This window comes from Arachis hypogaea, chromosome 9 (genome assembly GCF_003086295.3).
Source record: "Arachis hypogaea cultivar Tifrunner chromosome 9, arahy.Tifrunner.gnm2.J5K5, whole genome shotgun sequence".
NCBI lineage: Eukaryota > Viridiplantae > Streptophyta > Magnoliopsida > Fabales > Fabaceae > Arachis > Arachis hypogaea.
Window position 1 is genome coordinate 116,609,640 of NC_092044.1, and position 72,089 is coordinate 116,681,728.

At 29.5% G+C, this 72,089-nt stretch overlaps 5 protein-coding genes across 5 annotated transcripts; 3 read left to right on the top strand and 2 right to left on the bottom strand.

Moving 5' to 3' along the window:
- Positions 1 to 1,202: 1,202 nt before the first annotated feature.
- LOC112712419 (uncharacterized) lies at positions 1,203 to 4,888 on the bottom strand. The gene is made up of 6 exons (XM_025765310.3): positions 4,601 to 4,888; positions 3,825 to 3,910; positions 2,365 to 2,994; positions 2,051 to 2,272; positions 1,844 to 1,968; positions 1,203 to 1,738 (listed from the first exon to the last, which is right to left on the bottom strand). Exons 1-6 carry the CDS (start codon positions 4,655 to 4,657, stop codon positions 1,590 to 1,592), a joined length of 1,269 nt encoding a protein of 422 aa, XP_025621095.1. The 5' UTR covers positions 4,658 to 4,888; the 3' UTR covers positions 1,203 to 1,589.
- A 6,094-nt stretch (positions 4,889 to 10,982) lies between these two features.
- Positions 10,983 to 13,867, bottom strand: LOC112712421 (L-type lectin-domain containing receptor kinase S.6-like). The gene has a single exon (XM_025765312.3). It carries the CDS (start codon positions 13,273 to 13,275, stop codon positions 11,164 to 11,166), a length of 2,112 nt encoding a protein of 703 aa, XP_025621097.1. The 5' UTR covers positions 13,276 to 13,867; the 3' UTR covers positions 10,983 to 11,163.
- On the top strand, positions 13,689 to 17,564 carry LOC112712420 (receptor-like protein EIX2). Its single transcript, XM_025765311.3, has 2 exons — positions 13,689 to 17,312; positions 17,392 to 17,564. Exon 1 carries the CDS (start codon positions 14,236 to 14,238, stop codon positions 17,299 to 17,301), a length of 3,066 nt encoding a protein of 1,021 aa, XP_025621096.1. The 5' UTR covers positions 13,689 to 14,235; the 3' UTR covers positions 17,302 to 17,312; positions 17,392 to 17,564.
- A 23,711-nt stretch (positions 17,565 to 41,275) lies between these two features.
- LOC112712423 (RNA-binding protein 2) lies at positions 41,276 to 44,728 on the top strand. The gene is made up of 6 exons (XM_025765313.3): positions 41,276 to 41,627; positions 42,701 to 42,831; positions 42,930 to 43,215; positions 43,330 to 43,391; positions 43,504 to 43,585; positions 44,251 to 44,728. The coding sequence occupies exons 1-6, from the start codon at positions 41,549 to 41,551 to the stop codon at positions 44,352 to 44,354; spliced, it is 744 nt and encodes a 247-aa protein (XP_025621098.1). The 5' UTR covers positions 41,276 to 41,548; the 3' UTR covers positions 44,355 to 44,728.
- A 16,631-nt stretch (positions 44,729 to 61,359) lies between these two features.
- Positions 61,360 to 63,455, top strand: LOC112712424 (uncharacterized). The gene is made up of 2 exons (XM_025765314.3): positions 61,360 to 62,733; positions 63,124 to 63,455. Exon 1 carries the CDS (start codon positions 61,482 to 61,484, stop codon positions 62,709 to 62,711), a length of 1,230 nt encoding a protein of 409 aa, XP_025621099.1. The 5' UTR covers positions 61,360 to 61,481; the 3' UTR covers positions 62,712 to 62,733; positions 63,124 to 63,455.
- The last annotated feature ends 8,634 nt before the right edge of the window (positions 63,456 to 72,089 follow it).

Below are 72,089 nucleotides of genomic sequence, written 5' to 3' on the forward strand. Positions count from 1 at the left end.
TACAATTTCAGCCTAATGGTTATTTTCTGCTTCTTAAGAGATTTAATGTCAGTGCACTTGCATTGTACAATGCAAAAGTGTACATGCCTCACCGATACTATGTGCTTGCATAATTTACCACTCACTTTGATATTGCACTCCAGGTTTAAGATTGAATATTATATTGAACTGTACTGATATGAATCCTATTCTAAATTTTTCTTGAAGAAGCACGTCAATTATTTCATTGATTCTCACTATATTTGAAATTTGGGTTTATCTATCTTTTGTCACGTATGTTAAATTTATAAATTAAAATTTTTTTATTAAAAATATAAAAAATTTAAATTTTCAATACATTTATTTTACATTCATTAAATAAAAATATTTAAATTTTTTTATTAATAATAAATTTATATTTATCCCTAGAATACATATTAACTAAACCCTTAAATTTTTGTTCCTTTTCATTTTAATACAAATGTAGTAGATACCTTAAGCAAGGAAAACTAAAACCATGAAACAGATATAAAATTATATTTGACAACCAAAATATAATCATATATATTGTATTATTAAATATTAAATTAATATATTTTATATTTTTTTTTTGAAAAAAAAATATAAAGACATTAATAAAAAACCTAATTTTTTATTTTTTATTGCCTCTTTTTTTCTAATTATATTTTTTCTTTTAAATTATGTGAGAAAAAATGAAGATAAATTAAATTTTTTATAATTTATTCTATTATATAATTAATTTATCACTAAACAAAATACATAAATACTAATGTGTCTGTTTTTTGTATATTTTTTTAATATTTTATCTTATTTTATTTTCAAAACCAAACACCGTCCTAGATCTCATGTTCACCTCAAACAGTGGTAGTCAAAATTAATACCTGAGAAGAAAAACGAAAAAATAAAGACCTGTTTCCAGAGGAACAAGTGGGTATCATGAGTGACATGCATACATGATTGGTTTTATGTATTGATTTTCTTGCCAACAAGAAAAGAAGTAGGTCAACTCCTATTTACTGGACACTCTTACATGCACTGATCCCTTAACAAAGACTAGAATCCAAAAGCTACACACCAAAAACATGTGAAGAGATTGACCCTAGAATATGTTGAACCAATTCCCTAATAATAATAATAATAATAATAATAATAATAATAATAATAATAATAATAATAATAATAATAATGCTGCAATCAAAGACTTCAGGCAGTGCCAAAATGTTTGCATCAATCATGATTTGTACAAGTACGTTACATTTCCTAACACACTCAATAATATATAGTTATATACACATATTTGAGCTTCTCTCCTGACAATGAAAAGGGTAACAGCAATCCTAACACATCTCTTTACAGCATATCTATACTCAAAATTCTCTACCCAGCTACACAATTCTAAATTCATTATCTTATAATTAGTTTTAATCAGTTGATCTCGTCTAGCTGGAAAAGATTTAACTTTATAGTTAGATATATGAAGAGATAATACAATCATTAATTACCGTGGGCCTCTGATACTACAGAAACCTCTGCAATTACTATAGATATTATTAATATATCAGTAGCCACTGGCCAGAAGCAAACGAATACTATGCATTAGAATCATGACCACCAATATTGGTTTGCCTGTTTGGGAACTTGTAAACACCAGAATCCGCTATGGACACAGCACCATTCATCTTACGCGAAGTTTGCTTTCCTCTGAAGACACCCCACAAATAGTACTTTGCTTGCATTCCTATGGAGGGTATATCAAATTAAAAATCTCAAATAAAACTTTTGAAGTTATATAAATGATAAGATTGAGATGTCCAAATGAAGGGTTAGAATAAATGAAGCTCACTCCGATGTTGAACTGGGAGGGCGGTAGATGGAAAAATTGTGAGGTCTGCATTTTTAGCAGCCACCCTTATCGCGAGTTCAAGTTGAATGATGTCGTCAACCAGCTTATCAAAGGCTTTTTCGTCTCTGCAGGGAAAGAGATCTTTTAGATATATCATTTTAATGGAAGATCTCGGTAGCATCACTATAGTATTGCCTAAGAAATAACCTTTGACTCTGAGGAAAGAAATAGAGAGCAATGCTCATATCAGTTGGCCCCTCATACTTGAAACTTTTAGGCCACACCACAGATCTGGGAAGCAAATCCGCATGAAGCACCTTCGGCAAAAGCTGCGTCTCCTCCTCAACTTTGGAGCACGCTAAACTGGACATATGGGCCAGAAGTTCAGTTACAACACCACCAGCTTCATTGCGGAAGTTAAGACTTCCCCTGTAAAACAGAAAATTCAGCACCATGTCATTCCAACAAAGCAAAACAAAGTTCACCAACTTCAAACAATTGTAGCAGAATATATTTCTTACCTCCATATCGGCTTAGCAATAGGCTGTGCAGGCAAAGGCATTTTGTGATTATCAGATAACAAGGCCTTAGTTTTAGCAAATGTGTCAGGAATAGCTTTCCTTTTCATCTGCTTCTCTTCTTCAATTGTATCTTGTTTTTGTTGACTGATAACTTTTCCTTTCTTCAGCTTCTCTGCTTCAATCATATCTTGTTTTTGTTGACTGAAAACTTTTCCTTTCTTCAGCTTCTCTTCTTCAATCATATCTTGTTTTTGTTGACTGATAACTTTTCTTTTCTTCAGCTTCTCTTCTTCAATTATCTTTTGTTGCCGTTGATTGTTGATTTGTCTTTTATCATGCTTCTCTTCAACCGTCTTATGTGCCAGTTGATTGCTAATTTTTCTTTTATTTAGCTTCCGTTCTTCAATAATATTATGAGCCTGTTGATTACTTTTCTTCACTTTATTTATGCAATTCCTAAGCTTTTTTGTGGCTTTGTTCGCATCATTTTCTAAGCTTATGGAGTCACTATTTTCGGGTGAGGCTGAAACACGTATGTCAAAAGAAGATGGCTTCACGAGCTTTACTTCACAATCCTCACAAAACCATATAACTTCCTCCCAAAACACCACAGGACCATTTAAACAGTATCTGAAAAACAAAGTTAAGAACTCAGGCCAATAAAGGTCATATGACCGCAGATGAAAAAGAAAAAAGATCAATTCCACAAATATTTCTATTTTAAAAAATGTTTTTTGAGAGAGAGAGAGAGAGAGGGGGGGGGGGGGGAGATTTTAGAAGCAGTTATAAATCCAAGTCATTAAGATCATTTTCTCATGTATCAATTCAGCTTTCTTTGGTCTACCAAAACCTAACGATAATGGTTACACCAACGTATACCAATAGAAAAAGGAACATTGTTATGCAAGAGAAGAAAGAATCAAGCTATGTAGTATGTACAGATGACATATAAAAAAACTGCTACAAAGGTAAATCAGAATTCCAAAAGCACATTTACTAAAATCCAAATTCAAGTTTCTCTTTTGTAATATAAACAATGACATCCTTTAAAACTAGTTAGGATGGGCTTCACAGTTCAGAAAACTTCATCCTTGGGATTGGGACTGCTATGGAAATATAAATACATTCTCCAAATAGGCAGAGTTTCAATTTATAATTTCACATATGAAGTTGACACTTTATTATTTTACTATACATATTAGAATTTAAAAACACTACATTCTATTTGCAAAAGGTGGTTAAGGTATCAATACCAAGTATTGTTTCAATTCAAACTTTTAGTTATCATTTGGATGATCCAATTACAATGAGTACACTCCAACCTCCAACACTCAAATAGATATTCAAAAGAATGTCCACAAAGCATATTAGTAGTAGCATCTATAACTAAGTATGAAACAAGTACTTGCTACAAACAAAGGCATTCAAGAATGCAGAGAGAGGAAGTAAAGAATAAGTACCTATGCAAAGCACAAGCCTGACACTCTTTGCAAAAAACCAACGTCTCTGGAAAACCTTCGTCGCCACACTTGAGACACACAGTTCCCTACAACAAGTATACAAAGTTAGTTATATTCAAGTGACTCAAAACTCATAAGACCAAAAGTGCACTTGGCATTCTTTTATGCACTATTTGTGATTCACAAATAGGCTTTGTTTCAGCAGTCCTGTAATAATCACCATTCTAAAATGCTGAATAAAACCCATCCCTTTTAGTGCTTCGGCATTGTAACTACATTTCAGAATATAAAACACTTGCAATTTCCCATCAGGAGTAGCAAAAAGGGAACAATTCACTTTCCCTTCAGAATCTACATTTGACCCTTTAAAGAAATAGTTCCACTTATTAAATTAAAAAGCGAATTGAGCATAAATTTTAAAAATAATATCTTTTTAAGTATTATCTCCAAGCTTTAACTGTTCAAAAGATATTTCATATTTGTATAATTTGACCTCGCATTATGCATGTATTAACATTGATAACTGAAATTGAAACTAATACTTAATTGGAACATGCATAATCAAGAACATTAATAGTCATAATGCATTAATTAACCCAGATTTCAACGAGGGAAAAGAAGGTTGTATCAGCTAAAGCCACCTTCCCCCAGAAAATTGATAAATAAAAATCAAATTCAAAGTAAGATAAAGACATAATTAACAGAGTATAGCAATTATCCAAAGATAAATTATAAATTGAATTTAAATAAAAAAGGAAAAGGGGGAAGCGACTGACCATGAGTATGGGTATAAGAACGGACTCGTTGGTGTGAGAGGATGAAGGGTGGATCATAAATTCAAAAGAAAGCAACAAAGATTGATTCGAAGGGAAGAAGATTGCATCCTAAAGAGATGAGACGCGAGAAGTGAGAAGTGAGAAGAAAAGTTTTCTGGAATCAGAATCAGTCTGAACTCTGAACTGAAGCTACACGATCGGTTTTTAAAGTAATTAACATGGGGAATTTAATTTAGTTGGTAGAGAAAAAGGATTAATCGATTCTTTGGTTCGTGGATATTTAATTTTGAGAATTTAAAAATATATTTAAATTTTTATATTTAGATTTTTTAAATTTAAAATTTTATTTTAAAAAATAAAATATAATTTTTTGTTATTTATTTTATAAATAAAATTAAAAAAATATGAGAAAAAATATAAATTTTTAAATTTTTAAAAATATAAATATTTCTAAATTAAAAAATTAAAGATTTATTAATCATTTTTTCTAATTTTTATTTAAATTTATTACGTTTGTATAATTTAAAAACTAATCAATCTCTATATATCTTTTTAAAAACTTTTCAAATCCCGTGGACTTAAAATTGGCAAGTTTTTTCTGATTCTCTTTACATTAATGATAGATCAAAATTCAAAAGTAAATCTTTTTAGAATATTTGTTAGTAGTTTTTTGTTTAACTAAAGAAAAAAAGAATAGGAGTTTAATGACTATGAATTATAAAGTGATAAAATTTATTTCTGTTGTCATCTAGTTAGACAGACATTTTTGTATGAATTTTAAAATAGTAATTAATTAATTAAATTGAATTTATACAAAATTTTGTTTTACAGCAAACTCATGCGTGCTGCGTGGAAAGTTAATTTGGTTATTTAATAAAAGGTTTAAATTAAAAAAAAATCATGAAGAATAAAGATGGTATTTTTATTTTTTAAATGGACAAAAAATTTGGTTTTTTACAAAAAGTAGGTCATAATGGTGTAATATGTGGATATAGATAGTTGTTGATGCTGATCCTTAGTCATTCATTTCGTTGGATATCTTAGTTTTTTTCTATTAATATTTTGGTCAATTGGTATCGACACAATTTTAGTTGTAGGTTAACTATCAATTTGTCAATGTTCAATTTGTTTATAATAGATTCCCTAAACAATTATCAAAAAATATGTGTTTTGTTTGCTCTTTAATTCGGTGACAAAATTTGAAACAAAATTTTGGAAGAACTAAAAATTTAATATAAAAATGTAATAATATTATTAATATTAAAATAAAATTTATAAATATAATTATTTTTTAAATTTATTATTAATAAAATAATAAATTAATAATTCTACCGATAAAAATTATAAAATAGTTTATAATGATATTCTTTAAATTTTTAGTAATTTAAAATCTTTAATAATAAATCTGAACTAACTTTTTTATTAATTTATAATATTTATTAAATTTTTTATTAATTTATATAAATACAATAATATTAATTCTTATTAAATATTTTAATATTTTACATTATATAAAAAATTAAATTAAATAAACAGTGAAATATAAAATAATATTAAATTAAATAAATAAAAATATTTAATTTTTTATATTTAAATTCAAAGAGGTAGAAGGAAGGGAGTGTTATTTGTTGAATAGAAAGTTGCGAAATGCGAATAGAGAAATTGCTAGCAAAGCAGAGTATTTTTATAATGATGATTTTTATTTTTTATTTTGTTAGATGTTTTTTTTATTCTTATCTTTTGATGATTTTTATCTTTTATTTTATTAGATGATTTTTTTATTCTTATCTTTTGTTTGTTAGATAACTTTTTTGATTTGATCGTTAGATTATTTTTTTTATTCGTATCATTTTTTATTAAATAATTTTTTTATTTAAATCTAAATGCCTTTAAGTCATAATAAAATATTTGAGACAATTAAATTATTTTTTATTTTTTAAAAAAATACTACTAATTTTTTTTATAAAAAATTTAGGAGCTGTGGTCCTATTATTTGAATCAATACAAGTTATTTAAATTTTATTCATGGATTAAAAACACTAATAAAAAATTATAAAGTGCACAAATTAATTCTCAACTTCTAATCGTTATTTATGAAGGTAAAATGAGAAGAGAATGATTTTTAAAGGAGATATTTAATTTTCTATTTATTTTAAAATAACAGTTAAGTTTAGGTGAAAATTCAAATGCAATCGATTTCAGGTGAAATTAATACTTAAGAGCTGTTAGATAATTTGACTAATTTAACTAAATTTTCATCTAAGAACTCTCCATTATCAACTTCACATAAAGTCAGTTTTCACCTTAAACTTATGTGTCCTTGGTGTTAACTGAAATGCCAATAGAGAGATTAACATGTCTAACGGAATAAATGAATAGAGATCGTCGTGACATTTCGATTCCATTAAAAAACACGTTATTTATCAAAATGGTTAGGGATTAAGGTCTAGATTTTTTTTTCTATTATAAAATATAAAAAAATTAATTCTTAAAACAAATTAAAAGATATTATAATTCATACAAAATTCGTTCATCACATCATTAATTAAAATTATACCTGTTCCTGCGTGAATAACTGATTCTTTAACGTTTTTTTGATGTTCGAATTCGCTTTTCTTTGGACAAGAAGGATGATGCTTTTCTCTGGACAAGAAGGATGATACGTCGGTTTTCTCTAACAACAGCTGCGATAGATACTTGCAAAGGTACTTCAATGTTTAAGTTAATAAGAGTAAAAGATAAATATGAAATTATTAAAATGAATAACATACTGGTGACCTAATGAATCACTTGTATTTATAAAGTTGTTGTGTTTGGGACGGTTATAAATTTTGCGGAAGGTGTTTTAGTGACCTTATTTAGAGAGATTTGCGGAGAGATTTCTGCACTCATTTGAGTTGGTATGTAGTTGTTTAATTTTATAGGATAAATCTGGAAAGCAAAATACGTACTTTACGTACTCCCAATATAGCACGTGTTTAAGCATATTCCGATTTATAGTTTTACTTGAGTCGAGTTATAGCCAACGGATCAATATCTATTTAAATTTTAAATTAAAAGTATTAAAATTTTAAATTATGTGAATAAAAAAATTAAATTCATTAAAAAATTATATATACACGGGTACGATCTAAATAGTACCATAATATAAGCAACTTCGTCTTTCTATACGCGAATTTTGTGAGCAAAGCATTCGATACTCCATGACGTTTAGACTATTAAATGGTCTCATAATAAAACATGTTTTTTAAGTTTTTTAATAACTGTTAAATAGTTCTTATTTAATTTTAATTACAAATTAATTTTTTATATATTATTTAATTATAAAATCTATTTTTTATTTTATAAATAATTATTTTACCATTCATCTATCATAATAAAAAACAAAATAATAACGAATTAGATCTTTCATTAATCATAATAATTTTTTAGCAATTTTAATCGATTAAAATTTTATCTTTGATCCGTCCGTATAGTCGTGTTTTTTATAAAATCAATCGATTGGATTAATAAAATAATCGATTGAATTCCAGATTTTTCATAATTCAATCGATTGAAATTCAGGTTTCCATAAAACATGATTGAATATTGGACGATAGTATGGTTTTCTCAACAATCAATCGATTGTAACGATTGAATAATGATTAGAATGTGGGTTTTTTCTAATTCAATCGATTGTTCAGGTTACCCAATCGATTGAAAGCTTCAAAACAATATGAGGTCTCACAATTCAATCTATTGGGTGTGTTACCCCATCGATTTAAGTCTTCAAAACATTATAAATTTTCACAATTCAATCGATTGTTTGTGTTATCCAATCAATTGAATTGTGCACTACATTATATGTTACGCCGTTCTCAATTTTTCTACTCGTGTTTATAAATTATTATTTTATTATCCATTTATCTTATCTTTAAAATTCTATCTTTAATTTTTAAGTTTTTATTTTGATTTAGATACTCTAATCTTATCTCTTCTTTAATATTAAGGTTATAAATTGATGAATGCAGAAGTTTCATACTCAACCCTAGCTCTTTTTTGCTTTTTAGTTTTAGCCATTTTAGAAATATTGGTTCGGTGAGTTTTGTAATGATTTGGATAAGGATTAATAATATGTATGTAGTTTGGAGTGGATGTTGATGAGATTGGAGAAGAAGAGAGAAATTTGCTGGATTTAGAGAGAGAAGAGAAGTTATGCAGAGATGGAGTTGTAAAATTTCAAAAGGGGAGGGAGGCTGAACACGGATGGTTATCAGGTTTAATATACAGCGCATATCAAAATTCAATCCATTGTATACCAATCGATTGAAATGCAGAAAAAAACCTTATTCACGTTACATTTAAATCGATTGAATGCTCATGTTAATCGATGGGAAAATATCATTAGTTCGCGTACAAACTTCAATCGATTGTATTATCAAATCAATCGATTAAACTTTCATATATCATTCTAATAGCGTAAGTCAATTGATTGGGTGATAGAACTAATCGATTGAATTAACTAAATCCAGATTGATTTGATGATTTCAATCGATTGGGTAATATAACAAATACAACCTAATTTCTAACAAACACGATTTTTCCAATCCAATACGTATGTAATGGATCAATGATAAAATTATGATCGATTAAGATTGCAAAATATTTATTACGATTAATGGAAGATCTAATTTATCATTGTTTTAATTTTTTTATTATTAATAAATATGATAGATGAATAATAAAATAATAATTTATAATTAAATAATATATAAAGAATTAATTTATAATTAAAATTAAATAAGAACTATTTCACAGTTATTAAATAAAAAACATATTTTGTTATCAAACCATTTAATAATTTAAACATTTTGGAACTACCAAATCTAGTGCCAATTTTGTGTATATAGAGTTATAGACAAGTTTTTAATGTAATCATCGAATTCTATATGCATTGCAAAGTTTTTGCCTATATATTAAGAAAATTTTATAAAAATCCAAAACAAAAAGTGAATATAAATAATGACTCTTAATTTGTTTTGAAAATTAATTTTTTTTATAATTTATAAAAGAAAAAAATCCGTGAGATGAGGTTCTACTCTTAAACTTTTATTAGTATTATGAAAAAAAGCAGTAAATATTATTTTTATTTCTAAAGTTTATGATCAAAATCAAATTCGTCTCAACGTTATTTTGGATTTAATATTGTCCTCAATGTTTTATTTCATATTAAAAGAAATGACATTTACACTACCACCTTTTGTATATATTTATTTTGTATATATTCTTTTTATATTTTTTATAGTATAATATATAATTCTTTTATATTTTTTACTTTTTGTTAATCATTTTTAATACATATAAGAGATATATAGATAGTATATTTTTGTCTGTTAGAGTCTTCTATTTGTTTCTCTTTCCTGAGAATATACTCTTCTCTACAACATTCTTAACATTTAGCCTTTTTGAAGGAAACAAAATGCTTTTAGCTAGAAACTTATTTCCACCTTGTTGGTCATACATGTTAGCCTAAAATAATATTAATTCAGTTTCTTAAACCTGAAAATTTGGTTTCACTAGCCACATTTTGCATGGTAATCAGCATATCTGCCTCTGCATAATTCTTAATCATGCTTCTAATTTTCCTTCCTATTTCTGGAGATGCTGATTTGGAGGTACACCATTCCTCTTCTCTTTGGTATATGGAACCTCAACAACGGAATTTACCTCCCTTGCTGCTACAATATCTTCTCTTAAATCTTCTGCCACCTTCTCCAAAGAGTAACTGAAAACTAAACAATAAAAAACAGCCATTGCTATGAAAGTTAACCTACCATCATAAATTCAAATGAATCTTAGGTGACTATGACCATGAAGCATGAAAATTCTAATGCTTGTCAAGGAAATCTAAATGCAACAAACTAACTTGTGTTCAGCAGCTTCACCACATGTCATGCAGTAATTTAGAGCCTCACAAAAGCCTCTATTCCCACATGTTATCTAAGATTATGTAAATGGAGTGGTCAAACTAGTTTGACTAAAGGATTCTCTAATGTCAAGTAAACTGGTGTCAACTTGAATAAATGAAATAGCAAATTATAGAAATTAAGTGATAATTCTCAAATTCTCTATCTCATCATGTTGAAATATATAGACGCATAACAGTTTGGTGTGCCCTGTACAATTGTAATTTGAAGTGAGAATTTCATTATCTGTTCTGAGCTAGTTACAAAACCTTAGAATATAATTTGACTGCTCATAAAATGTTGGAAACAATATCCATTGTATTAATGATGTATTCGTTACTCTTTTGAGATATATAAACCAGGGGACTGAAACATCAATTTTGACCAACATGTGATTAAACACAATCTTGTGTCAGAAACAAAAAATAATTGGTTGCTGGTTTCAACTAGATTTTGTTATTAAACAAGAAAACAAGCACTTTTCTTATGTCTGAAAGAAGTACAAGGCACATCATCATCATTTGGAATCCTCAAAACATGAAATGCTTTCTCACATCATATATCAATGATCTAAAAAATAATCTGCACTAAAAATGTACAAAGAAAAAAGAGAGAATCCTAGTAAAACTGGCTCCTAGGAGTCAAATAAGGAGCATCATCAGAACTTAACCAATCCCCAACAACAGCATTCTGTGTCTCTGGTGTATCATTTGGACAAACAGGCCTAATTCTCACCCTAGGCTTAGTCAATGGCAATGATGGAAGTGGCGCTTCTTTCTTGAGAATTCTAGCTGCATCTCTCACCCTTGGCCTCTTCTCATAATCAGGATGAACACAAACAAGCCCCACCAACAGCATCCTCTCCATCTCTAGTACATCAAAGTTACCCTTCAATCTTGGATCAGCAGCATCAATGAGCCTGTTCTTCTCCCACAATCCCCACACGAAATCCGCAACCACGGTTCCATCATCCTCCACTGGCTTCCTCCCTGTAGCCACCTCCAACACCACCACACCAAAGCTGTAAACATCAGTCTTCACTGTCGGAACGCCGGAGTACACATATTCCGGTGCAAGGTAGCCCATTGTTCCTGCTGGTATAGTAGCATCCCTTGTGCCAGAACTATGCTCATACACTTCAGCAAGTCCAAAATCCCCAAGCTTAGCATTGAACTCTGCATCAAGCATTATGTTGCAAGTCTTCACATCTCTATGAATGATTTGCCTCTCACATTCTTCATGGAGATAGGTAAGAGCAGAAGCAACTCCAAGAACTATATTAACCCTTTGTTTCCATGTTAAGACAATTGAAGAATTGAAGTTCCTATGAAGAACCTTGTTAAGGCTGCCATTTGGTAAGTACTCATAAACCAAAAGCAGCTCATTGCCCTCACAGCACCATCCCTTAAGCTGAACCAAATTCTTGTGCCTCAAGTAACTCACCATGGTGGCAAATTCAGTGGCAAAAGGATTGTGCAAACAATCTAAACCATCAACATTGGCAAACCTCTTCACTGCAACATCTCCACCACATTGAAGTGACCCTTTGTAAACCTTTGCTGAAGCACCTTCCCCAACAAGCCTATCACGATTAAACCCCATTGTAGCAGATTTGATCTCAGAAAGTGACAATCTCATAGGCACTTTACTTGTCTGAAACCTACAATTTTTCTTTCCAGTACCATTATTTTTCTTCTTTGACAAGAAAATTGAGATAACAAAACCTGCAGCCACTACAGAAACCAGAAATGCAGTTATCCCTCCCAATCCAAGAGCCATCTCACCAATCTTCTGCTGCCTCCGACGCGTGCCGTTTCGCCGAATGGACGAGGCAGAATCCAAATCACCGTCCCCTGGATAACAAAAGATACAGTTCCCTTCTTGAATGGTATCCATAGGAGTAACCTCTTCACGAGAGCCATAATCCAAAGTCTTGAATTGCCAATGATCAATAACATGAATACCGGAACCTCCACCATTGGAAGCAGAGAATCCAACATGCATGAACTCCTTGAGCTGCTCAGAAAGATCCACCTGGGAAGCAAGAATCGGAGTTGGAGGCCTAGTTGAAGAATAAGAAACCCAAACACGAACCATCTTCATGGAATCCCTATACTCAATCCACGCATTGATGACTTTCCCGCTCCTGAGGTCAACGCCGCGAGACAGAGCATCAACAGAGGCAAAAGAAACGACGGTGCTGAGATCAATTCCGATGTGATTGGCGTTGATGTCGCCGAGCGAAGGGTCGAAGCTCGTGTCGAATTCGACGGCGAAGAAAGAGTCTTGGTGCTGTGGTTGGTCGAGAATGGCTGCAGGGAGGCCCAAGTAACCGCGAGAGAGGGTTCCGAAGTCGGTGTTGGAGGAAATGAGGAAGGCGATGCCGTCGGCGTTGGGGCAAGAAGGGGAGGAGGCGATGGAGAATGAGAAGCGGCACGTGAATGAAGCAGTTGAGTTTGTTTGGGGATCAAGAAACCGAATAGGGTAAACGTAGAAAGCTCTTCCAACACCTGAACTCGAAGATGAAGAAGAAGAAGACGAAGAAGAAGAAGAAGAAGATTCGGAGCAAGAGAGTTGGTCGGTGGTGAGGGTGATGGAGTGGTCGGTGAAGAAGGCGTCGCCGTAGAGAGTGACGTTTTCTGAAGGAGAGAAAGGGGAAGAGAGGGTGGTGGTGGAGGGGAGGAAGAAATGGAGGCATAAGAGGAACAAAGAGTGAAACCTCCACCGCATTGTATGACAGAGAAAGAGAGAGAGAGTCTTGAAGGAGCTTAGCTTAGATTTGAAAATGGCGGCAATTAAGTTTGTGTTTTCAAGAATTGGCTGCCATGCATGGTGGCAGTGATACAGTTACAATGGTGGTTGTCGTAACCATCAGAGAATGGCACAATGCTGCGGGGTTTCAGCGAAACCCTTTTTTTTTTTTTTTCCTCTCTGGGCCTACCGTTTTTTTTAACTCGGTGTCAACTTCAAAGCCCGATGATTTTACTATTTGACCCTTACAGTTATACTAACAAACTAGTGCGCGCGTGTTCTACCAACTTTTCAAACTGTCAGGAGCCAGAGCTCTATGACTATGCTTTTGTTTGTGTGTAATTAGTAGTTCTTCGGTAAAAAACTGGAAAAAAAAAATTAAGGTGTTTAGGGCACAGTGAAATTTCTCAACCTTGAAAGGACAATTGTACATAATTGAATTGGTAGCGGATGATCTATTACGCCAGGAGCAGCAATAACAATAATGGATCAGAGACTCATTCATGGTGAATGGTGCAGTTATCTATTTTTACAAGTGAGTTCATTTCAAGTTCAATATGCATTTCAGTCTTGCACTGATGGTGCAATTTGACTGAGTATGCTCATCAATGAACTAAGAGTAGACTTATCCTGACATTTGTTTCCAATGTGTGCCGCGTGTACACCATTAGCATTTGATTTTGATGTTTTGTTGATACAAATATCCCAGCCAAACACAACCATAGAATTCTGATCCTAAAAGCCTTCATATTAGAAAGTCCAAGTCCAAGTCCACTCCTAAAAGTATAGTCGTTACTGGCGCGTAATGACTAATTAATGAGTGAGTACACAATAGAGAGAGAAGAGGGAAGTGAACAGAAGAATTGTGTGGGATAAGTTGTTTAGCTTTTCTAAGAATTGAAGGTTATACAATTATACTGTTGTTGGGTTGAACACATAATGGGTGGCTATATCCTGAAATTGCTTGTTTTGTTGGTATTGCTATGGCATTTAGGATCCAACCATGCAGCAACGGAGGGTGGAGAAAAGAAGTGCAAAGAGAGGGAGAGACTTGCTCTGCTCAACTTCAAACAAGGCCTCCATGATAACTATGGCATTCTGTCTTCATGGAAAGACGAGAATGATTGCTGCAAATGGAAAGGGATTCGTTGCAACAATGAAACTGGGTACGTTGAGAGGGTTGATCTTCACTGCTCTGAAGCACAATACTACTTGAGCGGTGAAATCAGCCCTTCCTTGACTGACCTCCAACACTTGTCGTATCTAGACCTCACTTGCTTATCAAATAACGCCACTACTCACATCCCACCAATCTTGGGTTCTTTCCCAAATCTATGCTATCTTAATCTCTCTTCTGCTGCTTTCTCCGATTATTTTCTTAAAAAACCTTATTTTGAGGGAGAGATCCCATCACAGCTGGGAAATCTCTCGCAACTGCAGTATCTTGATCTTAGTTGGAACCAACTTGGAGGAGTGATCCCCTACCAACTTGGGAATCTTTCCCAACTGCAGCATCTTGATCTTAGTGTCAACCAACTTGGAGGAGTGATCCCCTACCAACTTGGGAATCTTTCCCAACTGCAGCATCTTGATCTTAGTTGGAACCAACTTGGAGGAGTGATCCCCTACCAACTTGGGAATCTTTTCCAACTGCAGCATCTTGATCTTGGCTACAATCAGAACCTCACTGTTTATGGTAAAAATCATGGCGGTATTCAGTGGCTGTCAAATCTCTCCTCTCTAACAAGCCTTGACTTGAGTGATGTCCTTAATCTCAATGATTCTTCTCTCCACTCACTCCAGTTCCTTGGAAAGCTTCCAAGTCTAAAAGAACTGAGGCTAAGCAGGTGTGGCCTTTCTGATTCTCATATTCTAACATTGTCTAATTCCAGTTTGAATTTCTCTACTTCCCTTGCTATCCTTGATCTGTCTCAGAATTATTTGACATCACAAACTATATTCCACTGGGCATTTAACTTCACCTCTAATCTACAAGTACTTGACCTTACCAACAACATCTTAAGAGGCACCATTCCTGATGATTTTGGCAGCATAATGCATTCACTTGAAAGTATTGAACTCTCAAACAACAATCTAGAAGGCCCTGTTCCAAAATCCTTAGGGAATATATGCACCTTGCAATCATTTTATGCTTCCAGCAATCACTTGACTGGGGATCTTTCGAGTTTTATTTTCAACTCTTCAAGATGCACCAGTAGCTCGTTACAAGAAGTGCATTTATCGGGAAATAAAATTCATGGCATGTCGCCTAGCATTTCAAACATCTCGTCTTTGAAAGAGTTATGGCTTTCAGATAATGAATTGCATGGAGAAATTCCTACAAGCCTGGGATTGCTTACTGAGTTGGAGTCTTTGTTTCTTGATGGAAATTCTCTTGAAGGTGTCGTTACTGAATCTCATTTCACTAACCTCTCCAAATTGAAAGTCTTTGATATATCAGGTAGCTCGTTGACTATCAAGATTAGTGCCCGCTGGGTTCCACCTTTCCAAATACAAAGTTTGATTATACCAGGTTGCACGGTAGATTCTAATTTTCCACATTGGCTCAAGAATCAAGATGAAATCCGGAGGCTTAATATTGCAAATCTCAGGACTCTGGATTTTGTGCCGAACTGGTTATGGGGGAAATTGCTAACCATGGATACTTTTAATATTTCAGGCAACAATCTCACTGGTACAATTCCAAATCTCCCATTTGAGTTATCTTACCCAGAAATAGATTTGACTTCAAATCAATTTGAGGGTTCCATTCCACGGTTTTGGTTGCAAGCAACTGCCTTGTATCTATCCAACAATAGATTTTCAGATATAGTATCATTTGTTTGCGGCAATAACACAGCCATGCCTTTGGGGGTTTTGGATTTATCAAACAATCAATTGAAGGGTGAGTTGCCTGATTGTTTGAATTTGAACTCACTACAATTTCTTGATCTCAGCAATAACAAACTTGAAGGAAAGATTCCTTTCTCATTGGGTGTCTTAACAAACTTGAAGGCTTTGATTTTAAGAAACAATAATTTCACTGGAAAATTACCTTCTTCCTTGAAGAATTGCTCCCAGTTGGCATGGTTGGACCTGGGACAAAATGAGTTTCATGGTCCGATTCCATTATGGATAGGAGAAAGCTTAAAACAGTTAGTAATCCTAAGCTTAAGATTCAATTACTTTAATGGAAGTCTACCTTCAAATCTGTGTTTGTTAACAAAGCTTCAAGTCTTGGATCTCTCGCAAAATAGATTATCAAGAGGGATTCCAACCTGCATAAAGAATTTTACTGCAATGACTCGAGATGCTAGAAGCTCAAATGAACCAATGAGTCATTCGTATGCGTTCAAAGTTGGAGTATATACCTTTTTGGCTGGACGATATAATTTGTATCTGTTTTTAACATGGAAAAGCGCATATCGTTCCTTCAAAAATGCAGATATGCTTCTAACAGGAATTGACCTCTCAAGTAATCATCTCACAGGTGAAATACCGAAGGAAATTGAGTTGTTATTTGGATTGGTTTTATTGAACTTATCAAGGAACAGTCTCAATGGGGAAATCATCTCTAACATTGGGAACTTACAATCACTAGAGTTTCTTGATTTGTCAAGAAATCATTTGTCAGGCAAAATTCCTTCAAGTCTCTCCAAAATTGATCGTCTTACTATGTTAGACTTGTCAAACAATGATCTTGATGGCAAAATTCCAATTGGAACGCAACTACAGAGTTTCGATCCTTCAGCTTACGAAGGAAATCCCAATCTTTGTGGAGAACCTCTTAACAAGAAATGTGAAGAAGAAACCACAGAAGATGAGAGGCCAGTAGCACAAGTGGGTGATGACAATTCAATATTCTTGGAGGCATTATACATGAGCATGGGATTAGGGTTCTTCACAGGCTTCTGTGGCTTTATAGTTTCAGTATTATTCATCTCCTCTTGCAGAGAACCCTACTCCAGGTTCTTGAATAGTTTGGTCACCAGAATCTATGGCTAGAGGATGAACAGGTAGATTTCTTCCTTGTATTGAATGTGGACTTATTCTGAAACACTGGTTCCATGTACTGAAATTTGAAATTTCTTGCAGGATCTCCTACTTTTGCATCTTTTACTGTTATCAATAAACCCAATGGAATCATTTGGTTCTCAGCATGCTGTTGTTGAACCTTTTTCTTACTAGTGCTATGAATGCATCTTTTGCTGTAATAAAATTGTTAATCTTAATGTGTTTTTAGTATTATATGTTGCATTTTTTTTCAAGTTCTCAGATTATCAGATTTAGTAGTTCTGTTCTGTTCTGCTCTATCCTATTCTGTGTTTTGAGATCAATTCCCATGTGATGCTCACCTTCAAGCTTCAAGAATTGTCTTTGAAGCTTGATAGCTAACGATAATAACAGAATGGTATGCGACTAATTCGAAACTTTGGGGCCATGGACCAAATGGGCTTGGGCTCAACTTCAAAGCCCAGTATATTGCGGACGAGTGTAAAGGGTTATGAAGTAGAGAAACTAATTTAGCTAGCGGTCAAATAATTAACTACTAATTAAGTAAGTCAATTTAGGAATGTGTAATATATTGATGATGTTTCACGGTTGGGTAGTGACTACTACTTTGATCAAGTATACACGCGCATAATAATAGAACTAATCAAGTAACCTTCACATTAGCATGTAATACAACCGTTCAATTTGCTGCTTTTACAATAATCGAATCGAATCAAACTAATAGTGGTTTGGTTCGTTTGGTTTTTTTAGTTTTTAATTTCTAAGAGTAAAACATTGAAATGGTTAGAAATTGGAGATTTTTGTTATTAGGTTAAAGGTTAAAACATTGAAATGGATGCATATTTTCGGTTCGGTTCAATTTCTATCGAACCAATCAAAAATTGAACCGAACTGATCGGTTTTGTCAGAAAAAACAAAAAAATCGATTTTTTTTTTTTCAAATCAGTTGTTATAATTTTCGGTTCGATTTAGAATAATTTTCGATTCAATTTGCATAATTTTCGGTCCGGTTCGATAACTTACATCCCTAGCATGTATATATATGTATGATATGACATGGAATAAAATGCACGATAGAGATTGAGGCAGAAATGGTCCTCATTGGTAGACGAATTAAATCATTCATATATATATAAAGTAAAGAGCAATAAGCCACATCATATAAAGACATCAAGCAACACAACAAAATTTCATGTATCTTGAATATAAATTTGTCTTTCCTTGTTCTTTGTGTTATCTGTTTGCTAATAAAGATCCCAATCAAAGTATAGGGAGTAAGAAAACTAACATAATATATACAATAAACGCCTTTATATAATAAGTCAAATAGTCAATATCAATAATGACAAGAAAGTTCTTGGCCTAAAAAGTAATAATTAACCTAATGCTTGAGATAACAACAATAATATATAATTCCACAAAAAAAAAAAAAATTCAAACTTTCAATATTATGTTCCTACCAAATTAATTATAAAAGATTAATGAATTGATCAGTTAATTTTCCAAAATGTTAACACTAATGAAAGCAAATTAAATCATTTGAGAGTAATATTGTAACACTTAAAATTCCAAGATGCAAGAGTCATTATTACTAAGTGAAAAAACAATAATGTGTGATAGCTAACATATGACTTATTTGTAATTGAAGCAGCATAAACTTCTCATATTGGCACCGCCATGCAACCCTAATTTCATGTCCAATTGTTCTTCACCAAATAAAATAGCTCCCCAGATTTCAATGGGAGTTTCTGATAGTGGTGTGGAAATTGAGCAAGAAGCCCGGTTTGTTTAACCAAACCCATTTGAGAGTTGACATTTGTCTCCCTAACACCAAAACTTTAATATTATTTAACCACCTTTGACTTGCTTGCATTAACGATTGAAAACATGGGTAGTTCTATATTATATATATATATATATATATATATCCATTATTACTAATATTGTTAACTATTGTTCATTTCATAGTTAGAATCTTTGTCCTCCCTTAATGAAGGATAAGAAACGTTCTATGTTTTGAAATAATCTTAACAACAGGGTGAAAACTCAGGTGCAGTCGACTTCATGTGAAGTTGATAGTTGATAGCTGAGAGCTGGTAGATAAAAATTTAGTCAAATCACTCAAACCATCTAATGACTTTCAACTATTAATTTCACGTGAAGTTGACTGCACCTGAATTTTCACCTAACAACAATTATGGAATGAAATATTCGGACAAGCAATAGTATGTCTCATAGCAAGATTAATTTTGTTGTTAAAAAAATTAAATGTATAAAAGTATATGTTTTTTATTAATAATTAATTTTAATTAATAACTATTTTAGTATTTATTTTGGTGTTAAAAAAAGAAGGTACCATTATTTCTCAATTCTCATATTAACTAGTGCTTCTCAATCATGTGCATTTGTCCATGAAATTGACCATTGTAATTGACGGGTTTCACATGGCTTCAAAGCTAGGTTTAAATTAAATTAATATATGAAATTTATGACATGAAAAATCTCACCCACCGAACACGATTATCATTTAATTTTGAGGACCTAGTATATGTATGTAATGTATTTCCATTGTCTTCTACGTCGAGGAAACGTGGACAACACAGGAACCTGCCGGTGTAATCTACTTACAAATTGAGATTCATTACTCAATTTTAATGTGTCACATATTTTGATTTATACTATCCTATTGTACAAAATTAATTAAACTATCATTAATTAAACCCATCATTATATAGAATCTCAACCCCCACCTTGCATTAAAGTGCATAAGATATATAATACCGTGCCGATTTATTTAACCAAGATTCAACTCTTCGAAATGTCAACGTTTAGAAGGTTAACAGCAGAAAAAAAATGCGTAAGCTTATTAAATGTGTTTGAAAGTTGTGTAAATGACATCAGATTAAGAAGAGAGTGGCATAATAAGTCTCTACTTGAATACTTGTTATTAATTTGTCCCTCTATATATAGAAAAATATATTTTTTTTTTACTATCTCTCTCTTGTCTGATTAAAGTCTTTATATACACGTTTCACGTTTTTTTTTTCTCAAAAAAAAAGCATTTCAATAACTAAATAATTCATTTTCATTATTATTTCATATATACACAGTTAGCGAAAAAAAATAGATAATGCTATAAAATCAGTATAATTTATTATTTTTTATAAATAATTAACTAACAATATTTAAAAGTATTGACTAAAATTATGATGATAAATTGATCAACTTAAAATATTGGCTAATATAAATTAAAATAATTAACTTTTAAAATTTTATAAAAAAGATTATACATATAATTATTGAGTTTAATTTTGATGTACGGATAATATAAAATATTTTATAATGTCATATAATTAATGTAAAAAGTAATTATTTTTACTAATATAACGTTATATAATTGAATGCATATGTAAATTATTTTAAATTAATAATATATCAAAATTAAATTCATAATTAATAGTATTATCATCTTAATAAAAATAATTAATTTTTAAATTTATTATTTAAAAAATTATCAAAATTTATAAATTTAATTAAACTGTATAAAAATTTTTCCGTACCAACATAACCGTACTCTAAATTATGTTCAATTATAGATAATGGGATAAGCCATAAGGATAGTAAAGGAAAGCATCCTTGTTAAAATGAGTATGAGTTAATATTTAATTTGATTTTTTAATTTATACGTGAGTTTTAATTTAATTTTTAAAATTTTAATTATTTTTAGTTAATTTTTAAATTTTATAAATGTATTTATATTAGTCTTAGAGATAATTTTTAATATAAAAATATTAGTGAAATATTGATATGAATAATTAAATATTATACTAAAATCTATTTTGACATTTAAATAGTTTAAAAATAATGTTGTATCACTTATTTTATTAAATAAAATTTTAATAAATATCATTTATGATGTTATTTTTGGGTTATTTAAATGTTAAAACTAAAATAATATTATTATTGTACAGAATTTAGCGTGGCATTCGTTTGTTTATAATAATATGTTGTTGATGTCTCTACATTAAAAATTATTTTAAAGACTAATATGAATTATGTTTATAAAATTTGATAATTAAATAAAAATTATTAAAATTTTAAAAATTAAATTAAGATTCGTATATAAGTTTAAGGATAAATAAAATATTATATAGATGAGCATACTGGTGAAATAGTTAGTGTAAAATAGCTAGCAAATACAATTATTAAATTTATTTGATTTAGTACTTAAGAAAAAGAAAAATAAAATAAAAAAGAAACTAAGAGACGAATCGCACGTCACTTCCCGAAAATTTATGAGAATGTATGGTCACTCTTAACTACTGTTGCTACCTTTTCTCAGATTTGCACGCATTCAAATCGCAGATTTTCATACACAAAATAATAATTAACTTCATTATTCCAAGTTTATTTAGAACAACTCAACTTGGAAGTTGCAACCGTCAATTCATGGATTTCCAAACCAAAATATCAATCAATCATTATTACATACACTAGCACCTCGCTACTTTTATGGGGCAGAAAAAAAAAGAACTCTTTTTTTTTCTTAATAATTTCTCCAAAAGGAAGATATCAGATTATAATGGCAGCTTTAATTTGCAATATTTTGTTTACCAAACCAATAAAAGAGATTACTTGCAAGAAACTGAAGAAGGAAAGAATTGAAATTTGAAAGTAGTAGATATCCATCAACTTTGCAAAAGTCTGAGTCACCTTTCTTTTTTATTTATTTATTTTTTTTAACTCTTTGCTTTCAAGTACAAGATCTTTTATCTTTAAGACAAACTCCAAAACAAAATAGTACTTTTTAATTTTGTTTCAACTTCACAAGGATTCTATTACAAGCTATGAATTGATGAAAACTTTCTAGCTAAAAAACTAGACAATTTACCCTTGCATACATGCTGCTCCTCCTTTTTTCCTTTTACCCCTTGAAACTGATCTTAAGAATAATAATAATATAATAATCAGAAAGAAAAGGGAAAAATAAGGAAATTAAAACAAAAAAAAAACAAAAGGTTAATTAAATTAAAAATAAACAAAAAAAGGAAAACATATACATATATAATTACCTTTTTTTTTCTTCTTCCCTTTTTGTATTAAGATGCTAGAAGAAAATAAGAAGCTAAGGAAGGGTAGAATATATAATAATTAAGATATATATGTATCCTTCTATGGAGTCCCTAATGAAGCTTGTAATCCAATGGCATTGTGCTTCCTTGAAGGCCCTGAAGGTGGAATTGGCATTGCTTTTGGTAAGAAACTAAAGAAGGTTGGAGGCAAGGCTTGATAATGAACCTTCTTATTAGGCTTCACTTTGAAAACTTGACGATGATTAGTAGTGCTAATAATGTGTCTTGAAGCATAACTATGACCAACCAAATATATAAGCAAAAAGAGCATCATCACTACCAAAATATGCACATGCACATGCCTTCTATCCATTCCTTGTGTCCAAACCAAGAAAGGGAATGAAGAAATGGATAGAGAGGGAGGTTGGTTTTGTTAAAAGGAGGAAAAAAATGTTGAAAGAGGGAAAGGGAGGGATTAATAATGAAGAATATTAATTAAGCTAAGGTAGGAGAGAACAATGCAAGATCCTTTAATATGTCATCACATTCATATTATTCTCAATAAATGAAGGAGGAGGAATTTATGGGCTTGTTGTTTGTGAAGAAAGTATATGAATATGAATGGATTGAAGTTGAAAGAAGGAGGAGGGGGATAATAGTGTATGTGCGTGGAAACATGGGTGAGAGTAAATGCAGGGTCATGTGGTTTGAGAGAATTGAAGAACCATATTTCTTGTTATTAGACTTTGTGGCATTAAATGAGACAAAACATATATGAAGTATTTAGTAGTAGCAATAGTTGTAGTAGTTCTTGTAGTTTATAGTAGTAGCCATGGTCCTTTTTGTTATTATTATTATTATCCAAATAAAAATAGAAGCGACCAAGAATGAAAATGAAGAGAGGCCATTTAATAAGAGGTCTTTGCAAAGTTTGGAACGGGTCCTTAGGGAGCTTGTTCTTCCTTCTTAATTCTTATTATTATTACTCCTACAAATTAAAAGATATTTAGATCAGCCAAAAGGGTATTGCCAAATCAATAATATTAGGAAATTTGTCATGGTAAGAAATTAGAATAATAATAAATATAAAATATAAATATGTTGGGAGAAAATAGGGTGATTGTTGTGTGGTTAGGTGGATGTGTGGGCCAATATGGAAATTAATGGCCGACTAAGAAAACTGAAAGTGTGAAACTGTTTGTGCTTATATAAGTCTCAAAGCAACATCAAACATGAAAATATATTTATGTCGTCGCTCATCAATGACTATGGGACTCAAGTCTACTAGGGCATTCAATGAGCTGATGTCATATATATCCTTACCAATTCCTAATTGGAATTGGTCCTTGGTCAACAAATAGTAGGGAAACTAAATATGATTACACAAAAATATTGAGTAAAGAAATAATTAAATTCTTAATAATTTTGATTTTATATTAATTAATTTTTAAAAAATTACTAATTAATTTTTTTATGATAAATAATAGATATATTATGTTCTTTTATTAATAGATAATGCATGCAAAACAAAATGAAATTGTCATGTATTTTATGCTTTTATTATCTACAATGACGTGTATTGTTATTGTTACATAAATATGAGAACAATGTTATTTAGACGGTAAAACATTTGTTATTCTTATTAATTACTTTCTATTTATCTTGAGTCCTAATAAAACAAGTGAAGTTTCACTCTAACAATTAGTATTTATCTTATAATCTTTTAAAAAACAGATACGTAACTATAATGAATAGTGCATGTTTATATCTAACAATGAATGAGCAACATTTAAAATTGAGCCAATCAAGTTCAGCCCAATAATAATGAACCTAATCCACGTGCCCCATTCGCACGGATTTGACCGACTTAGATACAACAAGTTTTCTAATCTGTATTTAATCTACTTGGAGAATAAGTTAAAAGATTTTCCTACTAACCAACTTAAACATGGGAGTAACTTCTTACTTTTATAAGTAAATAATCACTCGTGATCTTTAAAATTTATCTCTAAAAAATGACTAAATCTTTTTTTATTACTATATAAATACCTCAATATTCAAGTGTTTTTTTCAATTTAATCTCACCTAAAACCTGCTTAAATTCTTACTAACTTAGGTATCAGAATTTTTTGTAGATACGCATACCTCCTACCATTGTCCAAGCGAGGACATCGACAGAACTACCGTCTCGACGAACAAATCGAAACTATCAATTTTAGACATTAGGATCTTACATCCAAATTCAACCCAATTCAAATTCAAGTAATATAACAGTATATATAAACACCAATATTAAATTTACATAAAAACATAACGTATCTATTATTTATTAACATAAAAAATTTAATTGATATTTTTTTAAAAATTAATTAATCCGATATCAAAATCCTCAAATACTTATTGTTATTTTACTCCAATAACCTATATAGCATTATTATAACTGAAATAATAATCAAGTGAATGATGTAAAAACATGCATAAAGCAAAATGTTTACTGTTTTGTTTTTCCTACAAATTTTGGATTATATTGTTCAAAAATATTATTAGTTGTCCATATTTTTTTATTAATTATATATTAAGACTTATTTGGTTATTATAAATGGAAATTAATGGGAATATGGGATCCACTTGGCACGTTGCTAGTAGTGTATATAGGAGTCTAAAGAAACATAGGAAGGAATTGATGAATGAGGCGGGTAGTGCATGATATAAATATAAAAAGGAAATATAAATAGAAATAGAGGGTAGGCATTTGGGTTTTGTTGAGATAATAATAAAGGAGTTGGACCATGAGAAGGTGAAGAAGAGAGGGGGCCCCACAAACATGAAAATTGAAATTGAAGCAAAATAAGGAGAGGCAGCCATTACTGTTGGGCCCACGTGCTGTGAGGCCACAGGGACAGACATTAGGGACAAACTCTTTTAGAGTTAAAGACGGTAGGAATTGAAGCTAATAAGTAGGAACTAGGAACCATTAATTACAAGATTGTGTTTTGTAATCAGTGCATGTGATTACTCTCACTTCTCTTCAGATTCATAACAATTCAATGCTAATATTATCCACTTCCCAAATAGGTGTTTTAGTGTTATTAATAATATAAAATGTAAGAGTAAGCAACATAAAAACAAATATCTATCTTATGTGTTAATGAATTTAAATTAAACCGATATAAATTAAATTGTTCATGTAATCTAATTCAAATTAAAAATTAATTAAAATTATATTAATTTAAACTTATTTGGATTTTATTTTTAAAACATTGCATGAATTAGGTTAAAATTTAATTAAATTAATCAAATCCAATACAAATTACGTAATATAAAATAATATATATTATTATTTTATTATCACGTTTAAAATTTTATTTATAATATATTTAATTTGTTATTTATTTTTTATCTTATTCATATATTATTATTATTTAATAAATATTTTATAAATTAAAAAAAAAATTTATTTATTTATTTATTTTAACCAATTTATAATTTTATTTCTATTGTTATGTCATCAATTTCTCAAGATATTATTGCAATTTATTATGTCGTCGTTAGTTATTTAAAATTTGACGTGAGACTTGTTATATATGTTTAATTTTTCTTTTAGTTTATAAAACTACAAATCCAATAAAATTTGATGTTGAGACTTGTTATGTATATATTTTTTTTAAATTTACAAAATCACAAATCCTATCCAATCCAAATCGCTTGAAATTAGATCGGATTGTCCAGAGAAAATTATCCAATCCAAACTGCACCTCAAGTAGGGTTGGCCCGCTCAGCACCGCCAAAAGCCGCCCAAATATGAGATGGGCTGGCCCGCCCCGCCTAACTAATATGGGTTCAACTTGCTACTCTGCCCCACCAAAAGGCATAATGGCGGGCCGGCCCGCCTCCTTTTTTAAAATATTTTTTAAAAACCTCTTTCTTTTATATAAAATTTAATTTGACATACTAACAATTATTTTATTTTATGATAAAATTATTTCATCCAATTCATTTTTAATATATAGAATAATATTTTAAATTAATTATTAATCTATAAAATAATTTTAATTAACTATAATAACTTTTTTGATGTGAAATTAATCATAATAAAACAACTTAATAAATAATAAGTCTTAAAGTCTTAAACATAGCAATAATAAAACAAACACATAATCCATAGATGCCGGCAAGAGGCGGAGGAGGAGAGAGGAGCGAAAGGCAAAGTAGAGGCGATACGAGATACAGCGCCGCCGAGACTCCAATTTTGTGACGATTGACAGGATGAGATCGGAACAGGCAACGTGGGAGACTGATGACGAGAGAGATACACTGCGAGATTGAAGACACGACGCATAGCAGGGACGAGACACAACGTCGCTACAAATTGTGATTGTGTGACGAATACACTGTGAGACAGATGACTGACGAGGGAGGAGGCAAATCTGCAGGCACAGGGAGCTCTGGGAACACTGGAACAGTGAGGAGCCGAAAAATGAGGACCGAGGAGAGAGCTGAACTGAAGCTTAGGGTCAGGGAAGGGTTAGGTGGGCTGTGTACGGCATGTGTGAGTATGTTTGCTGTTAGTGTTTAGGATTTGTGAAAAACTATAATTTTTTATTTAAGTATTTATACAATTTAAATTTACTGAAAAATCTTTGAAAAAAAAAAAGATGACAGCCGGTCCCATCCTGTACTGCCTCGCAATTTTAGCGAACTTTTTAAATTTGGCGGATTCAAAATCTTGTATCATTTCCCTTTTTTTTTTGCGGTTTGACATAACGGATTCAACCCATTTTGCCAATTGCCATTGCCAACCACAAGTAAAATTATTATTTATATCAAATAAGTTTTTAACTCAAAATCTCATTGAAAATGCCTCTAGTCTCCTACTTATGTATTATGAGCACATGTCAATATTATAAATTAAAAAAGCTTTTATTAAAAATACAAAAAAATAATTAAATTTTCAATACATTTATTAAAAAAAATTAAAACCTTCTAATAATGATAAATTTATCATATGTGCTTATGAGATATGTTAGCTAAATCCAAAAAACAATTATAAAGATATTTTATATGCTGTTAATTTGATATAATTATAAGTTTAATTTTGATGCAAAATATTTTATATAATCGTTCAATTACATCTATTTTTTTTATAATTATCTATACAGTCAATATAAAAAATAATTATCTTTGCTAAAATGATATTATATAATTGAATTTATGTGTAAAATTCTTTTATACTAACTATATATCAAAATTAAATTTAAACAAAATTAAAAATAATAAATTTTGTTGAAGTAGTTTTTCGTAATTGAATATACAATTGATAATACATCAAAATAATTCTAAAAAAATTATATATACACAAAATTAACTACTATATATTTATATTTATTTACATGTATTATTTTATATATGCTTAATACATTCTAATATATATCTTACGAAAATTACTTATTTAATAACATAACATAATTGATTTGAAATATTATTATTTGAATAATAGCAACCGAAATAGATATTATTTGGGAATAATACAATATTAACACTTAAAAGAAATTTGAAAATTTTAGAAATTTAAATTACTTATAATGTGACTCACTCACCCCACCAAATTAGTGTTAAAAAATATTTTCTTGTCGGAGAGATAAGTAAGTGAACAAATTTTGGCTAAAAGTTGAGAGACAATCGCCTTATGTGCGGCTGTAAAGGGTAGAGGTTATTTATTATACTCATAGTACAATTCAATGCTCACACACTATTATGTCTAACTAGTTACTATTAAGTATTCTAAACCTTTTTCTTTTCGAAATATATTTTTAAAAATATTAATTAAATTCTTTTAAGATTTTTTATATATTAAATATATTGAAAATTTTAAAACCATACTCTTTGGATTAATACTACCCTTAAGTTTTCTATATATTATTGTTTTGGACATGAAAGCTCTTTCCTTGAGCCCTTAATTCAACAGTATTAAAACAAAAGAATAGTGCATGCTTGAACTTTAATAAACATACAACTAATTAATATATGCAGACACGGGTGTGTAGACACAGATTCTAAATTTAGGGGGTTAAGCGTTTGACCAAATTTAACTAGACATACGATTTAAATTCTTTTTCAACATTAGACATTACTTTATAATAATGATTATCATTAATTATTATTATTTAGAGATTATAACAAATTTAAGAATAATTAGCTAATCAGGGAGTGTTCCTAAAATATTTAAAAACGAATACTTTAGTGTCAAAAAAATTTTAATACACAATTTCATCTCTAAAGTATATATCATCAAATGCTTCTACTTGTGACAAATGGACACTTTTTAATTTAGATGTGGTTGGGAGAATGGCGTAGAACGCAGTTATGGAGTGTATAGATACTTTAGGCAGCTGTGGTGTAAGGAACAAAAATTGTATCGTCCGGTTTTGGGAACACAAATCGAAGGTCTGATTGCTTTTGCCAAAATTTAAATTTTTTCTTTCACATTAATTGGGCTGTCCGATTAGTAGGCTTAATTTTTTTTACAAAAAATCGGATTTTTTCATTCATTGTTTCAAAAAAAAAACTGTCTCACATTCATGTCTAACACCCACATTCTCCACAACCACGCACAACACACACATGCTTCTCATATCCAAAAAAATGAGTCGACAAATAGACAAATCAGTTTCTCTAACCAAACATAGAATTTTTTTTTTCAAAAAAATAGAAAGATTTGAACCCACAACCTTTAAGTAATAAGAATAAAAAGTGTCATTTGAATTATAACTCATTAGTCCAAAACATAGAACTATTGAAATAGAGAAAAGAACAAAATGTATGAACAATGCTAATAATAACTATTTGTTTTTGGGGTGTACAGATTAGAACTGTAGTTATTACACTCAACTACTGGATCTGATATGAATATTGATCCTATATATTCATTCTACATACTGACATGTATATGCAGTAAGAGTGACCTTCCATTATTCCGGAATTTACGTAGTAGTAGTAGTAGAAGTGCTGTAGCTACATCCAGAATCCATAATAATAATAATAATGGAGAATATATTCCATCCAAAAACCAACAAGATATATATATAAAGTGCTCGAGAAAATTTCCCCCCTTTACTCTCTATTCATTTACACTTACGTACTTTCTACTTCTATTCATGAAATATATAACACAATTTTATGTAATTTGACACTTGATTTTATCAAGTCTAGAATTTGAAGCGATACATGTTATTAGATCTTTTGTGTTTGATGGAACCACCCATATGTAAATTCTATTGTTTGACTCCAAAATTGGAATCGAAATTAAATTTCTAATTAAAGAATTACCATAATTATAATTGAAGTATTGGAGGAACTCGATTAGATTATGATAAATTCATACAATGAGGATATGATCTCTATATATCTCCACTTAGGCTTGCCATATTCAAGAATCAAAGATACCATAAAATTTTCACTTGATTTTCTCGAACCAAAAATATGATCATTGTGAGTAAATACAAATATAATACAGCTCATCACTGTGCCCCCACACTCCCTCGCTTGAAATGGAGATACCAACCATAACCATATGTTTCTTTTGCTGCTTGCTTACTTGAGGAATCTGGAAAGTAGAAGAGTACAACTTCCTTTTTCTTTTCTCCTTTTTTTTTGGGGTTGTCCTTACTTTTGTTTTATTTTGGGTCTCATTTTTGTTTTTGTTTTCTGTTTAAAGAGGTGAATGGGTACTGCATACTAAAGTTTGGGCTCTTAAGATATAAGGTCATTGTGAGCCTAGTTAACTGCAAAGAAAAATTAGGTTACTAATAAACTTAAAGTGACGGAGTGATGAGTTTAGTGTTTGATTAAATTTTGTATACAGTAATTTATTGACTAATAATAAATAATTAGAAAGTACTCAAATTTAAGATGTATTAATCATTAATTTATTTGAATGAAAAATAAGTAAATTGCTAACTTTTGATTGTGTTAATTTTTTATTGCGAATTTTACTTTTAATTCTTCACCGATCATAAACGTTAAATACATTAGAACTACTAACATAATTCTCAACAATCACAAAACAAATTAATTTAAACAATTTAAAAAATCAACAATATTAATCACTTAACAATTTTGGAAAAGATAAAAATTAACAAACATGAAAAAAATTTAACCACATAAACAATATATTATATATAAATATAATGCATCCTAAAAGTCTAACGGATGGAAACCATTATTTATGGAATATTGTTTCCTAATTATTTTTTTATTAGGCATCTTGTTCCTTCTCTCCCCTTAAGGCTCGAGTCTAAAGCTCATCGAATTGTACGAGACTAAATTATCATAGTGGTCTTTTAAATTCAGTTCGTATATTAATTTAGTTTTTGAAATTTTAATTGCATTATTTTAGTCTTTAAAATTGCGCTCTAAATTACATACTGATCCTTCACTTAAATTTTGACATGAGTCAACAATCGATTTGTTGATGTGACACAATCACTACCACCTAGGATTTAACAGATAGATGATGTGGATAGTATTTTTTTACAATTCTTTAAATTAGTCCATGTCCCCTTTATAAACCCTAAACCTTCTTCTACTTCCTCTCATTCTGGTTCTATCCATCGATGTCTCATTCTTTATCTCTTGTCTACATCAAATCATCAATAGTCGTCCTCCATGATAGGAATTGGGAGCAAAATTGCAGGAAGCTCGAACCAATAATCATCCATAGAGAACTGGACAAAAAGCACAACGCGAAGCAAGCATGGGCGGGTTCCGGAGTGGTGCGGCTATAGTTGTCGCCCTGTGCTTAGGTGGTTAGCGACAGAGACACATCCTAACAAGTCCTTTTTTTATTGTCTCAACTATAATGTGAGTGAAGGTAACTTCTTTGTAATTTAATTTTTTGTGGTTGTCACATTAATTTGTAGAGGGTTGTTTGCGGACAAGTGAAAAAAATGGTGTGGCTTATTCGTTTAGACAAATTGTGTGTAAAAGGAGCTGACTGAAAAAGCTGTTGCAGGAGATGATGATGGTAAAATGAAAATGAATTTTACATGGTGACTAGACAAAATGGAAGCAGACTTTAGAAATATGAACTTCACTATTCAAGTTCTTGATTTTGAGTTTTTGGTAGTTGTTGTTTTGTAGGAATGATGCTGTTAAAGAGTTGAGAACATGACAATGTAACAAAATATATAATGAATGAAAGTGTTTTGGGTCTATTTTATCTGTTGTGGTTGTGGCTCTGTGAACTCCATGGTTTTGTTATTGATGTTATTTTTATATAATATAATATCATGTAAAATGAATAGACAATACAAGTTAATAATTAATAGCAAGGTTGATTCAAACCATCCATAGTATTACTTAATCAAAATCAAAATACCACAAAGCATTCATAGTTTTTACACAATGCAGTCATAAGTATTTGAGAAAAGCAAGTAATATGACATACTTGACTAAACTTAATAACATGAACAAACTAGTTTATAGTGAGCATAATCACAATTTTTTAAACAAAAGATGAACAGTACTAAGTCACAAAACTTATATCCTAGTCTTAAGTTTCACTTCTTTCGTGGGTGCTTAAATCCAGGAGTGGGTACAAACTTTAGAAAATTTGTGAAGCATGAGGTAGTGGCTGAACTTGCTCCTTTCATTGGATCCATTACTGTAGAGGGTGTTAGAGGTAGTGATCTTCTTCTAAGAGATAATTTAGGTATTGTGGCTGGTTTAGCATTTGCTTCAGTTAATTACACAAAGGACATACAAGAAAAAATAACCCAAACTCATAAGCCACTACCAAAGACCTAAACTTTTTATAGAGTTATTAGCGAAGACTTAATAAAAAAAATTTAGTGAAGAATTATTATTAAACTTTTTGAGAGTCTTCTAGTTCAGAAGAACTTGGCTGTGACAGATCAATCTCTGAAGCATAATCAGTTAGAACAGCAGTACTTGTTGTAGAGACATTATTCGTAGCAGTAGTAGTAACTATACCAATAGCAGTAGTAGTAGCAGTAGCAGTGGATGTAGTAGCAGTATCAGTGGATGTAGTAGTAGTAATAGTGGCATCTGAGATAGTAACAGTAGTAGCAGTTGCAGTGGCCTAAGTAGTAGCATTCTTAGGATCTTTAGCAACTTCAATAGCCTTTGTAGTTACAGCAGCATCAGCTGCAGTTTGAGCAGCATCAAAAACCCTCTTCTTTTCACACCCTCTCTTAGTATGACTCTTTTGCAGACAGTACTTGCAAGTGAATTATCTTAGCTATCTTTTCATGGTCGAACTTGGGCTTAGATTTTTTGGTAGAACTGGTGCTTTCATCGACATCCTTCCTCCTCTTTGTTTGAAGGTTTCCTGGCATTTTCTTGATTGGTGGTGCCAATGGCCTGTTATACTGACTTTGTTCCCAGAAAGATTGGCCAGATAGAAAATTAATGTAGTACTTGTATGCTTTTTTGTAAAATTTCATAGTGATCAATTTATGGTAAAAATTCTCTGGGTTCTTGTTCACTCTGGCAAGTACAGCACAAACATGAACACATAAAATTCCTATAAATTATCATTTCAAAACAATTAAAAAATACAAGATTGTATAAGACAATATTAATAAGCAACAAATCATGAAATACTTGATGAACTGGGTTAGAAAATATAACCTGTCAACATCCAAAACTTGCAGGTACACACTATTTTTCCCAAGTCAACCACATAGTTGGCAGGACGCCCATGAACCTCAAACTTCTCATAGCCAATATCTCCACCCTAGATAACTTGCCAATTTATGAACTTCTTCCTTATCTTCTCAAGCCTACTTTTAATTACTGGTGGTAATAACCCCAAATGGCTATTCAATTTGACCTTATTCTTAGCCATAGTCCTTATGACGAAATCCTCACCTCTTCTAAAAGAGTAATTATTGGCTTTCTCCTTACTTCCTTGATTTTTAAATTGAATACCTCACATGCATTATTATAAATAGAGTCTATTTTCGGTTAGTGTTTGAATTGTGACCTCGTTCATGCCTCTTTAGGCCACTTGTCAAGATACGTCCATACATCCTCGTTTAGTCTCTTGATCCTATTCATGTATTCCTTGTGAAGAGAAAATTTTGAATACAGTTATCTTAAAGAATAAGAACTTAGAGATATTAACATTATGCATAATTGAATTTTGCATAACTATAAAATAAGGACAAAGTACAAGTATAATATAACTAATTAATTAAGAGACACTTTGAATTTTGACATACTTTGAACCACACTATCCATACCTTAAACTCTTGAAAGGTAGTTACTCGTGTGCACTCCCATAGTAAAACCCTCAACTCCAAGTCCTTTCATTGTTTCTTAAAATTTTGCCATAAATGTCACACGCAGAAACAGTGACCCACGTTAGGCATCACCTCATTCACTGCAGGTAGTAATCCCTAAAGATAACACAGATCATGTTACAAACAAATATATATCCAATAGCAATAATCATTCACCATAATGGACCTAACTTTACTAATCGTTCACCATAATAGTCCCTAAATTTACACCATGTTCACCATAATAGTCCTTCTAGTTAAGCATCGTGTATCTAAATTAATCCAACACCAAACATTATAGTTTATACTAATCATGTTCTACCAATGATGTCTATATTAAAGTGCAACAAACAACATAACAATTTACACTATATATATAAGATTAGAGAGGTGAAGTTAGCGGACTACCTTTTGCATATCAGAAATGAAGCTCCATCCATGAGTCTTGTAGTCACCAAGATCTTCATGTAACAACTCTAGGAATCACTTCCAGTTGTCTTTGTTCTCCACTTCCACAATTTCCCACGGAATTATGTATATATGGTGATTAGCATCCTGTCCAACAGCCGATAAGATTTGCTCCCCAAATATTGTCTTCAAGAAGGCACCATCAATTCCAATTAATGGATGACACCCACTCAAATAGATGTACATTCTCTCAAAAATTACCTCACCACTAGGCAATGACTTTGTGCATATCTGAACTGTGGATACAGGGTTGGTCTTCAATAGAGTTTTACCATAATTCTTCACCATGCCATATTGCTCCTTCGCATCACCATAAACTACATTCTTAGCATCAGAAAGTGCCTACGATATTGAATTCCTATTAAGTGACAAATCATATTTTGTTTTGAAGAATGTCGTAGCCTCGTAGTTCCTAAAATTGGGATATTTTCTTAACTTTTTCACCAACTTATTAGCCACCCAGTTTCTATTTGGTGTCATGTTTTTATTATCTCTTAAACAGGTGTGATCATTCAGGAATGTTTTAACTTGCCAATTGGTTACTTTTCATTTGGTAGCTTTTATATCATATATAACTGTAAAATTGATTTTAGCAATGATTATTGTATATAGGTACTATGTTCTGCGGAACATTATGTGGCTAATTTTTTTTATATGAAAAAATATTGGTGTTTTTGTTGGAAATGGAAATATTTGATGTAATTATAGATGGGTAGATTTTTTTAAGTAAGAAATCAATACGCAGAGGCCGTGTTGAACACTGGGCAACATTTTGGCCAACACGTGGGGGCGTATTGAACACGTGGCAACATCTTAACCAACACATGGGGGCGTGTTGCAACACGTGAAGGGAGTGTTGAATAATTTTCACAATACTGTAATATACTTCAAATGTCAATATTCAACCAAAACACAATCTCTCCTTCCATATTAAAAATAATTTCTGACATTATGTATGTTACTAGATTTTTGATAAATCTAGATATTTTCTGAGACCGTGATGCTTTGAAAAAGATATTACGTCAACATGCTTTGATAACTCATCGTACTTATTGTACTTTTTGGCAAACTGGCTAATATTGCTGATGATGATTTTTTATATTCCACAGAAAGACAATAAAGAAGATGCGTGATGCTGTAAATGTGAGTGTCTTATAAAAATTTACTATTTAACATTTAATATATTTTTTGTTGTTTGACTTTCACATTATTTTTATATAGGTTGGATCCTATGTTGCTCTGACCACTGTTTTTTGTAGTTGATCCTATTCTATATCGATGTTATAAGTCCTGTGTTTGCAACGTGAAAGTTGAAACTAATGCGGATACATACTTTTGTGATGACCGTAAGAAGGACGTGAATAATATGGTTGATAAATACGACTCTATTTAAATTTATTTGTACAATCTTTTTAAAGATAGTAATGCAGTTATGTAATGGGATAAGTATTGTTTTGGTCCCTAATGTTTGGGGTCGGAATCGAAATCATCCCTCACATAATTTTTTATTTAGAATCGACCTAAACGTTTTATTTCATATTAAAATCGTCCTTTTAACTTTTTACGGACAAAAATACCCTTAACCACCAGCAGCACCTTTACCACCACCATCAACACCTTTACCACCACCAAATACACCAAATCAGATTCAAGAACATCAAATCAGATTAAACAACATCAAATTCACCAACAAAATCAACACACAACAATAATAAATTAAAAAAATAACAAATCAAAATTAGAATTAGAAACAAAGACAGAAGTAGAAGCAGAAAAAGTAGAAGGAGACACAGAAGCCGAAGAAGCAGAAGAAGCAGAAGCAGAAGTAGAAAAGAGAGGGGAAAGAAGGGATGGCGGTGAGCCAGTGACCAAGGGGGGAGGAGTCGCTGCTGTCACATACATCGCCGTTGCCATCATGTCGCACCCAAGGGAGAGGGAGAGAGGGACGTGAGCCAGTGACCTGGGGAGAGGAGTCGCCGCCATCACACAGGTTGCCGTCGAGGTGATGAATGTGTCGCGCCTAGCCGCCGCTCAGACTCGTCCCGCTGCGAGGTGGAGGTCGTCGCGTCGCCGCTGAAGAGAGAGAGAGACACACACGGAGCGAGCCCGCGAAGATGGAGAAGACGCGACGGTGGTGGTGAGTGGTCACCAGTGTTGCCGCCGCTTCCATCTCCCCTCCCCTCCCTCCCCTCTTCCCCTTCCCCTTCCCCTTCCCCTTCCCCTTCCCACCCCCCTTTGCGTACCTTTTCCTCTCCCCAACGCATTCTATTCTTTTATTTTTTTGAAAATTTTATAATTTTTTATTAAAATAGGAATAATTTAGTAATAAAATTAAAAAGAATGATTTTAATATGAAATAAAATGTTTGGGACGATTCTAAATAGAAAATTATGTTAGAGACGATTTCAATTCCGACTCTAAATATTAGGGATCAAAACAATACTTATCTCTTATGTAATTAAACATACCTCTTTTTAGTTTATTTGGAAATATCTAAATTAATATCAACCATTAGTAAACAACAAAAGAATAATTTATTAAGTTGTAAAATTAGCTATTTCAACATATCACTGCAATAATTTAGACATTCATGGCATAATTATTTAACAAAAATTCCTAAAATTAGAGATAAGAAAAAAATAATTATAGAATACTTAAGAGTCAAAATGGTTAATTTTCTCTTGAAATGACCTTAGCTAAGTATACATCTTGAATAAAATAGATTATTGTGAGGGATATGTGATAATGGTGATGACTTCGATAAAGATGCTTTATTCTCTTGTGATATTGAAAAATTTAACATATGCCAATTATGATTTTTCCTTTTTTCCTCTTGCATTTGGAAATAAAAAAGAGACAGTATCATTTTAAAATTGCTTATCAAAGAGGTACGTTAGTCTTAGCGCAAAAGTGGTAAGAAAGGGATATATGCTTAGTTTCAGTTTTCAATACAATAAGGGTACGGTAAAATATATTTTTTGTCTTCGAAATTTAACAAAAATTTTAAAAATATTTCTAAGTTTTATTTGGTTTTAATTTTGTCCCAAAAGTTTTCGATTTGCATCAAATATATCCCTAACGATTAATTTTTCAAAAAATTTAAGATCAATTCAACAACAATAATATAAGAACAACCCTCAACACAAGCAAATCAAACATATTTTTCATGCATTATTGTTAGATTGGTCTTAAAAATTTTTGAAAATGCAGCCATCGATGGTATATTTGATACAAATCGAAAATTTTTGGGACAAAATTGAAACAAAATAAAATTTAAGAATATTTTTAAAACTTTTATCAACTTCGAGGATAAAAAATATACTTTACCCGTACAGTAAAAGAAACATTCGAAGAAAAAATATTGCTTAATTGAGATGGTCAATATAAACGGTTGTGAGCAATTAACTTATTTCGTTGTTGTTATGAAATTGTTTTTTTTATTATCTACTTATTATTCAAATTAATTTGGATACTTATTTTTTTGTTGTTAAATTATAGATTAGTTCTTCATATTTTTTGGTCCAATTTGTTCTTTTTGGTATTAAGTGATTTTTTTATTGAAAATTTAAAACAATCAAACAGAAAAAGAAAACAAAGTCCTAAAGGATTCAAAATGTGCGATGCTGCAAATGCAATTTCAAAGTCGTCTTTGCCATAATTTTCGCTACTATGTTTGCATATCGCAAGATTAAGCAAAAATTAACGTGCCACTTCCAAGTCATGATATCTCTAACTTTAAACACTAAAAGATCTACACACCCATCATTATCTTGAGAATTGTTAACAGGAATGAAAACCTCCTGACAATCCGTTTCGCAAATCACATCTCTTTGCCCCAAGTCCGAGACTAAAAGAAATCATCTCCAAATATATAGCAAACAACTCTCATTAAAAAATATTGTAGCCCGCTATTGTTCCCAAAAATGCCTTGTTGCTAATTTTTGTTTCTGTCTCTGTTAACACGGGCAAAACCAATTCGATCCCTAAAACCATAATAACTAGCATTACAATTGATTTTAAAAGCACCCATCATAGAAAGAATAGAAATTCGTTGCAATTAAAAAACATTCCAAAGCTCCTTCTCGAATACTAAAACCATATGACCCACTTTAAAAGGAGGCCAAAGCTCATGATGGTTAAAAATCTCATTATTTATACCTCTCCAAATTCACCACAGACTAAAAAAAGAATCTAAAAATGTGTTGTTTGCTATGGGACAAGAACTAGTTTTCCAGATCCAGATGATGATTGAAAATTTCTAGAGTCTGCGAAACAAACTGAGCTTTCGGACAATTTCGAATACAGTAGAAAACTGTTTCCTGGCAAGTCAAGCAATTAGGGCAACTATCTATAGGTGAAAGGCCTCTCCTAAGACAAAAAACAACAGTGAGCAATGTCTCTCGTAGACAAAGCCAAGCCAAGAATTTGATCTTTTTCGAAACAAACTGACGCCAAAGTCAAAGCCAATTCCCTCTCTCCTTCTATCCAAACATATTCTTACAGAGCCATAAGTAGCTATTATGGACATCATAAACCTTAGACGTCCCACTAGACCAAGCTTAGCCTACTATTGAACCCGCTTGCACATTTGAGTTGTAGGAGAGAATGCTTTCATGCAAAATCTGGTGAAAATAGAATAGACCTTCTCAAAGTGCCACTCTCCAATCGATCATAGATCTAAAATCTAGAGATCCGAATTAAAAATGTAAACATAATCCATCTTATTACATAGTTGCCCTTCTTTCCTTCATTTAGAGAACCAAAATTTTTAGTCCAAATCTCTAATGTACCACTTAAAATCATCCTTTAAAATATTCTAAATTTTACACAGATTTCTCCAAACATAAAATTTGTCATCCGTAAAGTAGCAGAAAACATCACAAAAAATAGTATTTAGTTGACAACAGATAAACTCAAAACTTGACATATCGTGTTTAAACATTTAAATTAGGTTAAATAATAATTTTTATAATTTTATTTAAACTAAAGAATGACAAGTCATGTGTTAACTGAAATTTTTATATAAAAAAACATATATAAATTGGATTTGGTGATTTTTTATCCTACTGCTATAATCATTTTTGTTGTATTTGATAAGAAGGCTACATTATTTTTGTGTTTTTCTATTTTTGTGGATTTATTTTTTTCATACAAATATAAAAGGCGGGATGATTGAACAGCCTCCGAATATTACATAATTATTAAATAAAAAAATTATATTTAAAGTGAAGTTTAATAGTAGAGATAATAATGAATGAGGGTTATTATACATATCAATTTTTTTGGTATATAAATTCATATAAGTTGGTCCAAATTTAATAAAAACGACCTTCAGTTTAGATTGTGTGTAAACACGTGCTTTCCTAATCTCTTGAATAATATAAACGGTTCTTTTTTCTCAATCAAAATTGCAATGCTCAAAATTCAAATAAGGATCAAAATCTTTGAAAATCGTTGCGAAAAGTTGAAGGAAGTTGCGAAGCTGAATTCAGAAAGAATTATGAGAAAATGAAATAAGAAGATGAAGAAAAAGAAGCAGCAGAAGATGAGGAGGAGGAAGAGTTTTGAATTATCCATAACTTATTAGCATACATACACCAAAAATTCTTAAATAATACACTCAAACATCTTCGTGTTACACCTAAATTTGTTGCAAATACAAAAAAAGGTTTCTTGTAATGCTGCATTTTTTTCTTCTTCTTTTTTTCCTTATTTTTTTCTTTCTTTTAGTTGAATGAATATAAGTTCATCATCTTTCAAGTAATTTTGCAGCATTATGTGTTTTTTCTTCTTATTTGTTTGATTTTTTTTGTTTTTATTATTGTTAAGAAAGTAAAACAAAAAAAACTTGAGAAGGTAAAACAAAAAAGAAAAGATGAATAAGAAAAAAAATAGAAGAAAATGGTGATGATGATGAAAAAAAAAAAGAAGAAGCAGCAGCAGAAGATAAAGGAGGAGGAAGATAAAAAGTTTTGAATTATGCAGAACTTATGAGCATACACATACACCGAAAATTCTTAGACAATACACTCAAATATCTTCGTGTTATACACAAATTTGCTGCAAATACAGAAAAATATTTTCTCTACTATTGCATATTTTTTTCTTCTTCTTTTTTTTTCTTATTTCTTTGTTTTGTTTAGTTGAATGAATTTAAGTTCATCATCTTCCAAGTAATTTTGTATCATTATGTATTTCTTCTTTTTCTTTGTTTGATATTTTTTGTTTTTATTCTTGTTAAGAGAATAAAACAAGAAGAAACTTGAGAAAATAAAACAAAAAAAAAGATGAATAAGAAAAAAAAAGATGATGATGATGAAAAAGAAAAAGAAGAAACAGCAGAAGATGAGGAGGAGGCAGAACAAGAAATTTGAATTATGCATAACTTATCAGTACAGATACACCGAAAATTCTTAAACAATATACTCAAATATCATCATGTTACACCGAAATTTGCTGTAAATATAGAAAAAAATTTTCTTTAATGTAGAACTTTTACATTACATTCAATTCAAACCATCAACGATGAACAATAATTTTCACAAACAAAAACATTATTCACCTACAGAATCATAAACTACTAACGAAAACATTAACTAGAATCGAACCACACTTTAGCCACTTGATTAAATTCAAAACAATAATCAATTTCGTTCTACTTCAATTGACAATCTAAACTTGAATTACTCATTATCTTTAACAACGAGATAATTGTTCAAAACTGATTTTAGAGCTTGATTTAAAAAATGTACAGAACGAACGAAGAGAAAACGCAGAGAACGTAGATCGAAAATGTTGAGAAAATTCGAAAATGAAAACGAAATTCTTTCGAAAAAGACAGTTATATATCTGCGCGTTAATTAAAAAGTTAATTAGATTAAGAGGCGTGTAAGGTGAATTAGGATAAAATAACTTGTATAGGCTTATATAAAAAAATGACTTATATATAAGAAATAATTGATAATAAATATTTATTTTACTTCGGAAAAGTATAAAATGATAATTACTTACTAGTCTCAAATTAAACTTTCATTTTGATAACGATTTTAAATTTTTTTTAAGATAGTAATTACTTTGTGTATTTTTTTAAATATTTAAAAATATAAATACAAAATCTATGCACTAGTTTGTTTAAATTTACAAGAGAGTATGGAATTAACAGTTTTTCTCTCAATTTCCCAACGGTGGCCTTGTTTAATTGTTTTCTTTTTTTCTATTATTATTTTTTCCATCTTTCAGAGACTACCAAATGGGATCAGGACCGGTCGATAATTAGGGTTTGAAAATTTGATTTCATTGCGAATTAGGGTTTGTGATTGACACCTCGTTCTTTGTCTTCGCTCCATCCAACCCCTGAAATCCATCCACTTTTGCTATTTGTCTCGATCTCTCGCCATGGCGGATGGCTTCTGGAATCGGCAGCAGGCGCTTCCTCCTTCTTCCGCTATGTTCAAACGACCTCGTACTGATTTCGGTTCGTTCTTATCCCTCCTCCCCCGCCCAAATCCCCAATTTTCTTCAATGATGTTTACTTTTCCCGTTAAATGTCACGCATCGTCGCTGAAAAATTCGTTTTCAATTGTTCAGATGGCAAAAGTTGAAATTTTTTATTTGGAAATTTCTTTTATTGTTCTTGGATTACTAAGTAGTACAATTAGATTGATCTGTGATAGCGATTTTGTGTTCTAAGGAGCTGAAATTTTGTTGAGGTTGTGGTTATCTGAATTGTGTAACTTAGGGCACGGGGGATGTGTTGTGAATTGTGAAAAGAGTAAGTGTTTCTGTGAGCTTTACACGGAGGATAGTTTTTATTTGCAAATTGAGAAGGGGTTTCATGATGATATCTCCTTTTAAGCAATAATTCTTGGATTTTTGGTAATGCCTTAATGGTAATCAAATTGGTGGGCGACTTTGTTGGTAAGTGATGTATCAATAGATTATAGCGCCTGCATATCTATATCCTGCCTAGTATGTTTTCCTTCGAATTTGAGTTACTATTGTTTTAGAAAGTTTAATAGGTGAATATAATCATACTAATCATTTCTCGCTTTTGTGCATGGTGAATTGGTAAAATATTAGTTTTTGGGCTTTCAATATTAGGATTTGATGTAAGAACACAAAGGATCCTGTGGAGTTTTGAGTGTCAATTCTGAAAACAGATGAGCTATTCTAAAATGAACAAGTTGGACAGACTAAGAATATAGAGTTGCTGCCTGTTGTATAGTTGGTTGTTCCAGTAGTAATTTTGAAATTCCGGAAGGTGGAAGGTGCATCTTGTAGCATGGACGTCTTATTTTTTAAGAGTATTTTGCATTGTAATTGTGGGGCGCATGTGCCATTTAGTTTGTGAGTCATGTAGCATCCAGCATAATTTTTAGTTAGACGTGGTATTTCAGTGTTGTCGGTGATTATCATAGTAGAAAAAGCTATGGTGTATGATATTGTAAATAGATGGAAGTGGTTTTTGTTAGAGACAGAGTGTGTGCTTCAGCTTTAGTTCTTTTTGCTAGTGAATAAATTGTAAGAATAGATTTTGTTTTGATGCAGAAATGTCAGCTTCTGGTCTGACTTCGGGTAATGAGATGCATAATTATATCACTCGAGATGATGACCGCCGAATGATAAAGGACACAAAAACGCTTGGGTCTGCTTATGACCGCTACCTTCAGAGTGGAGGGGTAACATCTGAACCCCTTTTATTTACATGATGCTTTTGTGCCTGCATGCACCTCTGCTGCTAGTTGTTGAAAATATGTCATGTTTTACTTTGAAGCAGCTTACATCTTTTAATTCTGGTGGAGAAGCTAGTACAATTGGCAATGTTGGATTAGGAAGGAGTGTTGGTGGGTTGCCAGGTCCTTCGCTAGCTGATTCTGCTGTCATGGGGCGTCCTGGGGGTGGTCCCCCTGATATTGGACGAAATGGACGGAATGTCAGTTATGGTGGTCAGTTAGATGCAGTTTCCAGGCCAGGACCTGAGACAGTGCCGCTACCACCAGATGCTTCAAGTACTTTATATGTTGAAGGTCTTCCGTCTGACAGCACGAGAAGGGAAGTGGCTCGTATCCTTTTGTTGTTGATTCTGATTTACCAGATATGTTTATATTTTATTTTCTCATACCTTCATCTCTCTCTCTCTCTTGCAAGTTATTCAAATTCCTTAATGTCATCTTTAGATATTTTCCGCCCTTTTGTTGGATATAGAGAAGTGAGACTTGTGAGCAAAGAATCCAAACGTGTAAGTGTACTCTGTAACTTGTCTTGCTTTTCCTGGCTTGGTTTGTCACTATTCTGGTAGCATTTTGAAAGTTCAATTATGTTCTTCATGATGAAACTCCTGGTCATTGCAGCGTGGTGGAGATCCTTTAATCCTTTGTTTTGTGGATTTTGCAAACCCAGCTTGTGCAGCTACTGCTTTGAGTGCCCTGCAAGGTATCATTTTGTTTCCTGCTGTTATAGGAGATTAATTTTCATGTTCTAATTATATAGTATTCGATTATTCGGCCTTCTATGTTAATATTAAGTAGTAATAAGTTTTAAATACCCTATAATTTTGAATCAAAAAATTAATTTAGTTATACTGAAATTCGATAAACAACTGCAGAAATATGATATGCTTATTTGACTAAGGAAATTTCTCGATGATCTATTGAACTATAAGGATATCATCTTAAAAGTTGTAAATTATTGTTACAGTGGATATCATTACTTCATATTTTAAGGTTCATTCAAACTATACTGTACAATAAATAAGTTCCAACTTCCATGATTTCTTAGAATGAGCAGACCAAGCTACCATCCTGCTCACTAATGAATACACCATCGTGATTGAAATGTAATCCTGTTCTCTAATGCTATGGCTTTAACTTGGCACCGCGAATTCCCAATCATCAAATATCGTGAAACTTTTTTTAATTAGTCCAAACCCCAAAATTCTATTCATTTTAGTGTAGTAGGTCATGTGCGTGGTCAGTAGCAGGTACTGGTACTTGCCATATTCGTTAGTACTTTAGTCATTCAAAGCTCGTAGATTTGGATATAATTGGGCAATGCTTTCTTCACCAAAATTATGCTGACCCTGTGGTTGGATGGCACAGGTTATAAAGTGGATGAGCTTAATCCTGAGTCCAGTCACTTGCGGCTCCAGTTTTCACGGTTCCCCGGCCCTAGATCTGGAGTTGGACCTCGCGGCAAGAGGTGAGCTGGTTCACCTAAGGCATTTAGTTTTTTATGCTCATCATATTGTCCATGTCCTTTGTACATCATCTTCGCGCGGGTGCGAGAGTGTTCGTTAAATGCTTGATGCGTGCGAGTTTGGTTTAGTGTCACCCTTGTGGCTACAATCGCGACTAGAGTCCTTGACATGCGCATAGTATTATACTATTATTAGAAAGGCCGAGTAATGAAACTCCCAATTACATTTGAGCAAATCTAACAAACAGATTTTGGGGTGGTCGTAGCCAAATACCGGTGTTGTATAAATATTGTTAAGTTTAATCTGAAACAGGATTTCTTGTTAATCGTAGCATTTGCTTTGAGATGTCCAAATAAAAAAGTTTGTTTCTGATTGGCAAATAATGTGTCTATATCCTTGGTATGAATTCTTTGGGAGTGTTCGGTTCTTGTTTTTGTTTGAGTAAATAACTATTTTTGACCATAGAAGATTTAAATAAATTCAGTAACCATCAAAATTTACCTCTGATTGACAAAACTAATAAAATGTTAACTATTAAAAAATTCCGCAAATATCCTTTTTCCTTTCTTGTTTTCTTCTCATTACCTCTTTCTCTACAGAAATTCTCCCAACAATAACCTTTCTTCACATTCTCCTTACTCTTGCTCCCCCATCTTTAAACCCAAGCTCTACCATCTCTACTGTCTGCTACTTTCTCTTCTCCATAACCAATTGTCCTACCACTACCGTACCAAAGCCACCTCCACAACCATCAAGAACCCGCTAAAATTTCAAACCTTGAAAATCAATGAGCACATCACCATGGTAGCTTCCTCGGTGGTATCTTAAGTACCCATCCATAACCAGCCTCATGCGCTGTAGAGGGTTTTGATGAGAGAATCGATTGGTATGTCCTAGAGTCGGAGGGTCTTGTCATCGGAGGCGGAGACCAAGAAGGGAGAGTCTGAGAAGGACAGATATGACCTGCTCAGGGCCCTCCTACTCTATCAGATTGCAGTGTCGAGATTGTGATGTCGGATTTATTTTCTATTTGGATTCGATTTTAAAGTGTTTTTAACAGCACTGATGGTGATAAGAGCAAGAAAATTTTATAGAAAGATGAAGGAGAAGGGTATTTATAGAATTTTTTAAATAGAATTAATATTTTGTTAGTTTTATTAATCGGATATATTTTTGGTTATCAAATTTATTTAAATTTATTATGACTAATTTTGTTAGTACCTAAATCTTTTATGGTTAGAGATGATTATTTATTCTTTTTGTTTCTATTTTTAATGTTTTTCTATTTTAGTATTTTATTTTATGACCAAACACTAGAAAATAATGAAAATGTTTGTTTTTTGTTTTATTTATTTATTTTTATAAAATCTTAAAAAAATAAAACTATTGAAAATAAAAAATACAAAATTTTTTTGGTCATGAAAATCAGCCTTATCATTTACCTTTCTTTTTTTGTTTTTTCTTTTGTTTTTTTTTTTTTTTTGGACTGGCATTTACCTTTCTAAAATTGACTCCATTTTTGTCGTTCACTCTCGGGATACCTGACATCAACTATATTTGTGACCTTCTCTTTGGTCTTCAATCCGTTTTTACAAATATTATTTTATGATATTTTATAATTTTTTCTTTTTTGGGCCTTAAATCAATCTTATATCTCAAACAATTAAACTAAATTTGGTAGACTATTGGGCTTATGTACCGACCAAAATAATAGAATACCGTTGGGCTTATGGGCTTGTGCAGATAATGGGAAAATGACATAATAGAACGCTCCACTATAAATACCAAAAATAAAGGACGCTCGTCTATTTTTTTCCTCTAGGTATGTGAGTGTTGTGTAATGGGTTTCCCTTTCCCGTTTCCCAATGGGTTGGTTTTATTTTTTTGGTTTCTCCGATTTAGTTGGTTTGTGTGTCCTAACTCCTAATATAGTTTCTAAAAGTTAATAATTTCAGATAATTTTTTTTTCAATTTTAATATATTTGGACATAAATATTATATTTTAATATTTTAACAAGAAAATAATATAGAAACATTTTTGGTTTTTGGTTTCCTTGTTTTAATGAGGATACTGATATCCTTTCTATTTCATGCAATTTATTTTAACTACAATTTACATAGTCTTTTTTTTCCGGCAATTACAATTTCCATCATCTTAAAAAAATGTTATATTTTTTAAAAAAAATATTTAATACAGGAAGTATTTAGAGAAAGATATTTATTTGAAAACACTTTATAACAATTTAACTTAAAGAAAGCTTAAAAACTATGGCTTAGGCAATAGATTATCATTTCGGATGATGAAAATTCAGTTCCATCTCTTTCAAAAATCGACTTCACATTGGTTTATATATAAATTTCTTTGACAGTTTGTGTAGTCGGCAGGTGGTCCATTCTGCTTCTTTTACGTACAAAGATTACACAAGTGAAAGAAAATTGGCTATGGTAAAAGACTAATAAAGTTAAAGCAATTATTGTTCATGTCAGAATAAATAAATAAATAAATAATTGTTATTGATGAGTATTTTGTTTTGTTGTGATTATAATATTTTCATTGCAAGGAAAAACAACTTCTTCCATTTTGATGATTGATTATATATCAATAAAACGTCCCACACATTAAATATCACACATCCTATAAAAAGTTCATTTATTTTTTCGATTTTTTCCTATAAAAGTTTATATGAAAGTTACATGGTATCCTATAATTGGACTACTCATAAACTTGCTGCATTACTTTCCTTGATTGTTAGAAAATTGGAAGATGAAATTTTAATGGATTTGGATCTTTTAAAGTTTGAATTTTACTTTAGAGAGTAAAGTGTGATCTCTCACCATTGATTTCATAGGTGGGACCAAGAATAAATATGAAAGAAAAATTATTCAATGGTAGAAGATCACACTTTACTTTTTAAAGTGAAATTCAAACTTTAGAGAATCCAAATCCAATTTTAATTCACTGAACTGTAGTGTTATTTATTATCCATCTGAGTGGTTTTACTTACTAAAATAGAAAAAGAAAAATTAATACACATCAGCATGATATCAAAAGACTAATAGATTGAACCAATGGATAGCTTCAAGTGCTATTTTTATTAATTAGAACTATAAATGCTGGTTTTATATAATTTATCTCTGTCAGCCCTTTTTCCCTTGGCATGATTGTAACTTGTCAGAATTTAATAATTTTCTTTATTTTTTTTCTTATTTTGTAAAATCTCCCAAAGCTAAGCAATAAACAAAATAGCCAATAAAATCATCATCCCTGCTTGCCTAACCTTAGCCATAACTCACTTTGTGTTTTCTTCTTATTTGTTGTATTGATTACAGTGGGGTCTCTTTTATTCAGGGTTGTATTTTTTTTTTAATTTATATTTTAATTTTCTCCAATGTATTGGGGATTCTTTTGCCAACATCTATGTCCAACATACTAGGACATTGTAAGAAGTGTGCAGTTAAATTTCATGGTTATATCTGTGACTATGATTAAAGACACATATGTATTGGGAATTTTTTGGGATTCCTTGGACTGTAGTTCAATTCCAATGCCATGAAATTAGGTACGTATGTTTTATTTTAGTTACATAATTATATAATTATAATACATAGCTTAATTTGATTCTGTGGTGATGTGAAGTGATGAGTGAGTGATGTGCAACTTTTAATTGTGCTACAAGAATTATTTATTTATAGCAAAAGAACAAAAGGAAAAGCTTGTGTAAGCACCTTTAATAATAGGGGATCATTACTTAAGGAAACAATGGTTCTTTATTTTCTTTAATTTTTTTTCACCCAAAAGGTGAATGATATTTCATATTTGGTGCTGTTGATTGCATGCACATGAATATGATTGCACTTCAAAGCTCTGGGGCCAAGCAATGAGAGGGAAAAAATGGAAAAAGGTAAGATCTGGATAAAATCACACTTGTCCCCATGTGCTAAACCTTGCATTTTTTCAAACTTTGGAAATCTTTTTCTCTTTATTTGCATGGCATCTGCAAAAGCATATACTCCTTATATTATCATTGTCTTCCCTTAATTAATTAATTAATAATTATCATCAACACTTGAGTTGCGTGCAACAATATCATTTCATTAAATATCACTACTTGATCTATTTTATATATATATATATATATATATATATATATATATATATATATATATATATATATATATATATATATATATATATAGTCATTTTATAGGTTATTTTGATCCTTCAATTAAAGAAAGAAAGAAAGAAAGAAAAATCCTTACCAACTAGGGACATGATTTATAGGAACTAGGGAGCATTATTAGGTTTTTAATTAGAGATGAGTCTTGATTATATAGGTGTGTATTATAAAATTGAGTAATTATTAGTGTGATTAAGGAGGAATATGACGGTGTCAGCAATAATTAAGCAAATTTACGAGTCTTTAAGAAGATGTTTTCGGATTCTTTGGGGGGAGGTGGCTAGCTATATAGGAAGAGAGGTAACTAAGGCAAATAAGGTTGCGATTGGTTTTGAAAATAAGACATATAAGACATGAGAATAAGATACAAATAGCAAAAATAAAAAAATTAGTATTTTTGTATTTTATTTGGTGATAACTTAAAATAAATTATGAAAATTTAATTTATTTTTATTTTTTTCATTCAAAAAATTTAGAAAAAAATATAATAATAAAAAATATAATTATAAACAATTAATAAAAATAATAAAATAACAAATAAAAAATAAATTGTTTATTCATTAATGTTTCAGGATTTTTGTCAGGATAGATATTAAAATATACTAATTTAATATTTTTGACAAATATAATTTTATATTTTTATATTTCTGTCTCAGTGTTTTATTTTTATAAATAAACGGAGGTTAAAAGACAGAGATGAAATCAAGAAAGTGAGATACCTTACAAAGTTACAATTTTACATATTCATATAGTGAAAGTAGAGTCCACCATCAAAGCACACAACCAAATCCTTTATTACAGATATACTTTATTAAATTGTTAAATATATTTTTTTATTTTTTTTAAATAATTTAGTATATTTAAATAAATTACTTAACCTAATATATGTAAATATTTTTATATAAAGATATTTTCGTATAAATAATAATCAAATAAATAAATAATCAAGCACTGGAATCATATGAAACTCGGAAACCTTTAGAAAAAGCCAAATACAAAACATCAGATCGAAACTGAATCTGAAACTCGAGGACCTTTGAAGGGAGGCCACTGGCCACTTTGACTTTGGCTGCTTGCATTTTTGTTTGGAGACCATTTGCATAAAGATATTAAAAATATCTTTTTTTTTAACATTTACATATGTTATGATATTATTAAACATTTTTATTAAATCAGTTAATAATTTATTTTTTAATAAATCAAAATAAAATCGGTTTGTTATAACAATAATAATAAATCTAATTGTCCGTATTATAATTATTAGACTCAATTTAATCCGATTGATTTATACCATTTAAACTGAATTATGTTTAAATTTTTTGATAAAAAAATAAATATATTCTTGATTTTTATTTAAAAAAATGATCACAATGGGTTATGTAAATTGATCGGTTCGACCGAATCTGATAACAATTAAGTTTATTGTTATTGTTATAAAAAAAATGATTTTATTTTAATTTATTAAAAAATTAAAAAATAATTCATTTATTAATACATCCAATAACAATACGACACATAAGTATCTTTATAAAAAAATGTTTTACGCATTTTAATGGGAGTATCCTCAATTTTTTTTCTTTTTATATATTTGATATGTGGTGTGGATGCATTAACAATGCCATTTCACTTCTATTTTAAGGCACTCTTCAATTGGATTATCAAGCATTTTATATTATAGGTTACATATTTAAACTATAACTTGTATGATACACTTATTTTAGGTTATGTAAAGTATATTTTGTTTGTCTTTAATATTTTTTTTAAATATTCTTAACATTTAATTTTATTTTTAATGGTTTCAATTCATTCAATTTTATTTCTAACGTTTTTTATTTGTATCAAAATTATTTTTTAAAATTTTTAATTTTATTCTTAATATTTTACATAGAGTTAATTTTGACATAAATAAAAAATATTAAAAATAAAATTGATATAACTAAATGTTAAAAATAATTTAAAAAAAATCCTAAGTATTAAGAATAAATTCAAACTAACTTTTAACTCTATTATTAAAGTGAATTGAGTGTCCATTAACATGTCATTCTTTAATTTATAAAATCTTAAATATCTCAATTAAATTAAAGTAATATTAAAAAGATAATAACTAAAATTATTTTATTTTATTTAAAATTTATAATTTTATGTATGTAACATTTATAATGATATATTAATTATATCTAATATTACTTATATTTATTATAGCATTAATTAATGAATATAAACAAAAATAAAAATAAAAAGTAAATCATGACTACCTATAAATCTAAAATTTTAGCCCCAAACATTTTTGTTAAATTAACGCACTTAGTCTATTAATTTAGAGAGGTAAATTTGTAACTACTTTTAGCTCCCATCAATTCTGATAGCTACTTAACCTTATGAAATTATAGCCGTCCGATCCACCTTGTGGCAGTGATGGAGTAGGTGTAAAATCTGCAGTGCCACATGGAATTATTTCTGTGTCGGTATAAGAATAAACTAGAGACTTTAATTATCATCCTTTTCAATTATTTATGCCCCATTTTTCAAACATGAATAGAGCTAAGTCAGCTAACCAAGCATAAAACAAAAATGAGAATGCATCTTCATTTTCTCTTGTATTATTTTTTCTCCGATTCCCCGAGTATAATTATTATTTAATTAGTGCCCTGTAGCCATCAAAAGAATATGTTTTTCATTTTTCACCTTGCTACCTTGGCATCTTTTCTTCAATTGTCTTGCTTTCACATTGCCCATGTATTAAAATAATTAAATCAATACTCCTGTTTAGATATAATTAGTTATTTGAATTTTTTTAATTAGATGCCTGTTATCAATTAAAGCAAACAAAAATTATTCATAATGATGTTGATGATGATAAAAAGGGAGAAGTTATTTATTAATAGTTGATGATAAATTCATAGGGGATTAATTAATTGAAGACAACAGCATTCACTTAGAATTGTTTATAGGACTTGAGTCCAAATTTTAACTAGAATAGTATTTGTTACTCTTATAATAAATTGCATTATATTTATAGGATTTAGCTATTTTATGTTTTAAGAATATATTTATATGCATCAAAAATATAAAATAATTATACTTTTCATAATAATTTTTAGTAAAATATTTTTTATAATATTTTTAAATTGCATCCTTATTACATCGTACATTAGTAAGATACATATTTATACCTCATTTTACTTTATAGTTTATGGTAATAATTTTCGATATACATACATCTTGAATAAGCTAAGTACGTATGTAGTACATGAGTTTAAAAATAATATAGTATGTAAGTTTCTCCAAGGAATATAATGTAATCTTGATTGCAACTTGCCACAGATCGGAAATGATAGGGATTCAACTAAAAATAATTAGTTGTCGTAATTAATTGTGTAAGCACTTATTTAATTTCAGTAACCTTATGAATATCTCAAAATTGTACTAATGCATAAACGACTTTGTACGAATATCTCAAATTTGACCTTATAAATTAAAATAATGTGTACTACATTTAGAGCTTAGCTGTAAAACAGCCAATTCAAAGTTTTAAAGCGGTTTTGCGTGGCTTCTAGTGCTATATATATGTGCACACCTCGCAGACACCTTGATTGATGTTTCCCCAAAATTCACATGTTAACTACCCTACCAACTATTAAATAATCAAATTTTCTAGTATAGTCTTTTAATAGTTATACATTTACTAAACCAATTCCGTTTTTATTTATGATATTTATTTCCAGAATTTAATTTTAATACACAATTAGTATAAAATAATTTTAGGGAGACACTTAAATAAAGACGCTTAAAACGTCTTTTTTTAAAGATATTTTTCAGTAATTAAAATTTAACATATATAATCGATTAAATCATGTTATTTTTGGCAAAATTATGTTAGACAACTTGATTTAACCAAAAAAATTGTGAATCAAATCTTGAACTGGTCTAAATTAATATTATTTTTTTATAAAAAATTACTACAATACCTTTATTATAGAGAATGATTAACATACTCTTATTTTATATATATATATATATATATATATATATATTAATTTTAAAAATTCTAAATTTTAACCTTACGATAAAAAATAAAAGACTAAAATTTAGGATTCTCAAAATTAATATATATAATAAAAGTATTTTAGTCATTTTCTATAATAGGGTATTGTAGTTATTTTTTATAAAAAATATTATTAATTTAAATCAGTTCAAGATTTGATTCACCATTTTTCGATCAAATTAATTTGTCTAACCTAATTTTGACAAAAATAACACGATTTAATGGATTATATGTATTAAATTTTAATTATTAAAAAAATCTTTATAAAAAGACATTTTCAGTGTCTTTGTCTAAGTAGCTCCCATAATTTTATAAGTGTATTAAATCATATATAATTACGTTAGTAAAAATAACTATTTTTTATTAACTGTGTGAATGATTATTCGAAAAAATAGATGTGATTGAACGATCGTGAAAAACGTTTTATACTGTGTCATGTCAGTTTATTAAAATTAATTTCTTTTTATAATATTAATAAAGTGTAATCATACCATTATCATTGTTATACAATAGATGCTTGGATGTTGTGATAATGGAATACATGGACCCAACAATTAAAAATACATCACAAAAGTCTTCCCCGAATAATCCGATCATGAATTTTGATTGACAAACTCAGAAAATTACCATAATAGGTTCATCTATCTAATCTAATGATAGTAACTATCTATAGAATAAAGTGATCCAATTAGTGATTAGTCAATGTTATTACTACTAACATGTAATTTTTATTTTGAAATTTATCGTGTTGTCTCGAGTTTGTCTTATAATGAGTCTGTTATAGATAAAACCAACTTATAATAATTACGTTCACGTACATTACTTGTTTTCTATTTATTGTTAATATTAAAACAAATAAATAATATATTCATTAAATATATAATTATTTAAATATCTTATCTTGTCAATTTAAATTTTTTGAAAAAAAATCTTATAACATAATATTAAAATTTATCTATTTTTTATTGAGCCACTTTTTTACAAATATTTATGCTCTAAATTATCATTTTAGATAAAAAAAGAATATTATATTGCAGGTCTTATATCTCTTAAATGTAAAATATTTAATTAAGCTCATCCAATTTTAATTCTAACGGTTTATTTGAAACTTGTAAGAATTAATCCGAAATCATTTCCAATGTGAAAATGACCAAGATCATATTTACTACGTGACACTGTTTTAATTTTTAGTTTCATGTCATCATTATTTATTTATTTTTAAGGAAAGAGAGATTAGTTCTAGATTATTCATGAACCTACTTGATAAAAGTGTATTAATCAAACGGCATATGCTCGTGACACAGCGTGGTAACTCCGTGCATATATCATATGCTAAAGGGCCACAACTCAAATGAAATTATGACAACTTTGTGAGGATAATTAATTAATACACTTTTATCAAGTAACACGCTCATGAAAGTTAAATGCCTTTTGTTTCTAATTATCTTTCCATTTAACAACCCGATTTCATTAAAATCCCTTGGTTGTTGCCTTCCCTTTCATATAATATATATTAATAATATTGTTCCTTTATCGATTACTATATGTTATACTGCCCTGACGGTGGATTATATATCAAATCATCTTGTAGGATACTCCTATTTTATATAATAAGGCCTTGATTATATTAGGTGTACATTAATTTATATAACTTATATTAACACCATGTTCTGCTTAAATTACTAATAATTAGTCAATGACTGATTAATTAAAATTAACCACGTTTCATTACCATTGTTTGACTCTACTAAACTAACATCATCTAGTTACGTTGCTATCTAGCTAGGCCATATTTTAAATTATTTCTTGTAAAAGGTAATTAATGTACTAATGTACGTATTTGATGTAGTAAACATATATTATCTTCTAGTTTAATTTTATTATAAATGTATCTCTTCTAATAATATACATAAATCATGTCCTCATCGTAAAGTTTCTTGAGTACATAAATTTTTTATACAATTTTTTTATTTATTTTATAATAATAATAATAATAATAATAATAATAATAATAATAATAATAATAATAATAATAATAATAATAATCGAATTTTAGATTTTTAAGGTATAAAATTCTAATATCATATTATAAAATAATTTTTTTTAAATTTAAACTAATAAAAAAAGATGCGTGAATAATTATATCTCTGTGAATTTTATTATTTAACATTGTTGTTAATATAGAACTCACAAGACTAGTTGTGTGTTAATTAGTTCAAGAAGACAAGAAAAACATTATCCGTTTAGTTATATATTATATATTAATGATGATATTTAATTTAACGATGCTTAGATGATATCTTAGCTTGTAGAGTTACCGTAGCATTAGTTTTAGATACATTATTATATTGAAATAAAAGTGATATTCTTTCGGAACCTTTATGACTAGCTAGCACACTCGGTAAAAGACAAAATGATAAATGATAAGTCCAACCAAATTTTTTTACTTCATTAAAGGGCATAAAAATCAGGTGCTACTTCCATTTTTCTTTCCATGTTCTTAAACAAGTGAGGTAATATATGATTCCCTCTCTCAACCTTTTGAAGAGCCTCTGATAACTCTTTTCAGTAGAAAGAAATGTTCTTTCATCATTTTCCATGCCCATTCCCCCTGCCATCACGTCTTCTTTTTGGGTGAAACAATGTTTTTATGTATTCAATAATTCGTACAAAGATGATTGAATCAGTTGTAAACTATTCTTTTTAATTACTAAAAAAGATATGTTAAGATAGGAGAGTAAGTGAAATAATGAATGCAACTTTTTTTTACCTTAAATAAAAAAGATATAGTTTGTTATGGGTTACAAGTAATACCATATGTATCTATGATGAACTGTCATTTCATTTCACCCTATAGACCGATACAAAAGTGAGAGAATATAATTAAGGAAGCTGTTCACGTGTTCCGTTGTACGAACACGGAACATTTTGTTCCTCAATTTTAAAGCTTTAAGATATAATTTAAAAAATGTAAACGATCTAAATTAAAAAAAAATAACTTCTGTGGATAGTATGTAAAAGAAGCCCACATTAGTCATGCAACCAGTCTATCATTTTGCCCGTTTGTGAGAATTGGAGTTTCTTGTTTGCCCAAGCTAGTTGGAAGGTAGCTAAATTTGTGTTGGAATTTACTAAAAGTAGCCTAAAAGTTAGCTGAACTGGTAATCTAGTATAAATTAAGTCATCTAGATAGATTTATTTTTTATTTCAGTCTCTCTTTAACATTTGTTTTTATTTAGTTTATTGCTTTCTTATATATTTTTATGTTGTTATTATTTTTAATAGGTATAAATTAAATTATAAAACTATTTTATTTTACTCATTTTTACTATTTATCTTTTTAATATAAAATTATACTTTTACTTATTTACTTTTTTCTTTTATAATTTTTTGCTTCTCACTTTTTTTCATAATTCATTTTTTTCTTCTCATATTATAATGTTAGTTTCTTTTTTTTTCTTTTTAATTTGATACATACTTGCGGCGTGAAATAAACATATATAAATACTATTATTTGTCAGTTATATTTCACCTTTTCTTTTCATTTGTTTCTTTCAACCATTTAATTTACATGTTTACACAAATATGTATGTGTATATAGATATAAAATTGTAATAAAATTGTTGATAGTCTCATAACTACTCTTTTGAACTGAAAATGCATAATTTTTTAATTCTTGATGAATTGAACAAAAAAATTAGTTAAGGTTCTTTATACTTGCATTGCAGGTGATGATTTCTTTCTTTGATTATAGTATTTAAATATGTCATAAACATGTTATTTTATACATACTTCATAATCCATAATCAAAACCCTCAATTCACAACTAAGTCAACAAGTTATAACTCAAATGGCATAATCTTTTTATATTTATCTAAAAAATTACGAGTTCGAGTTTTCCTATCTTCAATAATAAAAAAATAAAAGTTTAAAAACAAAACTTCATAATCCATTCGATTTTATATAAGAATAAATATAAAACTCATCCCTATATTTCTCTTTATATTTTTGTTGCTTCTTTTTACTCCATGCATATTTAATTTTAAAAAATGATTATTTTTTATTTAATTTATTATTTTCAATATTCATAATTGTTCAGTTATAAGATTCGTAACAATTAAATACTTATATTTATATATTAAATGAATTTATTGATTTCTCATCTTATAATAGATTGAAGACTATGAGATAAAAAAAATTAAAAATTAAAGCAAAAATAATGTATAGTTACAAACAAGGACGGACATAAGGGGCGAGTGGCGGCCTCCCCCGCCTCAAATTTTTTTAATAGTAATAAGTTATTATGTATAATTTAATTTTTTTAAAAAAAATTATTTATTATTTAGTCTAGTATAAATAAAAGTTCAGTCTAATTTAAATATTAATAATTTTTAATATCTAAAAAGAAAGTAACAATATTAAAGAAATCTGAAAAAGATATTATTACTAATATTTTTAATTAAATAAAAATTTTCAAATCTCATAAAGTGAATTTTTTTTCTTGTGACCGTCTTTTTTTATTCATTTAGTATTAATTCTCTCTATTTTAACTGCTACAATTAAGAGATCTTTTTTAACTATGAATATTGTGAAAAATAACTTAGAAACAAAATAAAAGATAAATTTCTTGCTAATTGTCTTTTAATTATATTGAAAAGAAAATTACTGAAAAATTTGACACAAATTCTATTATCGGTAAATTTTATAATACGAAGATTCGACCACTTCGTTAATAAAAGGTATACACATATTTTTTTTTACTTTAAAATATATTCTTTATCGGTATATTTTTGTAATACATCTTATATTATATAATTTTTTACATAATTTTTAAAATTATATGTGTTTTTGGCCCCATAATATCATTTCTGGATCCGTCCCTAGTTACAAATCTTGGATTTTTTAAAGTAGAAATATCGACTTAGAATTTGTTTCACTTGACTTTATTTATATTCGAAAAATATGTTTTGTTAGTTTTAAATTAAAACTCCTCTTTATATAAACAATATTCATGTGTTCAATTATGATTATATTAAGTTGTAAAAAATATAAGGCTCTTTCTTTACATTTACCACACACACCTATAAAAATCCATAATTTATCACGTATAAATTTGTTTGAATATAATCTCTATATACTCATCTAGAAGTCACAAGTTCAAGTCTCAATTTTATCTTTGATAAAAAAAACTTTGCTTAAAAAAAATAAATTAAAATATTATTTTTATTCCAAAATTATAATAAAATTCAAACATACTCCAAATCAAAGTTATCAAATTCGAACTGAAATTCGGTCATTAGTTCGAATTGGATTATTATTTGAACTAGTCAAATAATTAATCCGGTCAAATTTAGTTAAATATAATAAAATTCAGTCAAATTTATTTAAAATCGGTTAAACTGATTCGGTCAAACTTGATCAAGCTCAATTAAACTAAAAAAATATTATTTGTTATACATAATTTTTTATTAAATGTTTTATGTAAATAAAATTAAATTATATTTATAAATTTAAAAATAATATTCTATTAACTATAATATATTTTCTATTTCTATGATTATTATTTTTTTCTATAAATATTAAAATAGTATAATAAATATAAATTTATAAATACTTGAAGAGTTATTATAAATATAAACTAATTGATGAGTTACTAAAATTTAAAATTAATAATTCATTGAATATAAAATAAAATTACTAAAAAAGATATTTATTATGAAAATAAAAAATTAAATTAAATTTTATATAATTATTTAGTTATGAATGGATTAATCGGTTCAACTCGTAATCTATTAGTTGAACCAATAATCTGGTATCAGTATGACCAATTCGATTACCGATTTGATTATGATAACTATATTCTTAACATTTAAATTATCCTAATATTGATACTACAACCCAAATAGTGGTGCACATGGGTCGGGCTCGACATGATTCAATTAGATTTGGATTTCTAATATCTCATTGAATTTATTTTAATCCGACCTTAAATTGATCCAAAATAAATAAAATTAAATTGGATTGACCAGATATAAAATTAGAATGTACAAATTTATAAATTTTATATAATATATTAATACAAATTTAACTTTTAAAATTAAATTTAATAAATGTTAAATCATATTTATACCAAAATAAATTATTTTAAAATTAAAACAATATCATATGATATAAAAAGTGTAACATCCTACCACACAAAATTTTACGTTTAAGTTCATAAATTAAAGATGGTGAGATATTAGGACCTCTAAAAATAAGATTGCATACATATGCATATATGAAAAGAAATTTAACTAAGATTCTTAAAGAAAAAATTAAACAAAACAATCAGAACTTGCATCGCACACGAATCGTAAAAAAGCGAAACATAAAAAGGAAGTGAACACAGCTTTGGTTGTGTGAGGACTAAACTAGTAGTTAACTCCATATTAAACAAATGACCAAATGTATATACACATAACGACAACGTTAAAAAATTTAAAAATGTCATTTTTAGTAATTTAAATTTAATTATGTATTAAAAAAATAAAATTTATTAGTATGTTATGGTGGAAAAATTATTGAAATCCATGATGGACATGAATCATATTTAGCGACAATTGTGTTAGCAAATTATATTTAGTGAATTTTGTGTACAATTTTAAAAATTTACTATTCTGTCATTATTTATGTATTAAAGAATACTATTAAATTTACAAGTAAACAGTAATAAGATATAGTGTAATTTGTGTATTTTTGTAAAATAATTATCCTACCATAATTTACGTATTAAAATATAGTATAAAATTTTTAGTAAATCATGGTAGAGTAACGAGATTTAGGAATAAAAATATTATTATCTATATATAAATTATAAAAGAGAGGGTATAAATAATGAATTTTGAGTTACGATAATTTGATAATTATAATCTTTTTTAATATTAAAATAGTCAAATATATTTTTTTGGACACAATAGAATAAAAAAATCTAATATCATTAGATACTAAATTTAAATCTTTATATAAATACCAAAGCAATGAATTAATTTTTTTTTTTGTAAAACTAAAGTTAAAAATATATGGATTGAAATCAATTCAAAGTCCATAAATTAGATTCAGTGAAGCCACTAAAAAAATAAATTTTTTTTTGTTATTAAATCTATTAGATGTACATTTTTCGTTCGAATTTTGTATTTTTAAAAAATTAGATGTTGAACAAGTATTTTAAAAGATTTAAATAAAAATGTTATCAAAGTTGTATTTTTAAGTTTTTCAAAAGACAAATTAAAAGTAAAAGAGTTGATTTTGAAAAAAAAATTAGCAAAAAGAGTTCAATATTTTAATTGTAATGTTAATATTTGAAAATTAAATTTCATTTTGATATATATTATTTACTTATTTTATATAATATTATTTTTACTAAGGTAGCTGCTGAATATGTTTATAATTTTTTATTAAAAAACTGAATGATTTGTTAATAAATATAAAACTAAATGTGCTAGGATATGTTGCTAATGGTGTGTATTTTAAGAATGGCACAAAAAGTTAATTCTCAATGTAATAAATAGTGGCTCACGCTTCATTGCTAGCCAAGTCAGGAATTTAGAAATTCAACCATTGACAAATGGGTCATTTAGTTTTGTTTCAAAGGATAAAATTGTCTTTTAAGTTCTTCACTACAAGACAAATACATAATGGAAACCGGATAGTACAAAAGAACATGATGTTCCATGCTAGTACGATGGAACATGTGATAATTTTCCTATAATTAATCAGGTCTAAAGGTTCCAGAACATAGCTAGGTGTGTAGTATGAATTAAATAATTTAAGTTATCCAAAATATTCTGTTTGATTTATTAAACTACGTGGCGAGGTTGATGTACATGTACATATAATAATATGAGCAATAATAATAATAATGAAGATATTTTATTGGATTTAGTTACAGAAATGGACAACCTAACCCACCACAAGCTGTGAAGATGGAAATTATATTACAATACCAAGAGTAGAATGCGAAATAGTTGACCAAGAATTTTCAATACCTAAGTATAATACTTTAGACGGTAAATAATCAAATAATTAAAAAGGTGGAAAGTAAAAGGCGTCATATATTGATGTCTTTATCCCCAAAAAAAGGGTACTATTAACTATTGAGAGATAATAATAATGATGATGAGGCAATGCCATGCAGAATGTGCAAGGAGTGGACTAGTCTATAGTCTTGGATAGTAGAGTGTCTCAGTTACCATAAATTTATGAATAGAATTAAGAGAGAGAGAGAATGGGGAACAGATAATAAAAAAATCATTGAGGCTGCTATGGGCCATGTAGTGGTACATGTTTCTTCAAGTTATCCAATTGGAAACGAGTTTTGCTTTCACAAGTTAATTAGAGGCAGCTACCATGCATTTCACACTTAGATAATCAAGTTATTTATCAATACTTTTTCATATCGAATTCAAGAGATTGATAATATCACAAGATTACATTACCTAATGAATGGAGACATAATAAACCCTACTTTGTGGAATATTTTGAATTATTAGCTACATTTATATTTATGATTAAGTAAAAATATGTCTTGTTATTTCTTAGTTTTTCTTTGTTTTAGTAATATATTATTATTTCTTAGTTATTAGGTATGTACTTAATTAGCTTGGAGGGTCCATGATTAAAACGAAGGAAAAGCCCGCGCGCGCCTTGAGTCAAATTGGTCCCCGGAGAAAACAATAAGTAATAATTTACTTTGTTGAAAACAAAGCACATAGGACAATGGTTATTTAATAGTTAATAGTTTGAGTTAATTAAATTAATTAAAGCATGGTGAAAAAATATAAAGTAGATGTTAAGGGGGGTAAAGAAAAGCAATCTATATAAAGGGAGTGGCATTGGGTTGAGAAAGAGCAAAAGCAAAGGAAGAGAAAAACAATGAGGTCCCTAATGGCCTCTTCTCTCATCCTTGCATTGGCAATGCTTTCTTCCCTAAGCTTGCAAATCTCCGCTGATAACTACCTCTATTCATCACCCCCACCACCCAAGTCTCCGCCGTACCATTATTCCTCCCCTCCTCCGCCGCCTAAGAAGGCACCTTACTACTATCACTCTCCACCACCACCCCCTAAGAAGCCTTACTACTATCATTCTCCACCACCACCGGTGCCTTCACCTCCACCACCCTACTACTACCATTCTCCACCTCCGCCGGTGTCTTCACCACCACCACCTAAGAAGCCTTACTACTACCATTCTCCACCTCCTCCACCAAAGAAGCCCTACAAGTACTCATCACCGCCGCCGCCGCCATACCATTACTCATCTCCTCCACCACCACCAAAGAAACCCTACAAGTACTCATCACCACCACCACCGGTTCACATTTACCCCCCTCACCCACACCCTCATCCTCATCCCCACCCACACCCACACCCTCTCCCTCACCCATATCCACACCCTCATCCTCACCCAGTGTACCACTCTCCGCCACCACCAAAGAAGCCTTACACGTACCCATCTCCTCCACCTCCGGTCCACCACGTACACCCTCACCCAGCGTATCACTCTCCTCCACCTCCTAAGAAGCCTTACTACTACCACTCTCCACCACCACCACCAGTGCACCATCACTACCCTCACCCTCACCCTCACCCTCACCCCCTCCCCCACCCTCACCCTAAACCAGTTTACCACTCTCCTCCACCACCCTACAAGTACCCATCTCCTCCACCTCCAGTGCACCACCACCACCCTAAACCCCCCTACAAGTACTCATCTCCACCACCACCAGTGCATTACCCTCACCCTCACCCACACCCACACCCTCACCCTCACCCACACCCTCACCCCCTCCCCCACCCTCACCCACACCCCCTCCCCCACCCACCTTATAAGTACCCATCTCCACCACCACCTGTTCACCCTGCTCCTTACATTCCTCACCCAGTTTACCACTCTCCTCCACCGCCTTATAAGTACCCGTCTCCACCTCCACCGGTTCACCCTGCTCCCTACATTCCTCACCCGGTTTACCACTCTCCTCCACCGCCCTACAAGAAGCCTTACAAGTACTCATCTCCACCACCACCGCCATACAAGTATCAGTCTCCACCACCACCACCACACTACGTTTATGCATCTCCTCCCCCTCCTTACCACTATTAGATAACTTAGTTTAGCACTCTTGGTAAGTTACTTTCTTTCTTCCTTTCTTATCATCTCTTATTTTTTAAATAATTTTATTCTTCATGCGATAACGGTACCTATTTAATATCGTAAACAACTAGATAATTCAGTCTCACTATATTTATCTCTACGTAAAAATGTGTTACCCTTTAGCATAATAATACAATCATAACATATAAAGTATAGCTAGTTCAAGATATATCACTACTTTTTCAAAACATGAGTTTTTGTCTAGCTAGTTCAACATATTCTCTATGTATAGTAAAGTCTGCATAAAAAAACAAAATAGGAACATTTTTTCTCATTTAGGTTTGGTTATGATGACATGGACTTGACATGCTAACAATGATACGGCCGGGTCTACTGGTTTTTTTTTTTTTTTTTCTTGTAGGGTATGAGGAGAGAATATATAAATATGTGAAAATAAAGAAAGCGATAGATGGGGATTGAAGAGGAATGAATGAATGAAGAACACACAAGAAGAGAAGAAGATTATTATGCAATTGCAATGGAAGCAAAGTTTCCGCGTTTTGGCTTTCGCATAATAATAACAAATAATATAAGGCGTTAGTTTTATTATATGTTTCTATCATAGGATTGGGTCAAGTCATTTTCTATGCTTTTGTTTAATTTACGAATTATGCTTTGTATTTTTCTATTTTGACAGTTGTAAAGCACTGCTGCTTATTATATATATAAAATTATGGATGATGTATGATGGTCCATGCACGCTTTCCTGTTACCCAATAGTACAAAGGGAGCTACTCAAATGAAGATGCAAAAAACATCTTTATATGAAGATGCTTTGTATAAAAGTGTGATTTATTGATTTGGCCACACTTTAAATAAAAAACACTTTCATAACATATCAAAATCTAACTCTACAATCCATCATCCAAGGGTCAAAAAGAAAAATCATCATATGAAGATAATTATAATATCTTCATGGGAGTACCCACCTAGTACAAATGCATGCATTGTAGTTTTCAACCTCTGCTGCATTTTGCAGGGGGTTGAAAAACTAATTATATGTCAAAATTAAATAAAATCTATTCTTCCATCTTCGTCTCCCAAAATGCCAAAATATGTTCCTCCGCTTCTTTTGCCGTAAAAACAAAATACTGTGCACAAAAGAAAATTAAAAAAATATCCAATTAAAATTTTCAATTGAGTTTTATAATGTATGTGACCGTTTATTTGTCTTTATTTAATAGATGATGTTTTTGTGTCAAATAATTTCATTATATGGAATCATATACCTGACAAGAAGGTTAACAATTAGATCGTTATTATCCTGTATAAAGAAAGGAAAAAAAGTACGTTCAAGGCATGTAAGTGAAGATTATTATTTGAAGGTAAAAAAAATATGTGATAGTACATGATAACTTTTTTTTTTGTTTTTTTATTAAAAAAAGTAATTAGCTCTTTATCAATTTTTTTTCTTTTCACTACAACATTATTTTGTCTAAGTCGGTCAAAATAAATTACACCCGTCGGATTGTCGTAAATGGAGAGATGTTTTATTAAAAAATTAGACCTGCAAAATAAAAAAATAGATGAGTTTCTCTTTAATTCGAAAAAAATATTTATTCTTTGATTTTATTTAACCTGTTTATTTTTATTTTTTAAGAAAAAGTTTCAAAAAATCTATAACCAATTTCATTTTTCACCTAAGAATAAAAATTAAGAAAATGGATTATAAATTTGATATTTTTGTTCCAAAACTAATTTTATTTTTTTAATAAAAAATATAAAAATAAAATATATTTTTCATAAAATTTAATAAAAATTTTAAAAATATCACTAAATTTTATTATTTTAATTTTATCTCTAACATTTTAATTTAATTTAATTTAATTCCTCTCATTAAACTTTGCTTATATATCAACATATGGTCGATATTTATTTTTCATATTTATCCTACAAGGACTATTCTTGACGAAAAAGAAATTTATTATTTCTTCAATTGAATAAATATTTCTCGTGGTTTCAAAGTGAAGGATGTGATATATATCGTTATAGACGATGGAGAGTTGGAGACATTCCCCCTACCTATTTCTTTTTCCTTTTTTATCAGTGAGACAGATGTCGCTCACTTACTTGCTAAAGAAAAGTCAAACAAATTTAATCATATTTATAGGATATTTATCAATTATTGGGTTATTGAAATAAAAAGAAAATAGAAAGAGATATTTACAAAAGAATTTAATTTTGATGTTAGATAATATAAAACAGTTTTCTATTTATATTTAATTATATAATAATAAAAAAATTATTTTTTATATTAACCGTATGAATACTTATTTAAAAAAACAGATATAATTAAATAATTTTGTAAAATTTTTTATTTTACAGTGTATATCATTAAAATTAAATTTAAAATAGAACCGGAAAAAGAACGACAGATTCAAACTAAGTGTATTACTAAAGACGGAGTGGACCAAAAGTAATATTATCAAAATAGAAGTAATAATATCTATTTATCGAATAATATTGTGAAAAATATATATAATTAAACTCATAAATCATATCATATAAAGTTATATTTGAAGGTGAGCAGATATTACACTGAAAATACTCATATACATCAGAAAATCAGTAAAATTTATTTGTTATACAAAAACATATATATAATTAAATATTTACAAAGTAAAAACACTTATAATATATAAGTTATTTAATTTTGACTGCGTGAAAAGTAAAACATTTTAAAAAATATTAATAAGCAAACTAAACTCAATAATTATCTAGACACCAAAAAAAAAAAACTCAATAATTATGTTGTACCTAATAATAAAAAGTCATGGTCGTATTTATTTGTCTTTCTCTTCTTTAGTCCCGGTTGCCGTTGTTAATTGGTAAAAGAAAAAAAATTAAATAAATAAAGAATGCATGGCATTAATTAAGTCAAGAAATAAAAGAATGGACACTGAATCAGATTTGAAGAAAAAAGACCAGACACTTGGTTGAGTGAGTTGTGAGAATGGCGAGTTTGTCACTTGCTCCACGTTTTTTCCTAACACCTTTGGACATCACACATCTAATCACAAACATTATTGAGATGTACCAAGACCCTACCATCCAACATTTCATTTCTTATTGTGCCACATGATCATCCATGTGATCGAGTTGGTGAGTTTGTGACGCTCAGATTATTTGTCTCTTATTTCTTTATCTATTTTTATTTTCTTGTCATGAATCTGGACACAAACTTTAATTAATAAATTACTCATATAAAAGTAATAATAAGAGCCAAATCCATAAAACAAGGTTTTAAAAAACCAATTGATTATCAACCAGATGGAATAAAGGTTTCATGGTTTAAAAGTTTAATCAAAATTTAATTAAAATTGAATTGAATATAACAAAATAATATATTTATATATTAATATTGTTTTATTATATTTTATTATTTTAAATCGATTAATCACTAAAAAATTAGATCAATTTCACTGATTTATCGATTTTTTTTACTAATTTACTGTTGATCATCTAAAAATTTTTAAGTTGATAAAATAAAGTAGTATGAATGGTTATATACATTATAAAAATTTGACAAATTAGCGATGAATTTTTGCGAGAAAATATTTTTTGTCATTAATTCGTCACTAACTTACAAGAAATTAGTGACGCATTAACGACAAAATTAATGAGCGGTCATAAAATCCAATTTTTCTTGTAGTTAGATACTTATTGATTTATTACTAGGTTAAAAAGAATTTGCGATGACATTTGTAATTGTAGTTCAACTAATTAAATACATATTATTTCCTAGCAAATTAATGATTACTTCGTAACTCTACTTTCTCATTTAGAATAGTTTTGGTTTAACGACAAAATTCTTACAAATTTGATTAAAGATTTTCAAAGATTAGCTATAGATTTGTGATCATATTAGCGGACAACTTGTGATGAATTAGGTTAAGAAAATTCCTTGCTAATTAGCATCAACTAAACATTCCATTTTTTCTACGAAGTTAACTTGGAAAATTAGCGATGATTCTGCTGCAGTAGAGTTTGTCGTTATTTAGCGACTACCTTTTAGTATATTTCTTTTATGGAATTAGCTTTTACTTTAGTGATGGATTTGCGATTATCTATTCAGTAGCTAAAAAACTTTCTAATGAATTAGCGACTATAGTATTTGCATTGCTTCACTGATCTGCGACTTATAATTAACAAGAAAAGCATTAGTTGCTAGGCGGTAATTAAGTTGTCACATATTATATTTTGCGTCAAATTAGCTATTATTTTACGATTTTTTTTGTAGTAGCTAATAAGCTATATTCTTATAGTGTATATTTAAGTGTATATTTAATAAAAACCTCTTTTTGAGGTTATTTTTTACATATAAAAATAATTATAGTGTAACTCAATAAAATAGAAGTTTATAAAATATTTACATCGCTATGATATAAGTGAAAATGGCAGGTTGTGTTTTGCTTTTTCAATTTTTTTTGTTTGTTTTTGTTTTTAAACACAAAATGCGCATTTTGCGTTTGTTAACTTTTTCTTTTTTTTTGTGTTTATTTTTTGTCTACTTACAAAATATAGTGGAACCTAATTAATGATAGAACCGTTGCAACTATCTCGTTATAAATTTTTGGCAAATCAAATTTTCTGAGTAACAAATTTTTTATAATCTGTAAAAAAATTATTAATAATAATTACTAACTATAATTAATATTAATAATAATAATTACAATAATAATAATTAATAATATATAATAAAAAATGATAATAATAATAATAGTAATATTATTTATCTTAATACTATTCATAATTATATATAATAAAAATATTAATAGTCGTACCATTTTCCAGTTAATAATAATAATAATAATAATAATAATAATAATAATAATAATCTGTTAATAATAATAATAATATTATTATAATAATAATTAATAATATATTAAAATAATAATAATAATAATAATATAATAATGTAATAATAATATCATTATTATATATACTCTTTCGAATAATAATATATTAATAAATTTTTATTATTTTAATTATATTATTCAGTATTATAAAATATTAATAATATATTATTAATATAATATTATGATATTATTCTGAATAATAATAATAATTAATAATATATAACAAAAACAGTAATAATAATAACAATAATAATAATAATAATAATAATAATAATAACAAAAAATATACTAATTATACATTATTCATAATATGCTAATTAATAATAATATGTTAAGAATAATATAAAACTCATGATTATGAATATATGAATAATATATTATTTAAAATAATAATATATTATTAATAATAACGGTTAACAATAATAATCTTCATGATGATTATTATTGTTATTATTGTTACTGTTAATAATAATAATAATAATAATAATAATAATAATAATAATAATAATAGTTAAATTATAACAATCTACTAATAAAATACAAATAAATAAATTTATTTATGATTAAAATACAAAAAAATAGTTATTTATTTAAGATATCAAGATATTTAATAATATGTTCTTAAGATAATATAAAATTATAAACTATTTTTTTCTCTAATTTTATTCTTCACTCGCTCAAACTACTCTCTGTTTTTTATGGTCTACTTCTTCCTTCCTTGTAATTACGGGTGGAAACAGGTCAGATCAGGTTAGATTTTGTTTTTAACAAGTCTAGTTTATCATGTAGTTAATTGGTCTAGACCTGGCCTGCAACTTGTTATAGACTTTTTTCAAAGTACTAAGCTTGGTTATTCAGTCTGGCCTGATTTGTAACCTGTTAAAAGGTCTGATAATTTTCTTTTACAAAAATTAAAATATTATTTTAAAAAATTATTTTTTAATAAAAATATTTATATGAAATATATCATATTAAATATTTATAAGAATTTTTAAATTTTTAAAGATTTAAAATATACAAAAGTATTTATAATAAAATATAATAAATTTAAAAGATATCATAATTGTATTAATAATAAAAAATAATTAATATATTTAATTATATTTTAACAGGCCTGCCGACAGGCCAATAAAGTTAATTAGTGAGCCTAGCTTATTAATATATTAAGACTTTTATAAAGACTTGAGTCTGTGCCTATTTTATAACAGGTCAGGCCAAATACAAATTAGATTGCAAGCTCCTGACAGGCCGTCTGACCTATTTCCATCTCTACTTGCAACTGAAATGCAGAAGTAAAATGTAGTGATGAAACAAGTTCACCTTCCTTGGAACCAAGACGCATAACGCGCTATAAAAACCTTTTTTCTTCCTTCACCAATACGTGACGGACATGCAAGCTACTTCCATGCCAATCGCAAGCCGTGCTTTGCTTTGCACACTTGTCAAATGCAGGTCACGTTTGGTCATATTTAAATATTGTCAAATAGTACGTCTTGTCTGCATACAGGGAACAAAGAACACGTTTTCACATCTGATTTTCCTCCATACCAAACGTGGTAGTGTTTTGCAACAACCTTTTTTTTTCTTCCATGCAAAATGTGCTTTGCGTTTTGCAGGTCTCCGAACTTACAAATCCACATACGTGGATAACACATTATGCACAAATATAGTTTGATTTTTGCATAGGTTTTTTCGTTATTTATTTATTTATTTTATTTTTTAAACTTACTAACGATCGAATTTTAGACCTTTTAAACACAGAGAATTCTGATATAATATTATAAAATTATTCACTTTAAAAATTTAAATTGATAAAAAAATAACATAAATAATTATATCCAATAAAACTGCTCCAATAATCAATTTTCAATTAATCTTATATGCCGCTAACGAGTTATAATTCAAATGACATAATTTCTACTATTCGAGTCTCACTTCCAATTTAAAAAAAATTATATGCCAAATTGATTCGGTCTAACTTTCAAAACCACCCCATAAAGAAATAAGTAGAAGTGAAGTTTTACCTAGAAATAAAAATGGATTAATTAAAATCTTAAAAGACATTTCTCCTTTTTGATGGATTTAAATAAGATTGTGTGAAGGAAAAGTATGAAGAGTGAATGGAATTTTTGTACAATATGTACAATGAAAGTTTATAGAAAATTAGAGATATAATAATTAGTGTTATCTTTTTTTATTAGCTGAAGTTTTTGAGATGAGTGGTATCATAACATGGTATTAAAATACTAGATCTGAAATGTCAAGAGTTCGATCATTGGTGAATATTCGGATGGTTATTCTAAATAATATGAGAAATATTCATTTTATAACTCAATAGCCTATTATATATATTATATAAATAATCTATTGTCTCCTTAACGGGATCTAGTACGGAGATGCAGTATTTTATCAGAATCTTTATATCCAGACTCCAATAATGAAAGAATTTATGGACGCAAATTGATTACGAAAAGAGAATTTATTAGCTCCTTTATTCTCAGAGTAGCAGAGTAGCTAGCAAGCTAGCAGGGTTAGTCAGCAATGACAAAGCTCTAGATTCTAGAATACTCATTCCTTTTTAATACGGAATTGGATTTTAATTTAATTTGGAATAAACTCTATAATTAGATTTTAGCCTATATATATATATATATATATATATATATAGTTATACACTGTTTATCTTATTGTGTATTAATTATTTGTTAGACTTCTTGTCACTTTTGTTTAATGAAATCGAAGACTCAACTTTTCTTTAATCAATATTTACGTATTTAGTCAACAAAATAGTTTATAGTTGGAGAAAACAAATTCAAAGAAAAAAGTTAGATTATTGTCAATTTTTTACCAATAAAATAAAATAATTTTCAAACAAATGAAAAAGGTATTACACAATACACACTGTCTACATTGTCGTTGACCTTTAGCTCCATAACTCACTTCACTTCGACAATTTTTGCTTTTTCGCTTCCCCAAAGATGGAATATATATTTTTTAATTAAGTTTAATTGATTTTGCTCAAACCATCCTGAAATTATGGAAGGATCAACGGAATCATGAATTTTTTACCCGCTTAATCAAGGCGTACGTAGCTCTACAAGTCCAATGTACTGTAATATTCATTAATTAATGTTTCTTGAAAATTAAGAAAAAAGATCAGACATCAGAGAGAGACACAAATTATTATTAGTATCAACTGTTTAATACTACTATGCGTTAATCTTATATAGGAGTAATAATCAATGCTGTGGAAGATGTGGGATAGTTTATGCATGCATGTACTTGCTTAGAATCTTAGGTTTTAGTGTTTTACATGGGGTTAGTTATAGTTATAGAAAATTTTTAAATATTTCTTAAACATATTTAGTATTTTAATAATTCTAATCGTTGATTTAATTAATATATTATATTTTTTAATTAAAATCAAATTATTGAAACACCGGTGTTATAAAAACATTTAAAATTCTTCCGTGAGTTATAACTTGCGATGCAAAGACCTTTTATTCTTCTTATAATTATTATTAATTTTTCTAACGACTCTCATTGCCTGATTTGAAAGTGTACGTATCTAAAAAAATTTACATGACTCTTTCTGTATCTAGGTAGGCGATATTTATCAATGATTACCTTAGGATCGGGTAATATTGAATGTTTTGAATAATCAACGAAGTGGAGTAAAAATTGTAATAAGTAAGACATGATGAGACACATAGTAGGGTCCAATAACAGTTCCATCATAACGTGAAAGCATGATCCTGTTTCATTTTATGGGACCCTCTTTATAATTTTCGACCCTTTCTTTACCTGCCCTCAAATCCTCAATGCTTATGGAGGTAAAGTTTTTTTTTTTTTTGAATATATGATATTCTCAAAAGCACAAATATTTTATTTTGTATTTAGTACATTTAAGAAATTATGTGTGTGTTTGTAATCCTAATAAATTCAAGATGTGTTTTAAAATTAATTTATACTTTATAGTTGTTAGAATTAAAAATTTAATATAATCTCATATATTAATAAATATTAAGATTTATCCTTAATTAAATTATTAATACCTGTTATGGCCTGGCCCAGGTCACTTGCGGGCCAACCCGACCCAAAGATGACCCGATCCGAACGGTCGGGCACATACGGTTTACTGCGCGACCCGGACACGCGTCCCTGGCAGCTCCCCACTACAGCTGGGAGGAAGCTTCGAGGAAGGTGGGCCTGTCCCTGAAGGGCCCACCTCTGACACGGTATAAATGGGGAAGGACCTGCCCTTCCCCCAAGGTACGTCACTTTGTCCACCTATCATATTCCCCACCTGCACACTAGCTGACTAGAGCGTCGGAGTGTCTTTGCAGGTGGCATCCCCTCCTTCCTTCCACAACGAGAGCTCAGCTACCCGGCTGATCTAAACCTGGCACGACCGCGATTGAAGCGTTATCCCCCCTCAAATAACCACCTGACCTGTCCGGCAACCGAC

What these genes read in the sequence shown, in the direction of transcription:
- LOC112712419 (XM_025765310.3), bottom strand. Translation starts at nt 4,657, where the DNA reads ATGATCCACCCTTCATCCTCTCACACCAACGAGTCCGTTCTTATACCC. An exon ending in ATTGCTAAGCCGATATGGAG is followed by an intron (nt 2,273 to 2,364) that starts GTAAGAAATATA and finishes TCTGTTTTACAG; the next exon opens with GGGAAGTCTTAACTTCCGCA. An exon ending in CCTCCCAGTTCAACATCGGA is followed by an intron (nt 1,739 to 1,843) that starts GTGAGCTTCATT and finishes TACCCTCCATAG; the next exon opens with GAATGCAAGCAAAGTACTAT.
- LOC112712421 (XM_025765312.3), bottom strand. Translation starts at nt 13,275, where the DNA reads ATGCGGTGGAGGTTTCACTCTTTGTTCCTCTTATGCCTCCATTTCTTC.
- LOC112712420 (XM_025765311.3), top strand. Translation starts at nt 14,236, where the DNA reads ATGGGTGGCTATATCCTGAAATTGCTTGTTTTGTTGGTATTGCTATGG.
- LOC112712423 (XM_025765313.3), top strand. Translation starts at nt 41,549, where the DNA reads ATGGCGGATGGCTTCTGGAATCGGCAGCAGGCGCTTCCTCCTTCTTCC. An exon ending in TGAGCAAAGAATCCAAACGT is followed by an intron (nt 43,392 to 43,503) that starts GTAAGTGTACTC and finishes TGGTCATTGCAG; the next exon opens with CGTGGTGGAGATCCTTTAAT. An exon ending in TGCTTTGAGTGCCCTGCAAG is followed by an intron (nt 43,586 to 44,250) that starts GTATCATTTTGT and finishes TGGATGGCACAG; the next exon opens with GTTATAAAGTGGATGAGCTT.
- LOC112712424 (XM_025765314.3), top strand. Translation starts at nt 61,482, where the DNA reads ATGAGGTCCCTAATGGCCTCTTCTCTCATCCTTGCATTGGCAATGCTT.